Source organism: Helianthus annuus, chromosome 1 (assembly GCF_002127325.2).
Source record: "Helianthus annuus cultivar XRQ/B chromosome 1, HanXRQr2.0-SUNRISE, whole genome shotgun sequence".
NCBI lineage: Eukaryota > Viridiplantae > Streptophyta > Magnoliopsida > Asterales > Asteraceae > Helianthus > Helianthus annuus.
In genome coordinates, this window is record NC_035433.2 from 91,487,885 (window position 1) to 91,559,973 (window position 72,089).

At 40.0% G+C, this 72,089-nt stretch overlaps 1 pseudogene; it reads left to right on the plus strand.

Annotated features, from left to right (window-relative positions):
• The first annotated feature begins 11,133 nt into the window (after window positions 1–11,133).
• LOC110930363 lies at window positions 11,134–56,673 on the plus strand (annotated as a pseudogene).
• Window positions 56,674–72,089: the final 15,416 nt, after the last annotated feature.

The following is a 72,089-nucleotide window of genomic DNA, read 5'->3' on the forward strand; positions in this document are numbered from 1 at the left end:
GAACCTGAACACTTGAGTGCCAAAGATTCACTTAATCCGGACCAAAAAGCGTGTTTGATGAGATCATGATGCATGTTGATAATGATCTTCCACGCGTCTTCTTTACTGATGGTCCAGGTGGAACTGGAAAAACATTTTTGTACACTGCCTTGCTTGCTAAAATTCGGTCACGTGGTCTTATTGCTCTCGCAATAGCTTCATCAGGTGTTGCGGCTAATAATATGCCAGGAGGTCGAACGGCTCACTCGAGATTCATGATTCCTATTAATCTTGAAAATAATTCAATGTGCAATATCAAAAAACAGAGTGAGACCGCTAAACTAATTCAGTCTGCCAAAATAATCATATGGGATGAAGCATCGATGGCTAAACGACAGGCGATAGAGGCAGTCGATCGAACATTGCAAAACATTATAGGTGTTAGTCTCTTATTTGGTGGCAAGATAATGTTTATGGGAGGTGACTTCAGACGAGTTTTGTCGGTTATTAAATGTGGCACCTGAGCACAGATTGTAGACTCCAGCCTACGAATGTCACCTCTTTGGTCTTTGACAAAAAAGATGCGGTTGACCATAAATATGAGAGCGCTGAAAGATCCATGGTTTTCTGAATTTCTTTTAAGAGGAAGTGAATAACCACTCGAAAGAAACTATATTCGCATACCCGATGACATGGCACTTCAGTGCAACAATAGAGAAAACTCTATAAAAGAATTGACCAATGCCAACTTTCCATCAATTGAAGATAATGTATGTTCTTTAGATTTTAGAATCTCTAGAGCAATATTGTCCACTAAAAATGAGAGTGTTGACGAGATTAATAATCAAATGATTGACATTTTTCAAGGGGAGGAAAAAGTTTATTACATTTTTTACGAAGCTGAAGACGATCAACACAACTTCTATCCGGTCGAGTTCTTAAACTCGCTAAATGTTAGTGGTTTGCCGCCTCATAAGCTTCGTTTAAAAATTGGATGCCCAATAATATTGTTACAGAATATCGATCCATCACATGGCCTATGTAATGGCATACGGTTGATATGTAAAGGTTTCATGTGAAATGTTATTGATGCAAAAATTGCAGTCGATAAACATGCGGGGAAAAGAGTTTTTTTTTTTTTTTTTTTTTTTTTTTTTGCCGAGAATCCCTCTATGCCTTTCTGAAGATGACATGTTCCTATTCAAGCTAAAAAGAAAATAGTTTCCAATTCGTCTTAGATTTTCCATGATGATTAATAAAGCTCAAGGTCAAACAATTCCGCACGTTGGTATTTATCTACCGGGTTTTGTATTTTCACATGGACAACTTTATGTGGCGTTATCAAGATGGATTTCAAGACAAAATACGAAGGTGTTGGTACATCTCGCCAAAGATTTTAAACAACGCGGAGTTTACACATCAAATCTTGTCTACCAGGAAGTGTTGCGTGATTAATGACCCACATTCGTATTAAAACGAAGGTAAATTAGTAGATTTTGTGCCTTAATTTAATTGCTAGCAGGAATTACTTTTTTAACTACTTTTTTATTTTCTCTCTTGCATAAACTAGAAATCTGTCATGGATGAAACAAAGAAGAAATCAGAAGATATGTCAGGTATCAAGTTAACATCTGTATTGAAATATAACTTTGTTAGTTTTGATAAAACACCTGTAAGCGTCTAACATTGTTTTTTTATGTGTCGAAATCTGGTACAGTAGAGGAGAAGATACAAGAAAGTCATCAGCGAACAGATGTAATGGTAAAACAGAAAGAGATACAAGAGACTCCCCGTATTTCGTTTTTGGTGTTTCGTCCAGCTACTTGCTTGTTTTGTACTCTTTTTGTTTTTAATTACAGCTACTTGCTTGTTTTGTATGCTTTTTGTTTTTAACTACGTTATCCTACATCAACTTTAAACTCATAGTTTATCAGATTGGCTAAACGTATCTAACAACCTTAAATTTTCTTCGTACCCACTTAAAAAATTACAAAAACATTCAAGGCATAGATAGATCACGCCGAAGCTACAACTAAAAAAAATAACAAAAAATCACCAAAGAAATGATAAACTAATAGAAAAAACGAATGCTAACATATCACGAATAAGAAAACTAACTTAAGTACTATACAATATATCACGAGACGACTGATAAACTAACGGTAAACGATTATCATATTGTAAATCATCACCACCGTCGCATCGCGCGGGTAGCCGACTAGTAATAATTAATATATGATGTTTTTGGTGTATCAATGATATTTAAAAAATACATTAAATAATGGATGACCTTAACATATTCATCCCTTAATCTGTCAAATATCCATATTATATCAAACAAAATAGAAACACATTATTATTTCTTATATTAATTTGCAAAACGTTTTCTTTTCTTTTAATTTTATTTTCTTTAAATAGGTAAATATAATCGTTGAAAATAGATTTCTATTCAAAAGAGAAAAGTTTTTTTTGTATAGTTGTGACGAACTGAAGCAGTTTTGACCGAATAACATTCGCTACCATTATTGATATCACTAGATTCGATACAAGAATATGGGTATTTCAAAGTATATTAAGGTTTTCGATCGATGTAAAACACGTGTCGATATCTATTTGGGCCAAGTACTGTGCTTAAGTGAATCGATGGTGTCTACACAACACCCGTACCGACGCTAGTGGTCATTTGTATCTCTTTTGGTTGGTATAAAGATGCTGTAACTCACAAAACCGATATCGATCAAAAGTCCGCTGTGAATCCCACTAGTTACTTTTAATGAAATATATCTATCTAAACACTAGTTTGAGGCTTTAAGCCTTTTACATCCACAACCAAACGCATTCCACCTTCATCGTCTCTTTCTCCAACACTCACCGCTGTTGTTGTGATTCGCTGACCATAAAACTCTGTCTCGGAATTCGATTCCACTGAAACCAATGGTACTTTCTCTAATCATATGTGTTTATATTTATGTATGGCTGATTATAATTGAGTATCAATTTTAGAGGTATACCTTTGCGAATTTGATGGATTTATGATCCATCTACTCATATTTCTTTGAATTTGCATATCCACTTGTTGATATGAATTCTACAGAGAAAATGGATTCTGAATTTGTGCTTTGGTATGATCTGATTTGTTCATCGTTAGGGGAGGCTTTTTGAGGGCTAATTTTTCGTTGTGCAGGAACACAATCGGATTCTAAAATTGGAGAAGAAGATTGAAATGGATACTTATAAAGTTGTTGTGTTTAATGCTTGATTCTCTTTTCGGTTTCTCTAATTGTTTATAGAAGATTTCTACTTGTTTTATAAATTTTGTCTATCTTGAGGTAAAGATAGTAGTGATCTTAAAATATGAGGTGAATAACTTGAACCAATTAGGAGGATGACGATTGTGATCTTTGGTTTTGTGTGAGCTCATTGATTGATAGCTATTTTATGATTTACTAAAAGTTTAGTCATTTATAAATCAAATTTTAAGTCATCTTCTTGAAGCAATAGTATCTACACGCTAACTGTGACATTTGTTCGAATATCATTGATTGATAGCTATTTTAACTGTAGGAACTAGGTTCACTTTTTATAAAATGTATTACAAAATATATAATAACGAGACTCTCGTTATTTGTGGGAAATTCGACTAGTACAATTTCGGTTACAAAAATTAAATAAACGAATATAAAATACAATATAATTGTACCAATCTTGATTCAAAGCCAATATCTTTGGAAAACTTCAACCGCATCTACGAGATCAAAACTCCGCTGCAAGACAAGCAAATTGTTGGCGGTTTTTGGTTGAGGCACGTGTTCAACACGCTTCCCTTAAAACAGATTCCGCGCCTCCTCTCAGACGGTCTGTCTCCCAGGGTACAACAACCGGAACAGTATATGTACTGCTGGAGATGACTCTCATGCCCGAGATAGCACCGGGTATAATTTGGTGTTCACACAATTAGGAAAAAATAAAGTTGAGAAAAGAATAATTTAGAGAGTGCTCCTCTCTAAAATTTCAAGGAACAAAAGACCAATTTGTTGTGTCTATTTTTCTTCTTCTACACAAATGAATAAACCATATTCATTTTATAATTAGATGCATAGACTCATTTAACCCTCTTAATGATGACATAAACACGATCATTAATCTTGTAACTAACAAGATCATTAATATTGTAATTAACAAGATAATTAATCTTGTAATAAAAAGGGTTAAACTCTAACTTAATGGATATTAAGTGGTAGTAAAAAGAAACTGCCATTCAACTTATGGCACTAGTGGAAACCGTCTAACATTAACTCTCTAGTAAGTAGACTGGTTTGACCGGTCGAACGCGCATGCATGCGCGCCTTAGTTGAGCCTGCACTACGCTTCCGCGGAGACACACCTTCTTGCGCCACGTGCTAATTGGATGCCACTATGCATACCAGGATGCCACCTGGTTATGCGTCATCCATACTCTCGTGCCACTTGCAGTCTTCGCCATAGCCAATGACGTGCGCCATGCGCCATGCCAAGGCATTCGCCTACGCCACCCAAGGGTGCGCCATAAGCGGACCCGCCATGTATCTGACCACGCGCTCATGGGCAAAAATACAAAGGCGGTGTGCGAAGTTCAAAGCGCACCACATTGGGCTTATAGCCCACATCACGCGCGTATATGTGTAGGTGCGGTGCACCCTTTGGTCCCCACTAGTGTTTGCCTTCAAGGAGTGCTCCTCCTTATATACCACTTTAAGTTTTGTCATTCCACCTATGTGGGACAAGATGACAAATCTCAATCCATTTTTCTCATCTTTGTTTGTTCCAAACATACAGCTTCAAGCTTCGATATCTCATTCATCTTAGCTCTATTTGGACATAGTTTGAACACAAACCCATAAATAATTATTTATACAACACATATATAAATATTATTCATGTCCAAAATATTTAGTGAAAAACTCATTTTCACTAAATTTCCAACAATCCCCCACATGAATGGAGATCGATGAAAACACCCAAAAAATTCCCCGATAAAACCTCGACAGTCGAGTATTGCAGGATAGGTAGGTTTTGCCTTTGAACCTTCCTTTGTGAAGCATACTTAGCCTACTAGGGTTTTGTAGACGTGATGTCCTTGAACAACCCCCCATTTGTGTAAGCGACAATATACATTCACACAATACTTTCCCTAGCCGGGCCATCCCCTCACTAGCGTGTCCTATAATGGTCATGGAGCACTTTCCTGGTTCTGCGGGAGCTCTAGGAATTATGCCCTAATTCCATTCAAAGCGACCACACTTCTCTCCAACATAGGTGATTTCCCTTTAAATCATTAAAAGCATTATGGTTTACTATGATTCACACAAATCATAAAACCACATATTATGCTTAACCTCACAACAATGTCACTGAATATTATAGGAATGGACTAGGATGTAATTAAACACCCTTTTATAGTTTAGGGGGGTATATGAAACATATAAACTAGCTTATATATAAACATATATATTAGCTACGCCCCCACAGTGACTACCCTTCGGTTCATGATTAAGTTGGCCTATTGAACCTAGATCTTGGGATCTCCAGTCAACTAGGTTAGGTTTCCCTCATGTCCCTTTTTTCCATGGCTTTAGTCCCATTCCACAACCTGATCTGTTATCAACCCACTGGTTGTTGGATCCAAAATTATTTGTTGACTTCGTTAAGTCAACAACAACAATTTTTCAGTTTAGATCAGTTGTTCTAACGTGTTCTTGACTTGCTAGTCACTTTTGCCTTTTAGTTGATTCATAAGACTTATAACTCGTGATCTCAACCTGGATCCAGTTATGTACCTTGTCTTTAGAATGACATGAAACTCAATTCATGGCTAGACACGTTTTCATCATGCCTTTGGTGTGTCATGACTGACATCTTACTAGAGTTTGAATCTAACCAATTGGCATTCGAGTCCAATCTACTCGATTGATTCCATATAACCATTGTGTACTCCACTTGGTCATGCGTTTGCAATATATGCAAGTCACCCCCACATTTAAGTGTAATTGGATATCATCCAAATTGGGCGATGAAAGGTTCTCCCTTTCATTTCGAGTTTGAGAAAACTTCTCAACTCCCATTTCCACATTCAAATGCAAGCCACCCCCACATTTAAGTGTAATTGGATAACATCCAAATGGGGTGATGAAAGGTTCTCCCTTTCATTTCGAGTTTGAGAAAACTTCTCAACTACCATTTCTTCATACCCTAAAGGGTTTGTTTCTTAAATGGTTCCTCCCCCCACATTGCTTGCATTTTAATTAAGTATCCTTTAGGACTAAAATAAGGTTATCTTTACAGTTTTGTTTTAGCATAAAATTCATTCTTGTGTCATCACATATTTTGAATGTTTAAAGTTAATTTAATCTCCGTCGAGCATATAAATTAACAAGTATTAGTCTAGCATGCTTTAGACCACAATACTTTAGCATGTGAACAGAAGATGCATCATTCTGATTCTTCACAGCCTTAAGAGATAACGCACTATCTCTTCCAAACATTCTTTTCTTAGTTTAGACACAATAATGGAATTTTATTTCACCATTCCAAAACCATCCGTTTTATGAAGGCCTCAAAACCATAGTTAACTCCATCCATTAGGATCATAGCTCGTTTGCCTTTTTATCTCCAAGGCTTCACCATTGACTTCCTAAAGACTTAAACATAAGTCTTAATACAAGTCACTTTGATGAAAAATCTTTGTATAAAATCACTTGAGTCTTGAGATATAGCCAATTAGATTGACTCTCAACAACAAAGCATTCACGTACGCCTATAGTGATATATACATTTACGTTGTTGTTTCGTTTAATACCATGTATTGGGATCTCCCAAATTGAGAACCAAGCCTCCACATAGTTTAAACAACATTGATGGTGGTAGAAACATCTACAAGTCCATCACTATTGTAAATTTCCATTAATAAATTTTCTAAATTTATTAAAATCATTTACAATAATAACATATATTTCTTTCATATGTTATATTCTATGAAAAACTCACATGTGCATTTCCATGTTGATGCTCTCAACATTAGATGACATATTTCGTTTTCGCGCATTTCATCTCAAACCATTCACCACGTTTCTTACGACGCCGTTATGCATTTGATGTTTGATTTGTGACTTATTACATAAGTCATGATCACAACCCGCTCGTTGTGTTTGTGTAAATTACTTTTTACACTTTGTACCAAAATGTGTATCCTTTTGACAAATTATTAGTAGTCCAAAATAAATATTTATCTTTTATTATAATTAAACCATTTGTTTATGTTAAATAAACCCAAACGATAGTCTACCATTTATAATAAATTAAAAGTGGACAAAAATAAAACGGATACACTAAAGATATCTAAACATCAAATGCCAAAGTGTTATTATCTTCAACACTTTTGACCGAAATAAACGCAATTATTTCGTTCGGTGTCATGTTTTGAGGTACTCCCTCATCTTGGAACTCTAAACTTGAATAATCACAAGTTGTCCAAAAATATAAAGTTGTTTACAATTAACTACTCGCAAGTAGTTAAGCAACTTATTATGTCTCTAACAACACCGAGTTGTTTTTCACTAAATAGTCTTTCAGAGACTATTGTATGGTTCAAGACGTTATACATCTCGTGGAAGTATATCGAATCACTTATAATTCGCAAAGACATGTTTTATTCGTTCAAAACATTTCTCGTTTTACAAGTGTTTTAAAAATAAACTATATATTTATGTTTTGATTAAAAATCAAAAAATAAACCTTATAATAGTTTATTAAATAAAACAATTTCAAACTCGCTCGTTTGAAAAATAAAACGAATACACGTCGTTTTAATAGTTGGTTTATCATATTTAAACCATTTCTAACCGCTGTTAGATAATAACGATTACCGATCGTTAAATTGAGTGGTTTGTATGATAACCAATTCTAATGTGCTAATTAGAATTTAAATGTTTATCAAACATTCAAAATATTCGGTTTTTTATAAAGTAAACCGTTACTAACGCGCTCGTTAGAAATAAAACGAATACACTTATTCTCATAAGCCAATTTTGGTTTATTTAAATGAACGTTTTCTAACACGCTCGTTAGAAATAAACACAAACCTTTTCTAACACGCTCGTTAGAAAATATATAAACCGGATACAAATCATGTTAAATAATTTATCATGGTTAACCCGGTTCTAATCCGCTCGTTATAAATTAACGATTGCAAATCGTTAAAAGGTTTCTAACACGCTCGTTAGAATTAAACGATTACAGAATTTGTTTCGAGGTTTATAAAATATAAACTATTTCTAATACGCTCATTAGAAATAAACAAATACGAAACCGTTTTAACATTTATGTAAAAAACCGTTTCTAACTTATTTGTTAGAAATTTAAAGGTTCAGAAGAAACCGTTACAAGGTTAATTATTATCCATAAATTGTTTCCAACTCACTTGTTAATAATTATTTGCAAAAAAAATCTTTTCTAACACACTCATTAGAAAATCTGATCGTCTTTTAAGTAGTTCGGTTTACAAAATCATCGTATCTAACACGCTCATTAGATATAATAGATGATATTAAACCTTATTATTCTATAAAATTCTAACACACTTGTTAGAATTAAACGATCATTTATTGCCATAAGCCGTTTTTGGCATATATAAAATAAACGTTTTCTAACCCGCTCGTTAGAAATATTAAAAATTGTCAAAGTCGTTAAATCATTTCTAACACGCTCATTAGAAATAACTTATTACAATTTATTTTGAAGTTTATAAAAAACTATTTCTAATACGCTCATTAGAAATAAAAAAATACGAAAGCATTTCAAGATTTCTTATTATCCAAAATAATTGTTTCAAACACGCTCGTTTAACAATTATTTGTAATAATAATCTTTTCTAACATGCCTGTTAGAAAATCTAAACGTCTTTAAACTATTGTTTCTAACACGCTCGTTAGAACATCCAACCGTCTTTAAAACATTGTTCCTAACACGCTCGTTAGAACATATAGATGCTTTAAAACTTATTATTATTCAAAATAATTATTTCTAACACGCTTGTTAGAATACATAAATGTTTTAAAACTTGTAATTTTATAAAAAAAAAAATTACTTTCTAATACACTCATTAGAAAATATATGTGTTTCAAGACATTTAAACCAATATTAATATATCAATTAAAGTTTATAACATGTTTGTAATAAATAAATAAAATGTTACAAACATTTTTGTATGGGGTTACAAAATATATTTTTCTAATACGCTCATTAGAAAATTTTAGTATTTCAAAACATATTGAAATACATATTAGTTTGTATATGGTTCGGTTTATTTAAACACGAACAAAAACCCATGAACTGTAAAACCTGAATCAAAACAGTCGTTTTGCAACTCGGTATTCGGATTAAAGATTGTACTCCAATCATAAAATTAATCCGACTCATTGTACTAAATAAATATTTCCCAAAATTTTTTTTTCAAGATTTTAACAAAAATCCCATTAAATATTTTAACTTTCGTGAACCTAAATCCTCGTAGAGAAGGGATTTAAGATTGTAGCAACAATCTTCACGAAAGTCTGTTTTAAGATTGTAGGAACTAGGTTCACTTTTTATAAAATGTATTACAAAATATATAATAACGAGACTCTCGTTATTTGTGGGAAATTCGACTAGTACAATTTCGGTTACAAAAATTAAATAAAGAATATAAAATACAATATAATTGTACCAATCTTGATTCAAAGCCAATGTCTTTGGAAAACTTCAACCGCATCTACGAGATCAAAACTCCGCTGCAAGACAAGCAAATTGTTGGCGGTTTTTGGTTGAGGCACGTGTTCAACACGCTTCCCTTAAAACAGATTCCGCGCCTCCTCTCAGACGGTCTGTCTCCCAAGGTACAACAACCGGAACAGTATATGTACTGCCGGAGATGACTCTCATGCCCGAGATAGCACCGGGTATAATTTGGTGTTCACACAATTAGGAAAAAATGAAGTTGAGAAAAGAATAATTTAGAGAGTGCTCCTCTCTAAATTTTCAAGGAACAAAAGACCAATTTGTTGTGTCTATTTTTCTTCTTCTACACAAATGAATAAACCATATTCATTTTATAATTAGATGCATAGACTCATTTAACCCTCTTAATGATGACATAAACACGATCATTAATCTTGTAATTAACAAGATCATTAATCTTGTAATTAACAAGATAATTAATCTTGTAATAAAAAGGGTTAAACTCTAACTTAATGGATATTAAGTGGTAGTAAAAAGAAACTGCCATTCAACTTATGGCACTAGTGGAAACCGTCTAACATTAACTCTCTAGTAAGTAGACTGGTTTGACCGGTCGAACGCGCATGCATGCGCGCCTTAGTTGAGCCTACACTACGCTTCCGCGGAGACACACCTTCTTGCGCCACGCGCTAATTGGATGCCACTATGCATACCAGGATGCCACTTGGTTATGCGTCATCCATACTCGCGTGCCACTTGCAGTCTTCGCCATAGCCAATGACGTGCGCCATGCCAAGGCATCCGCCTACGCCACCCAAGGGTGCGCCATAAGCGGACCCGCCATGTATCTGACCACGCGCTCATGGGCAAAAATACAAAGGCGGTGTGCGAAGTTCAAAGCGCACCACATTGGGCTTATAGCCCACATCACGCGCGCATATGTGTAGGTGCGGTGCACCCTTTGGTCCCCACTAGTGTTTGCCTTCAAGGAGTGCTCCTCCTTATATACCACTTTAAGTTTTGTCATTCCACCTATGTGGGACAAGATGACAAATCTCAATCCATTTTTCTCATCTTTGTTTGTTCCAAACATACAGCTTCAAGCTTCGATATCTCATTCAACTTAGCTCTATTTGGACATAGTTTGAACACAAACCCATAAATAATTATTTATACAACACATATATAAATATTATTCATGTCCAAAATATTTAGTGAAAAACTCATTTTCACTAAATTTCCAACATTAACTTCTCATTACTCTCAATCAAACAGTATTCTTAATTGGTTATTGTTCGTTTGCTGCAAATCAAAATTAAGTTTGGATATATTAATCAATTAGGTTATTAGTTAAATCCAACATTATCCCTAATAAGAGTTAGTATGAACTCATATTAGCAAGATATGCTTTGCTGCTATTGGCTTGGTTACTTAAGGCGATTATCTTGGTTGTACATCCAGGCTGATCCATAACTTGAAGCTATCAGGAAAAGAAGAATGCAAAAGCTTATGGCTCAACGTGGTGGTGTAAGTGAATTTTTTTTGTTAACTGGCTGATTTGGATTCATTTTGTATACTGGTATTAACTATGGAACTTGCATATAAACAGGGAAGTCAACAACACCTGAGCAGCAGAAAGCCCAAGAAGAAGCAAAAAGATTCTTTTTCTTCTTATTAATTGCTTCATATCTTTATAATTCGGGTAGTCTCAAAGTAAGTGTCTACTTTTGAGGTTGTTAGTAGTATAAGGAAATCTTGGTTTTAATCAAAATCGATTAGTGGTCATATGATTTGTTACAAAGGGGAGTTATTGTTGTTTTTCTCTTTTGCTGATTTGACTTCTTAAAACGCATCCAGCAAGGTAGATGAACGAAGGCAAATGATGCTTAGTCAGATATTGTCATCTCAAGCACATGAAAGACGTGAGTAGTTTTGCCTTTTAAATTCTTCTTGCAAAGTTATCTTTTTTATAACACCATTTAACTTGATATATGTATCTTTGAGGACTTTATGCAGTTGCTCGCAAAGCATTAGTGAAACCTGAGAAGGCCTGAGGCGTTGAAGATGTTATTCTAAGGGCTGCCTAAATGGGTCAGATTGTAGAAAAGGTAGCTATTTTGTGTATAAATTCATTTCAATTTCATCATGAAATGTTCATTCGATTGGCTTTAGAAAGTGCAAATCGTTCGAGGCGTTTTAAGTCCTGAAAGCCGAAAACAAAAGATGCATCTCTCGCAAACCATCCGTAATCTCTTCATCATTTTATTGGTTTTGCATATCAGCCTCATCTCCCTAAGGCGTTTTTCTGATTGACCACCGCTTTTTAAAACTATGTTTCTTGAATTCTTGGAGTCGAGTTAGCTACGTTACCTACTGAAAACATCATTTTCGTGTATTAATTCTTTGGTATACAGGTGATGAAACACAGGATAACTCCGGTGGTTAACCAGCTGGATCGTCTCTTATGTGGGTTCAATCTCCTTCTCTACTCGCAAATGACTGGAGTCCTACAAAACAGTAACACCGTTAGCTCGTTAAGAGGGGAATATGGGGGTTTCCCTCTTAACCGGGCTCCGGCGTGAGAATACGTACTACTCCGAGGAAGAAAACAGTGTGTGTTGTGAGTGAAAGTGAGGAGAATAGAATGGATAACCTGAGTGATGAAGGGTCCTATTTATAGCCGGAGGGTGAAGGAGGAGGAGCAACCTTGCCAGCTGTTATCGGGCGCCAGCTGTCCGACCAAGGGGAATATCCTCTTGGTCTCCTCTGCCGCGTTCAGGATAGTGGTCCACGTGGCGCGCCGATATTCATCCATGCTGGAGAAAACGTACTGCTGTTGTCGGTCTGCTCCCAGATTTGTTGTAGGTCTACATGGCGCTCGGTGACTGGTGACACGTGTTGTCCTTTCTGTCGGAAGGATCATCTTTGGTGCCACCTTGACGTCTTCCAGAAGCTTCTAGATTTACTTGCTGATGTAGGCGCCATGTTGGACGTAAAAAGCGGTGTGGTCCCTGCCATGTGGACAAGGAGTTGGGACCATACCTCTTCAAGTCCCCCTAGTCCAGTGTGCCTTCTAGTTGAGTTGATCATATAGGAGGGATTCTGAGCTTCTGGATTTACTTGCTGATGTAGGCGCCATGTTGGACGTAAAAAGCGGTGTGGTCCCTGCCATGTGGACAAGGAGTTGGGACCATACCTCTTCAAGTCCCCCTAGTCCAGTGTGCCTTCTAGTTGAGTTGATCGTCTAGGAGGGATTCTGGACTTATAAGGGTAGTGGTTGTCATTGTTGTTTTGTTAAAACGCATGCTGGTTACCTTGCACGGTTGAGCCTAGTGCACACAAGGCGCGTGGCGTATAATGGTGTATGATGACAGCTTTACAAAGTTGAGCCAAGTGGACGCGTGGCGCATGGCGTATGATGACAATCTTTACAAAGTTGAGCCAAGTGGACGCGTGGCGCATGGCGTATGATGGCAATCTTTACAAAGTTGAGCCAAGTGGACGTGGCGCACGGCGTGTGATGGCAACCTTTACAAAGTTGAGCCAAGTGGACGCGTGGCGTATGGCGCACGATGTCAACCTATACAAAGTTGAGCCAAGTGGACGTGTGGCGCATGGCGTATGATGGCAACTTTACAAAGTTGGGCCAAGTGGGCGGTGTGGCGCATGGCGTATGATGGCAACTTTACAAAGTTGGGCCAAGTGGACGTGTGGCGCATGGCGTATGACTGTTCCTTCAAAGAGAAGTTTCTTTTCTTGACTTGAAGACAACTGACATGACCGTCTGATGTCTCTGTCTTTTCGGAGGTGAACAGTCGCCCTTGCGGTGTGTCAATTGCTTTTTCGCCAGGGTGTCAGGTCTGTGCCGCCCACATTTCCGAAAAACAAGGTGACGGTTTCTCTTTCCTCTGACGTGTCTTTCTCCCGTTGGCCGACGATCTGCCTTCCTGACGGTCCACTACCCATCGCATTTAATGCGATGGGTATAAATAGATGGCGGTTCCCTATTCTCTTTTCACTTTTGAATTTCAAACTCCGTTTTTTCTCTCTTCTTCCTTCTCTTATCTTCTTCTTCATATCTCTTCTTTCTTTCTTAGATCTCTGAGTTATTCTTCTTGTGATCATGTCTACCGGAGTGAATCCTTCCACTAAGAAGAGAAAGTATAAACCTAGGAACCCTCCTGGTCCTGATCGTGCTGAGATTAATTGGAAAGAAGAAGAGTTCCACAACCTTGTTCGTGACATGGGTTTTCATTCTGAGTGGGGTGCCCAGTTCCCAACTCCCAACTCCACTGCTATGGACGCTCCCCCGGGGTATATAGAATTGTACGCTGCTTTCTTCCGAGAGGGTAACTTCCGTCTCCCTATGACGAAGTTCACTGTTGAAGTTTTGACAAACTATGGGTTACATATCTCTCAGATTAACGCCTTAGGGTTGCCTCGGCTTACACATTTTGAATTTATATGCAAAGCCAACCGTATTGAGCCAACCTTTGAGATGTTTAACGTTTTTTATTTTGTGAGTTATACTAGTGTCTTCTACTCCTTTAACTCCCGGACCAGTGGGGTTAGTCCTTGTAGTACTAACCCACCGAAAAATCTGCATGACTGGAAGCAGAAGTTTTTCTATATTCGTCGTGGAGTCATTCCGATCAATATGCATTACCGAGCAGAGAGTGAAAGCGTTCCCCGGAAGGCCACCCCTATTTCCCAACTTGAAGAGAGGGCGCTGGTGGGGGCTGGTATGAGCATGTTGTTGGTCTCGAAGAACCCTATTGGTATCCCTGTTTATGGCTATCAGGGGAAAGGTATTAGTGTTGCTCAATTTATGTTTGTGTTCTTTTTTTATTTCGTTATGCTCTCCCTCATGTTTTCGTACTTTGTAGTTGGGTATAATTTGTTGAATGTTCTCGATCCAAAGGCTGCTGGTGCCATAGTTGAAGTGATACTGCCTGAAGGGAGACCTGTGTGGTTAGACCAGATCCGGGACCGTTTCTTGCACCCTACCAGTGATAGTTTTGCTACTTGTGCCAATACTATCTTAGGTGAAGATGATGGGGGTGATTTTGATGATACTTCTGATCCTACTCGAGAGGAGGTTATTATCCTCTCGAGCGAGGGTTTTGACAGATCACGTGAAGGCCTAGTCCCTCATTCCCCGCGTGTCACACCCCGACAATGTTAAAACAACAAACCGTGGTGGAAACGTCGGGGAGTGTTGTAACAGAATTATTGTTTCACAACCATGGATACAAAAAGTTTTGTTTTATTGATTCGTTAAGTAAATTACATTGTCTTAAAACCAAATAAACAAGTTAAATACCGTCTATCATTGTTTTTATGTCACTAAGGCCTCGTCCAGATCCTAAGTGAACACAAGCTTCCTAGCAATCAACATAAAGCAATACCACCAGAAACATATGTGAAAATAAAGTCAGCAAAGAAATGCTGGCGAGTACATAGGTTTTAGGAGAGTTTCGGATTCATGGCTCGTTTATATGTTGCAGTACCTTATTAAACTACAAGAGTCAAAAGTACAAACCTCGTTTTGAAAAGTGTATTGCAACATAATTTAACCAACTCAAATCAAGATGGTTATTGTATATAAAATCTCGTAGCCATGATTCTTAACCCCAAAACATTTGTTTTAGTAAACCAACTCGTAAACATCTCGTAAAAACTCGTTAATAAAACTCGTATGGTTTATATCATTTCGAAAACCTCGTTGTGTGATATCGTTTCAAAATCGTTTCCCCAGTGAACTAAATAATGACACAAAATGTACTATGATAAAAGCACTTATATATAAGATGTACCAGCGGCGTATCTACCATGTTTTTATCATGCTACACACGTCCCATTATCTAATCACTACCCAAAACCAATAATTTATCCAATTCGTTTATCTCGTTTAAGTCGTCTCAAATCGTTTAACTCGTCCCAAAATCGTATTCGTTTTAACTGTGAAACTACTTATGGTCATCTCGCTAATAACATTCAAACCTTCGTGACTCGACTATCTCGCTTCTCGCATTAACAAACCACCAAAGGGTAAGTTAACAATCATCAGATTCGGTCGTTACCTACATAACCCCCCACACATAACCATGGGTGTAGTCTGATAACGGGATTTGTCAGATCCTATGGTACCATAACCTAATACTGGTCGGTTCGGCCAAAATTAATGAATGTCATTCGTTATGTAACTACAACCAACAAGTTCGTTTACATTATCGAAATCGTTATTAGTTTAATATAAACCATTTAAATCGTTTTTGAAACCATCGTTTAAATATCGAAATCATTTTAATACATATGAATCACCCCAAAACAATTGAAAACAGTAAAATAGGGGAACTATGTACTCACATCGAAGTGCAAAGTATCCTCAATCTAAAGAACTCAACAAGCTTAATCAAACCAAGGAAACTCAAGCAGTACCTAACAATCAGATCACTAGTAAATAAATTGACACCTAAATCGGAAGATCGGACAGAATGAGGTCTCGTAAACCAAATGAGTGTAGGAACTCATATGTTATGGTTTAACAAAGCCTACATTCTAAATTGGAACTTAACCTAAGTGCTTTCGACCCGTTATGACCCGTTTAGGTAGCTTACGCTACTTTAACGTGTCGTTCGTGTAAAACACGTTCGAGACGTCTAACTAGTCCTATGACAAGTATTATATGCCCTAACATGTTTATTTATGTTGCATAATCAGTTATGTGAAAAATGTTTAGGTTACATATGCTTAAAATCCAATTATGCATGAAAAGGGCATTTTGGTAAATTACCTAAGGCATATAAACTACCTATCATACAACTATTTAAACTAGGTGACCATAAGGTATAACCTCGGAAAGTTATTCCCTATGTAACTATGGTCACTAAACATGCTTGGTCGGATCCTAATGATCGACCAAACGGGTCGAGTTCGAAAGTCTAAGCGGTGGTTTAGACCGCTTGACTTACGACTCTAAACAAGCACTAAGCTAAAAGTGACGAGCTAAGCATGTTAAATCATGCTTAACTAAGCTAGAAAACAAGTTTTGATATCAAAAAAAAGTGTTTTGATACCAAGAGTAGTTTGGTTGCAAAATACGCTTAAATGCGCATTTTGACCGAAACTACGACTCGTCACTACGCCTAGTCAACGTGGTAATCAGTAGGTATAGTCACAAGGGACTATAACCATCGTGATTACGCTCACGTTGCGAAGTTCAAACGAACTTCTCGTTGACCATTGACTGGTCAAAGCTGAAAGTCAAACAGAGTTTAGCTTTTAAGCTAGAAAGCGATAAAAGAACGAAAGAGGACTTACAAAGGGTCCAAATAGATTTGATTCTAAGTATTCTCAGGTAGGTAGTGAATAATCACAACCACTTAGAGAAATCTCAGATCAAATGTGAGGAAATGAATGGGAGGGTATGCCTATTTATACTTTTCGCAAAACCGTTAAGATCATTTCTTGGCAAAGGGGGAATGATCTTGACCTTACAAGTGGGCAAATGGTTTTGGTATACTATGGGACATGTTAAACCATCAATTTCTAGCAAATGGTATCCCAAAACAAGCTTTGAAAACCATCAAAACCTCAAAATTGAGCCAGATTCAATGTTTCTGTCTGCAAGTCTGGCGCGGGCCGCATAGCCCCAGACAGTATCTTACGCGGGCCGCCTAGGCCACTTTGGCAGAATGTCAGTTTTAGCCCCTGAACTTGTAAAACTTGCATTTTGATGCATTTTTGGCACGTTTAAGCCCCGTTTACCCCATTTCAAGGCTCTAAAATGATGTCAAAGTGTAGGGAACTCAAAACATGCTCAAAAACATCTCGGATGTCGGTTCGTTTGGTCGTACAATCACGTTGTTCGGTTAACTACGACGGAATTCGTAACGAACGCAAAAACGATCCAAATCAAGCGACGGATGGAATTTTATCATGCCAATCACTAAAATAGAATATTTTAATGCTTACATAAATTTTTGGGTGTCCGGATATATTCAGAACGTAAGATATGCGCGAAAATGCAAACTTATGCACTTTTTGACGCTTTTAGTTCCTACTGATCAATAAAGTTTGTTTTATCATACCGGACCCTTCAAAGCCTATTTCTGTGACACCCCAGGAAAAACCAGCAAACAACGCAACTTAACTAGCTTACTCAGTAACCACGTGCTAAATTTCGGGATGAAATTTTCTTAACAGGGGGAGAATGTGACAACCCTCAAATTTGCATGTAACCGTACAGTTTATTAATGATAATAAAAGTACTTGATGACTGTGCTGAATCATTTAACTGCTCTCCGATTACTGTGTTATAGTTACATGTGCGTGTTAGCATACTAGTAGTATACAGAAAAGTTGCTAAATAGTCCAGTATATTTTCCTGTGTGTTAGGAATTAATTTCGTTACAAAAAGATGCACAAAAGACGCTTTACGGGACAATTAAACGCTTTAACGAAACGATGCGAAACCGAACAACCAGACAATACCCGAGATATGAAAATATTGACAGAAATATTATTTTATCATTTTAAATTAGTTACGGTCATAAAAATCCCTATACACCATGTAAACATAACATACACCCACTATACTTGTAAACACCCTTAACCTTCTAACTTAATACCTACTAATTACCAAGAATTTACATTCCCCCCCCCCAACCGATTTTCAGCCAATAATTACTAGAATATTTTGTTAAGATTTTTATTCTTGTAATCTTCACTCTTATTGGCCAATAGATAGGCCATGATGACCTTAGGATTTGAGTGTGCATGTTTCCAAGACTTACCATCATTTCTATCAAGCTAACACTCAACCTCTCTCTCTCCTCCCTTCTTATTTTCGGCACAAGCACCCCCCCTCTCCATAACCGAATTCACCATCACCTCCCTTCACCATCTCCATTTCTTTCACTAAAAGCTCTCTTTCAAGTGTGAAGCTTTTCCATAGGAGTGCAAGATTAAAGGGTTTCCAAGGAAGCTTTGTTCAAGTCCTTCACCATCTTCTTCTCTTCATTTTTGTTCTAGATTCCTACCCTAGCCTTGTGCTAGTAGTAAGTCTCTTCACACCCTTGTTCCATCTTGTTCTTGTTATGTTTTGTTTGAATGTTCATGACACACAAGAGCTTAAACACTAAAATATGAACTTAAGTTTCTGCCTAAAAACTTTATGTAAAAAGGTTGTGTGAGGTTGAAATCTGAATGATTTAGGGTTGGTTAAAGCATGATTGAAGTATTAACATTTGTTCATCAATAAACCATGGTTAGGATCTTCGTTTATGCACTTTTAGTCACTTCTACAATGTAAACAGCTTGCTGAGTTGGATTTCCAGCCAACTTCAACAGGCTGTAACGGGATCATTTTAAATCGAAAAACGGATTTTCTGAAGCCTAAAATGAATATTCTGGAATAACTAAACAAATGGCACTGGAATCATAATTTTTCGAAACCGTTTACTATTTTTAAAAGACTGTTTTTGGACAGCAGCTCAAGCTGCATTTTTACTGCAGAAAAAGTGTGTTGTTTTCGAAGTCATAACCTGAAACCTGAGTGAAACCGACTCATGGAATTTTTACAGTAGAAGGACACCGTTGTCAGGACGACCCTCCAACTGGAATTTTGTCAAACGGACTTACGGTTAATTTTTAGTGAATATTCCCGTAAACTGCAACCAGAAAGTAACAAATCAGATTGCAGTCAAGAAAATGATTTTCTATAAAATATGCGTAACGAACTGGACTTTTATATTTTTACATAATAAACTTTGGAACATATAGAACCTTCTGTAAAAATTTGAGAATTTTTGGAAAAGGTTAACTATTTTATTAAAATGCTCGAAAACAGTCCAGTTTCGATTAATAAAGCTGAAACGACATAAATAGTGATTTGCGTGTCTAAATGTCGAGTGGGTTATCCGAGAATGCTATAGCATGTTATATGTCAATAAAAGTGTTATGTGCAATATTGTATGTTTGCCTACGAGTGGGGAATAGATGGGAAACTTAGAAGGGCATGAACCGTTAAAGTGATGCATGTTATGTGATAGATACGTGTAGGGACTTTGTGTTCTATTTGAAATCACTAATAAACTAAGTGATAATTATACTAGGGCGTGATTGACCGACCTTGACTATTAGCTATATTTGAGAATCAAACCGAGCAACTAAGGTGAGTTCACACTCTTTCCAAGGCATGGGATTCCCGGTGGGTTGGGAATGAGATTGAATGGCTACTCGAACTATCATTTCTATTAAACTACTTACTACTGTCCTCGGATTGAAGGGCACGTACGTAAAGCCTACGTACACAACCATAAGACCATCAACTCTATCAATTGAAGTCCCTCATTTATCGACTTAATCGCCGAGGCCTATGGCGAGCGGGTCATTAGTTAATAGCGCTATTAGGTTTAACAAACCTCACACCGTGCCAGTCGGACGGGCGTGTACTAATGGACTATGGGCAAAGGGTCAATGCTGATAGACATTGACTTAGGGCACCTCTTACATATTCGTAGCAGTCGATACGCGTGGTCTAGTAACACATGGGAAGCCCCCACCAATCTTCGCAAACATGTCAGAAAGACCGCGATACGAATTTATACGACACATGATTTACATAACGAACAAATGATTTACGAAACGAATGCTATAACTAAACAACCAGCTGTGAATTCACTCAACTTTGTTGTTGACTCGTTGTTACATGCCTTACAGGTCGCTAAATGCTTGGAGCTTGCACGAAGAAGGAGTCGTTGTGGTGTACGGACTTTTATGTTCCGTGCTTAATATTTAAATCTTTATGAACTTATTAAACTTGCGTTTTGGACTTTAAACTTATGGACTATGAACTTATATTTTGGTATCACATATTATGCTTCCGCTGTTTAATTTAAAACTTGGTTAACCGGCTTTTGGTCACCAATTGTATTGTGGTTGGTTTTATTTACTTAAATACGTTGTTCAATATGATTGGTGGCTCGATCTTGGTCACGTCACGCCTCCAAGCGGTGGTACTCCGCATGGTGGATTTTGGGGGTGTGACAATTTCTAAGCTATGTAAAGGATATTTAGGGTATGTTTAACTTATGATCAAGTTCCGGAATGTTCGTTACCATACAAATCGGTATAGTTTCGCAGTTTGACACAAATAGTCCCTGCGATCGAACAAACTTGTTTTCAACATGCCAAACCATCCAAAACTTATTTCTAAGTTATGTGGAGGTTATTTAAGGTATGTTAAGCCTATGTCACTATTCCGGAGTGTTTGTCGCGTTATACTGACTGCGTTTACGCACCAGTTTGCGTATAACCTTCCAGAAAGTGATTTAAAGCTTGAAATTGGAATAAAATTAAATTGAAAAATCCTCAAACATAAATACACACATAATAACACCAAAACACATATAATAACACCAAAGCACATTGTTTTATTGATAAATAGCAATGTTTTACATCATACAACGATTACAGAACACAGTTGTCACAGTCTCCCCTACTTTAGGAAATTTCATCCCGAAATTTTATTTAGAGGAAACTTGTGAAAGCAAATGCGAATATTTCGTCTTCATCTGGTCCTCACGTTCCCAAGTAAACTCTGGGCCACGTTTGGATTCCCAGTGAACTTTTACTGATCGAATCCGTTTGTTCTTCAACTGTTTGAAAGTACGGTCCACTATCTCCACAGGTTTCTCGACAATGTGCATCGTTTCATCGATTCGGATCTCGTCGAGAGGAATGTGAAGATCAGCGTCAGCTAAACACTTTCGCAAATTGGACACGTAAAAAGTCGGGTGAATGTTTCCAAGCTCTGGAGGTAGCTCTAGTCGATAAGCAACCTTTCCAACTCTTTCAACAATCTTAAATGGTCCAAAATATCGAGGTGCAAGTTTTCCTTTCTTTACAAATCTTACCACTCCCTTCCAAGGTGACACCTTGAGTAGGACATCGTCTCCGACTTGAAATTCTAGGGGCTTGCGTCGCATATCTGCGTAACTCTTTTGACGGCTTCTAGCTGTCACAAGATTATCGCGAATTTTCTTGATTTTGTCTGTCGTTTCCAGAATGAGTTCAGGTCCAGTAAGTTGAGCTTCACCGATCTCATTCCAACAGATAGGTGAACGACATTTTCGACCGTAGAGAGCTTCGAATGGTGCCATATTGATGCTAACATGATAACTATTGTTGTAAGAGAACTCGATCAATGGTAGATGAGAGTCCCAATTTCCACCAAAGTCTATCACGCATGCTCTAAGCATATCCTCCAAAGTTTGAATCGTCCTCTCGGATTATCCATCTGTTTGGGGATGATAAGCAATGCTTAGATTTAGCTGGGTTCCCAAAGCAGATTGCATGGTTCTCCAAAAATGAGATGAAAATCGAGCATCACGATCGGAAATGATATCCAAAGGAACACCATGTCGTGATACAATCTCATCAACATAAATCTTTGCAAGTTTATCAGCAGATAGATCCTTGTGAATCACAATAAAATGAGCTGACTTCGTTAATCGATCGATGACAACCCAAATAGCATCGTGACCTTTAGATGTACGCGGTAATTTAGTGATGAGATCCATCTCAATGTTCTCCCACTTCCAAACCGGTATCTCTGGTTGTACAAGCTAGCCAGAAGGTCGTTGATGTTCAGCCTTGACTTTGAGACAAGTTAGGCATTTTGCTACATACAAGGCAACATCCTTCTTCATACCAGGCCACCAGAACTTAGTACGAAGATCCTTGTACATTTTATCCGCAACAGGATGGATGGAATATCGAGACTTATGAGATTCGTCCATCACTAAAGTGCGAAGATCGTCTTGTTTCGGAATCCACAAACGATCCTTGAAATAAAGCAATCCATTGTCCTTCGCTTCGAGTTTAAGCTCAAGCTGATGTGGTAGTTCCTTACCCATCAAATTTTGTGAGACACAAGATTGCTAAGCTTGAAGAACACGAGTTTGAATATCAGATAGAGTTTGAACAAAATGAAGCTTGACTCGCTCCTTTCGACTAAGCGCATCAGCTACGACATTCGCTTTACCTGGATGGTAGCGAATCTCGCAATCATAGTCACTCAAGAGTTCAACCCAACGTCGTTGCCTCATGTTTAACTCCTTCTGATTGAGAATATACTGGAGACTTTTGTGGTCTGTGAAAACCACACACTTCGTGCCATAAAGATAGTGTCTACAGATTTTGAGTGCAAAAACCACAGCTCCTAACTCAAGATTGTCACACCCCCAAAATCCACCTGCGGAATATCACCGCTTGGGAGCGTGACTGACCAGGATCAAGCCACCAATCATATCGAACACAGCATTTAATAATAAAAGTAGATAATGTAATTAATCACGACATGATTGATGTTCAAAACCAAACATTGTTTAAGTAGCGGAAGCATGTAAGTAAACCCATCATAAATAATAATGTATGAAATGTCATAAGTGTTTAATTAAGCATTCATGATCCATGCCCACAACGACCTGCTCCTCCCCGTGCAAGCTCCATAAATCAACGACCTGCAAGGCATGCAGCAGAGAGTCAACAACTAGTTGAGCGAGTTCACAGAAAGTAAGTTCGTAACAGTAATACGTATGTTCATTTGGTGGGGGTTTCCCACATATGCATGTACTAATAGTGGGGGGTTTCCCGTAATTATATATTTATTTCCAGTGGGGGATTCCCACGTTTAACCTTACTAATGGGGGTTTCCCATGTTTATACTTACTAAACTATTTGCGACCATGTGTTCTTCTTAATCCGAGAACAGGAATACGTACAAGGACACGTAGGATTTACGTGAGTGCCCTTCCCCGAGGACAGTGGTACGTGTGGGGTTTACGTAGGATTTACGTAAGTGTCCTTCCGACCCGGAAGACAGTAGTAGGTATAAGTTTACGTAGGTTTTACGTAAGTGTCCTCCCGATCCGGGAGACAATGGTAGATACTAGTTTACGTAGGATTTACGTAAGTGTCCTGACTAACCTGAGGACGATGGTCTATAGTCTAGCAATAGTGTAAGTACGAGTAATTATCCATTTCAATTCTTCCAACCCAATTCCCACCCGGGAATCCCATGCCTTGGCTGTGTGAACTCACCTTGGTTTGCTCGGTATGCTATGCTCTAGGGTTTATCAATTGTCTAAGTCCGTTACACACGACCTAGGATATGTTGCACATGATACAATGTAAGTGTTTGCCTCCAATTAGGGTTTGTAAGTCATTGATATACAAGCAACTGTGTTTTGTGTGCTTAGTGTGTACAGGATGATATCACATAGAATGCTCATGCATGCAAGATCATACAGTTGTATTCAGTATCATACGATCATGTATAGAATCATACGTCACGTAAACAGTTAATCGTATTCACATAATTTATGCATCGTGTCTTTGATTACACAGTTTAATCTAACGTGGATGTTAATCTAATTATCACCGTTAAGATACTTAGTACATTTAGCAACGTTATTAAACTTCACAAGTTTAACGAAGTCAGGGATTTAACAAAGTGTCATACACAGCTTAACAGATTAATCATTATATAAGATGCAGTTCATTGTTTCAATTTGAACATCACACAACATCAGACAGGGCCTTGCCCTTCATAAAACTCAGACAAGTGTGTGGGGGGGGGGGGGTTTCCCCTGTTTAAAAGTCGGACAGGAAGTGTGGGGGTTAAAACTCGGATAAGGGGTGTGGGTGAGGGTCAAAAAGTCGGACCAAGCAGGTGGGGGTCACAAAGGTCGGACTACCCCTCCTACAAGCAAAACTCGGACCAAAGGTCTCCTTGCAAAAGCTCGGACCATACACCTCCTTAAGAAACTCGGACCTTCTAAAGGTCACAAAGGTCGGACAAGGTAGTGGGTCACAAACTCGGACCCCTTGCATCATTACAAAACTCGGACAAAGAGCAAAGGTCGGACCCCTTTGTGTTGTTTTAAAAGTCGGACCATTATACAAACCATGAAACTCGGAAACTAGGTTAACAACATAAAGATCGGACAATCCATGTGTTTAACACAAAGTCGGACTAGTTTGCCTTACATAAAACTCGGACAAGCTTATCCCTTGTCATAAAAGTCGGACATCATGAATGGTTCATAAAGGTCGGACATCATGAATGGTTCATAAAGGTCGGACATCACAACAAACAAAAACTCAGATAACCCTAATTACCATCAAAAGGTCGGACCTCTTGTTTAACTAAAAACTTCGGACATACAACCCTTGTCATGCACAGGAACATAAAACGAATAATGTAACAGTTACGTTCTACAACAACAGTTACGTTTAGATGATCATTCCAAACCCTAATTCAATCATATCGACGGCAGAATCACAATCAATCGACCGATGCTTAACAACAACAATCATCACAAGAATAATCTATCAAGCATGCAACTAATCATCATCATAATCACAATTATCCATACTCAAATCAAAATCACAGAATATTATATGAGGAACTAGGGTTTTCACATATTACAAGAATCAAGAACTGATGAAATCAAATAATCAATAATCATTTACCTTGTGTTGATTCTTAGAGAAAATGTGGAATCGAAAGTGATGAATAGCTTGCCAATGATGATGTGATGATTGCCAGAGAACCAAAGAAATGAAAGTACGTGCTTGGATTTTTGTGAGAGGTTTAGTGAATGATTTAGGGTTAAGTATGATTTAGGTTTCACTAATAACTCTTTACACCCTTTATTATTATATTTTACAATAGTGCACCATCTCAAACAATTTCACAGTTTCACCACCAAGTTTATATATTTGTCAAGTCTTTCAATATTTAACAAACAATCATGCACAATCACACAATACAATTCATTGCATCAAAGCGTATACAATTCCATAGCAACTAATTGTGCAAATAAACAACTAAACAATAAATGAATGTGCAATAAATGCGAAATAGAAATCTTGGAAGTTCGAGTTGTCACATTATCCCCAACTTAAAAGAAATTTCGTCCCGAAATTTAGCATGCGGTTACTGAGGAAGCTAGGTAAGTTGTATCGTTTACTGATTTTCCTGGGGTGTCACATTATCCCCCCGTTGATTTGGAATTTCATCCCGAAATTCCGCTGTAGTAGCTTCAGCCTCAGTAGTAGTTGCATTGGTTTCGAATAATTGGGGGTACTTTTTCTGTCATCTGATCTTCGCGTTCCCAGGTGTACTCTGGGCCAAGTTTGGAGTTCCAACGAACTCGGACAAGAGGGATTCTCTTGTGTTTGAGGACCTTAACATCCCGGTCCGTGATTTCTACAGGTTCCTCGACGAAGTGCAACTGCTCGTCGATAGTGAGTTCTTTAAAAGGAATTATGAGGGTCTCATTTGACAGGCACTTCTTCAGATTCGACACGTGGAATACATTGTGAACTGCACCGAGTTCAGCTGGTAGGTTTAGTCTGTAGGCTACTTTGCCTATTCTTTCAGTGATTTCGAAAGGTCCAACGTACCGTGGGTTGAGCTTGCCTCGTTTACCAAATCTAACCACACCCTTCCAGGGTGAGACTTTAAGTAAAACCCGGTCCCCGACCTGAAATTCCAATGGCTTCCTACGCTTATCTGCGTAGCTTTTCTAGCGATCACGAGCTGCCGCCATGCGTTGTCGTATTTGTGCTATTCGTTCAGTAACGTCAACTACCATTTCTGGACCTGTAATCTGACTATCCCCCACCTCTGCCCAACACAGAGGTGACCGGCATTTACGTCCGTACAATGCCTCGAATGGAGAGGCTTGTATGCTGGTGTGGTAACTGTTATTGTACGAAAACTCTACTAACGGGAGGTGTTTTTCCCAGCTGTTGCCGAAATCGATAACACACGCCCGAAGCATGTCTTCTAGAGTTTGGACCGTGCGCTCAGACTGCCCATCCGTCTGATGGTGATAAGCTGTGCTCATGTCTAAACAAGAGCCAAAAGCTTTGTGCATTGCTTGCCATAGTTCTGAAGTGAATCGTGCATCCCGATCCGAAATAATAGAGGTGGGCACCCCGTGCCTCGAAACAACTTCTTTCAAGTAGATGTCTGCTAATGTAAAGAACTTATCCGTTTCTTTGATAGCCAAGAAATGAGCAGACTTTGTGAGTCGATCAACGATCACCCAAATAGTATCATTCCCACGCTGGGATCTAGGCAGGCCAGTTACGAAATCCATGGAAATTTCTTCCCATTTCCACTGTGGTATCCTGGGTTGTTGCAGTAGGCCTGAGGGTTTCTGGTACTCTATCTTGACTCTCGCGCAAGTCAAACATTTGCCGACGTAAGTTGCAATGTGGGCCTTCATGCTAGGCCACCAGTAGGTTGTTCTGATGTCGTGGTACATTTTATCCGACCCTGGATGTACCGAGTACCGAGACTTATGAGCTTCATCCATTACAAGTTCTCGTAAACCGCCGTATAGTGGTACCCAAATACGCCCTGTTACATAGTAGGCGCCGTCTTCCTTTTGTTCTAATCGTTGCCTTGAGCCGCGTAAAGCTTCAGTCCTGACGTTTTCTGGTTTCAATGCTCCTACCTGAGCATTTCGTATCTGTGCAGGAAGATCAGACTGAATAGTGAGCTGCAGAGCTCGTACACGCCTAGGTAGAGTGTCTTTTCGACTGAGAGCGTCAGCCACAACATTGGCTTTGCCTGGATGGTACTTGATAGCGCATTCATAATCATTAAGTAATTCGACCCATCGTCGTTGACGCATGTTCAATTCCTTCTGCTTGAAGATATGCTCGAGACTCCTGTGATCGGTGTAAATAGTGCACTTGGTACCGTACAAGTAATGTCGCCATATCTTAAGCGCGAAAACAACAGCTCCCAGCTCTAAATCGTGCGTCGTGTAGTTTCGTTCATGAACTTTGAGTTGCCGCGACGCGTAGGCAATAACTTTATCACGCTGCATCAATACACAACCAAGCCCCTGTATCGATGCGTCACAATATACTACAAAATCGTCCGTACCCTCTGGCAATGAGAGAATAGGTGCGCTGCATAGCCTATCCTTTAGGTACTGGAAAGCAGTTTCCTGAGTGTTGCCCCAACGGTAGGTGACACCTTTCTGTGTCAAAATAGTAAGCGGCTGTGCGATCTTTGAAAAATCTTTGATGAACCGTCTGTAGTATCCCGCCAAACCCAAGAATTGGCGTATTTCTGTTGGTGTACGCGGTGCAAGCCAGTTCCTGATCGAATCTACTTTGGATGGATCGACATGAATCCCATCCCTGTTCACCACATGGCCTAAGAAGTGGACTTCACGAAGCCAGAAGTCGCATTTTGAAAACTTAGCATACAGTTGCTCCTTTCGAAGAAGTTCCAAGATAAGACGTAAGTGCTGCTCGTGTTCCTCCTGACTCTTGGAGTAGATCAGAATGTCGTCGATGAAGACGATGACGAACTTGTCTAGATAGGGTTTGCACACCCTGTTCATAAGATCCATGAAAACTGCAGGCGCGTTCGTAAGCCCAAATGGCATGACTAGGAATTCGTAATGACCGTAGCGAGTTCTGATTGCTGTCTTGGAGACGTCCTCATCCTGGACTCTCAGCTGATGATACCCTGACCTTAGATCAATCTTGGAATAGTAACTTGACCCTTGCAACTGGTCGAATAAGTCGTCAATGCGTGGAAGAGGATAGCGGCTCTTCACTGTGACCTTGTTCAGTTCGCGGTAATCGATGCACATCCTGAAAGTGCCATCCTTCTCTTTCACAAATAATACTGGAGCTCCCCAAGGCGAAGAGCTTGGACGAATGAAGCCCTTATCCAAGAGCTCTTGTAGTTGCTTTGAAAGTTCTTCCAGTTCAGTTGGAGCTAAACGATATGGTGCGCGAGCTATAGGTGCCGCTCCTAGAGCTAGCTCGATTTGAAACTCGACCTGGCGATGAGGCGGTAGACCAGGTAGATCTTCAGGAAACACTTGAGGAAATTCGCGTACAACTGGGATATCCTCAACTCTTTTCTCTTTCGTTGATGCATCAGTAACTAGTGCCAAAATGGCAGTGTGCCCCTTTCGTAAACATTTCTGAGCATTCAAGAAGGAGATGATGCCAACCACAGCACCACTCTTGTCGCCTTGAACTTCGAGAGGTTCTTGACCAGAACGGAGAATACGAACAATCTTTTCTTTGCATAGGATTTCTGCTTGCTGTTGCTGCTGGAGATTCTGATTTGCAGGCCGTGGGCTCCTGAATCCTTAGCTTCATGGCCCATCTTGAGACACCTCTGGCAACGTCCCTCGTTGCACTAACCACTGTGGTGTCCGTTGCATTTGTTACACAGTGGGTGAATTCCCCGATATCCACCCTGCCCCTGACCACCAGAAGTTGGCTGACCCGGGCTCTGGTGATCACTATTCCTGCGCTGCTGCTGTGCTTGAGACTGAACGGTAGTGGAACCCTTGCTGGAATACCCATCCCACTTTCTTTTGTTGTCACTGGGAGTAGTAGGAGTAGCGGCTGATGTGGTAGCACTAATGCGTTTGGGCAACTTGTTCTGTTCCACTGCCTGATCGGTGAGTCTATGAGCAAGGCGCTGGATGTCTTGGATGTTGTCGAGATTAGCCGATGTCACATGGCTCTGAATCTCTGAGGCTAGACCCTTGAGGTACAACTTGATGCGCTTGATTGGAGGGTCTACCATGGTTGGACACAAGATAGCCAGTTCGTTCGACCGTTTCGTATAAGCTTCAATTTCTGACCCCGTCATTTTCAAATGGTAAAGCTCCACTTCCAACTTGTGGACGTCATCACGCGTGCAGTATTCCCTTTTTAATGAGTTCCTTAAAATCGTTCCAAGGGGTGGCGTTAGCAGCTGCCAGCCCTAATATCTGAACTTGCGCGTTCCACAAGGTTAGCGCGATTCCTTCCAACGTGCCAGTGGCGTACTTGACCCTGCGTGCCTCAGGGCATTCACACATCTCGAATACTGACTCGAGCTTCCCAACCCAATGGAGTAGTCCCACTGCTCCTTTTGTGCCACTGAATGTGCTTGGACGACAGTCCATGAAGTTCTTGAATGTGCAGACAGGTTGCTGTGCGTTCTGACCCGTTGCGCGAGAAAGATAGGTCAAGGTTAAGCGCGAGAGTTGGGTCACGAGAGTAGGATCTAACATCCTAGGATAGGTCTGGAATAGCAGGTTATACCTCCTGCTTGTGCGGCAAGGTAGCATAAGTATGAATGGTTCGCGAGTAGTGCGATGACAGAAGAGTGTAAGCACGTAGGTATTCTCATGCAATAGTGTCATGTGTATCTAAGCATACTACGAGCAAAGTTCTATACATTTCTAGCAAGCAGATAATAAACATAAACCTTATTACCTAGAATGTCGAGTCTTGCACGTGGAGCGAAGCGTCGTTGTGGATCGTTGAGAGCACTATTCTGGTTATAGTCTGGTTTTAATAAAACGTTTTCCCATATTAAAACCTAGTTCTTTATAACCAATGGCTCTGATACCAATCTGTCACACCGCCAAAATCCACCTGCGGAATATCACCGCTTGGGAGCGTGACTGACCAGGATCAAGCCACCAATCATATCGAACACATCATTTAATAATAAAAGTAGATAATGTAATTAATCACGACATGATTGATGTTCAAAACCAAACATTGTTTAAGTAGCGGAAGCATGTAAGTAAACCCATCATAAATAATAATGTATGAAATGTCATAAGTGTTTAATTAAGCATTCATGATCCATGCCCACAACGACCTGCTCCTCCCCGTGCAAGCTCCATAAATCAACGACCTGCAAGGCATGCAGCAGAGAGTCAACAACTAGTTGAGCGAGTTCACAGAAAGTAAGTTCGTAACAGTAATACGTATGTTCATTTGGTGGGGGTTTCCCACATATGCATGTACTAATAGTGGGGGGTTTCCCGTAATTATATATTTATTTCCAGTGGGGGATTCCCACGTTTAACCTTACTAATGGGGGTTTCCCATGTTTATACTTACTAGACTATTTGCGACCATGTGTTCTTCTTAATCCGAGAACAGGAATACGTACAAGGACACGTAGGATTTATGTGAGTGCCCTTCCCCGAGGACAGTGGTACGTGTGGGGTTTACGTAGGATTTACGTAAGTGTCCTTCCGACCCGGAAGACAGTAGTAGGTATAAGTTTACGTAGGTTTTACGTAAGTGTCCTCCCGACCCGGGAGACAATGGTAGATACTAGTTTACGTAGGATTTACGTAAGTGTCCTGACTAACCTGAGGACGATGGTCTATAGTCTAGCAATAGTGTAAGTACGAGTAATTATCCATTTCAATTCTTCCAACCCAATTCCCACCCGGGAATCCCATGCCTTGGCTGTGTGAACTCACCTTGGTTTGCTCGGTATGCTATGCTCTAGGGTTTATCAATTGTCTAAGTCCGTTACACACGACCTAGGATATGTTGCACATGATACAATGTAAGTGTTTGCCTCCAATTAGGGTTTGTAAGTCATTGATATACAAGCAACTGTGTTTTGTGTGCTTAGTGTGTACAGGATGATATCACATAGAATGCTCATGCATGCAAGATCATACAGTTGTATTCAGTATCATACGATCATGTATAGAATCATACGTCACGTAAACAGTTAATCGTATTCACATAATTTATGCATCGTGTCTTTGATTACACAGTTTAATCTAACGTGGATGTTAATCTAATTGTCACCGTTAAGATACTTAGTACATTTAGCAGCGTTATTAAACTTCACAAGTTTAACGAAGTCAGGGATTTAACAAAGTGTCATACACAGCTTAATAGATTAATCATTATATAACATGCAGTTCATTGTTTCAATTTGAACATCACACAACATCAGACAGGGCCTTGCCCTTCATAAAACTCAGACAAGTGGGGGGGGGGGTTTCCCCTGTTTAAAAGTCGGACAAGAAGTGTGGGGGGTTAAAACTCGGATAAGGGGTGTGGGTGAGGGTCAAAAAGTCGGACCAAGCAGGTGGGGGTCACAAAGGTCGGACTACCCCTCCTACAAGCAAAACTCGGACCAAAGGTCCCCTTGCAAAAGCTCGGACCATACACCTCCTTAAGAAACTCGGACCTTCTAAAGGTCACAAAGAGGATAGGAGCACCCCAAGGTGAATAACTCGGACGGATGAATCCTTTATCAGATAACTCTTGAAGTTGTTTTGATAACTCTTGCATCTCAGATGGTGCAAGGCGATAAGGTGCTTTCGCAATCGGGGTAGCATTGGGTACAAGATCAATATGAAACTCGACTTGACGAACTGGAGGCAAACCAGGCAGTTCATCAGGAAACACCTCTGGATAATTCCGAACAATCGGAATATCCTGAATACTCTTGTTCTTGCCTTTCTCCTCGGTGACATGTGCCAGAAAAGCGACATATCCTTTTCGTAGATAACTTTAGGCTTTCGTGCACGACATGATTTTCAATCCACCAGATGGTTTCTCGCCACAAACCTCTAGGACATCACCAGACGAAAGAGGAATACGAATGATCTTATCGAAACAAACAACCTCTGCATGATGTTTGGTTAACCAATCCATCCCCACAATAATGTCGAAACTCCCAAGTTGCATCGGTGTGAGGTCAATAGGAAAGAGATGGTTATCGAGGTTCAATTGACAACCACGAAGAACATAATCGAGAACAAGAGGTTTACCAGTAGCAACTTCGATAGATAAGGGTTTCCTCAGTTTAGTTCTAGGTATCGCAAGTAAAGGCTCAAAGGATAACGAGACAAAACTCCTATCGGCACCAGAATCGAAAAGAACAGATGCAAGTTGATTGTCAACAAGGAACGTACCGTTAAAAACCTCGTTGTCTGCCCTCGCCTCATTCGCGTTCAGATTGAATGCTCGTCCACGAGCGGGATTCACATTCGCGTTCGCGTTGACATTCGGATTTGCATTCGCATTTACCAATTTCGGGCAATTGTTACGGAAATGACCCATTTCTGCGCAATTGAAACACGAACCAGGTGGGAATCTCGCAGCATTCCCTTGAGCTTGAGCTGGAACCTGAGTAGCTTGATTCTGACCCATACAAACAAATATTAGCTAGATGCCCAAGTTTACCACATGCAGCGCATTGCTTGCAAGCTTGTTGTGCAACATGATGACCGTTGCAGCGAGCACAGTGAGGTGCGGTACCAGCAGGCGGTTGAGTCGGTGGGTTCTGAGGGTTCTGGTTAGTGACAACAAAGTTCTGGGAAGCCTTGCGCTTCCTTGACTTTTTAGAAGACTCACCCTGCTTCTTACTCTTACCCTTTTGCTTGACAGAATCGGTCGATTTCTTCTTATCACCCTTGCGGGTAAGTTTACCTTTCCTAACTTGAGACTCAGTTAGGGTAGCAGACAACTCGATCGCGTGACGAATGGTAGTAGGATTAACACCGGTCACAATATCCTGTATGGAATCAGGTAAACCATCGATATACCTCTCGATTGCTTTCTCCAGTGGGGTAACCATAGTGGAACACAACAAACTGAGTTCCTCAAATCGATCCATATAAGCACGGTGTTCTCCCCCGTCTTGTTTCAAATCATCGAATTCTCGTTCCAAAGCTCGAATCTCGTGACGGGGACAGAACTCTCTCATCATGAGAGCTCGGAGCTCTTCCCAAGTTTGTGCTAATGCCACTTCGGCACCCCTATCGCGCATAACACCATTCCACCAGGTAAGCGCTCGCTTCTCAAACACGCTTGATGCAAATTCAACCTTGCGCGCATTCGGACACTGCACATGTCTGAATGTGTTCTCGATACTCTTGAACCACTACAGGAGCGCAGCTGCTACTTGTGACCTAGAAAACTTTACCGACTTAACAGAATTGAAATTCTTGAAATTACACTGTGCATTATTGTTGTTATTATTGTTGTTGTTGTATAACTCATGGATTTGGGTCACAACGCCTGGAAGTACAGCAGCCATTTACTGAGAAACAAGGGCTGCAACTTCTTCAGCAGTAAAAGTTTGAGCATCGCGTCGAGGAGGCATTGTCCAACAAGGAAACATGATAAACGAGTGAGGTCGACAATTGGAGAAAACAAAAGAGGTATTGAAAACATCGACAAAACACAAGGAAGGCGATCATTCGTTCGTTACCTCGAACAAACAAATGACACGCAATGACAAATCAAAGTAAATGGGTCATAATAATGTATCACTGAAGACATGCTCGCCTATAAGTGAACACTCATCCCAAGAGTTCCCAGGTAAGAATGACTGGTCCGATACTGCGGATTTGTACGAACACTCTAGCCTTAGACAGAAAACTCAGGGTACAGGCATTCACTCTTCCAGTTTGCACGTGTTCACATTGTTTAGACCCAAACTTTGACGAGATTTTGAAAATTCAAAAGGCACAAAGCCAAAAATCAATCAAACTGGAAGGGTTCAAAACCATATAACAGAGGGTTCAAAACCTAGTAATCAATCATCCAAGGATAGATGATTAATTTTCGAAATGGATTTGTTATTGTGTTCTCGTTGTGGTTATCACCTAATGATAGGTGACGGTATTGTTTTAAAATCTAAACACAAGTAAACTTGCGTTGGGGTCCTATAAAGTTATAGTCTAGGTCAAAGCATTACTAATAACCTAATTCCCTATAACCATTGGCTCTGATACCAACTCTTCTGTCACACCCCGACCACGTTAAAACAACAAACCGTGGCGGAAACGTCGGGGAGTGTTGTAACAGAATTATTGTTTCACAACCATGGATACAAAAGTTTCGTTTTATTGATTCGTTAAGTAAATTACATTGTCTTAAAACCAAACAAACAAGTTAAATATCGTCTATCATTGTTTTTATGTCACTAAGGCCTCGTCCAGAACCTAAGTGAACACAAGCTTCCTAGCAATCAACATCAAGCAATACCACCTGAAAAATATGTAAAAATAAAGTCAGCAAAGAAATGCTGGCAAGTAGATAGGTTTTAGGAGAGTTTCGGATTCATGGCTCGTTTATATGTTGCAGTACCTTATTAGACTACAATAGTCAAAAGTACAAACCTTGTTTTGAAAAGTGTGTTGCAACATAATTTAACCAACTCAAATCAAGATGGTTATAGTATATAAAATCTCGTAGCCATGATTCTTAACCCCAAAACATTTGTTTTAGTAAACCAACTCGTAAACATCTCGTAAAAACTCGTTAATAAAACTCGTATGGTTTATATCATTCGAAAACCTCGTTGCGTGACATCGTTTCAAAATCGTTTCCCCAGTGAACTAAATAATGACACAAAATGTAATATGATAAAAGCACTTATATATAAGATGTACCAGCGGCGTATCTACCATGCTTTTATCATGTTACACCCGTCCCATTATCTAATCACTACCCAAAAACAATCCTTTATCCAATTCATTTATCTCGTTTAAGTCGTCTCAAATCGTTTAACTCGTCCCAAAATCGTATTCGTTTTAACTGTGAAACTACTTTTGGTCGTCTTGCTAATAACATTCAAACCTTCATGACTCGACTATCTCGCTTCTCGCATTAACAAACCACCAAAGGGTAAGTTAACAATCATCAGATTCGGTCGTTACCTACATAACCCCCCACACATAACCATGGGTGTAGTCTGATAACGGGATTTGTCAGATCCTATGGTGCCATAACCTAATACTGGTCGGTTCGGCCAAAATTAATGAATGTCATTCGTTATGTAACTACAACCAACAAGTTCGTTCACATTATCGAAATCATTATTAGTTTAATATAAACCATTTAAATCGTTTTTGAAACCATCGTTTAAATATCGAAATCGTTTTAATACATATGAATCACCCCAAAACAATTGAAAATAGTAAAATAGGGGAACTATGTACTCATATCGAAGTGCAAAGTATCCTCAATCTAAAGAACTCAACAAGCTCAATCAAACCAAGGAAACTCAAGCAGCACCTAATAATCGGATCACTAGTAAATAAATTGACACCTAAATCGGAAGATCGGACAGAATGAGGTCTCGTAAACCAAATGAGTGTAGGAACTCATATGTTATGGTTTAACAAAGCCTACATTCTAAATTGGAAGTTAACCTAAGTGCTTTCGACCCGTTACGACCCGTTTAGGTAGTTTAAGCTACTTTAACGCGTCGTTTGCGTAAAACGCGTTCGAGACGTCTAACTAGTCCTATGACAAGTATTATATGCCCTAACATGTTTATTTATGTTGCATAATCAGTTATGTGACAAATGTTTAGGTTACATATGCTTAAAATCCAATTATGCATGAAAAGGGCATTTTGGTAAATTACCTAAGGCATATAAACTATCTATCATACAACTATTTAAACTAGGTGACCATAAGGTATAAACTCGGAAAGTTATTCCCTATGTAACTATGGTCACTAAACATGCTTGGTCGGATCCTAATGATCAACCAAACGGGTCGAGTTCGAAAGTCTAAGCGGTGGTTTAGACCGCTTGACTTACGACTCTAAACAAGCACTAAACTAAAAGTGACGAGCTAAGCATGTTAAATCATGCTTAACTAAGTTAGAAAACAAGTTTTGATATCAAAACAAAGTGTTTTGATACCAAGAGTAGTTTGGTTGCAAAATACGCTTAAATACGCATTTTGACCGAAACTACGACTCGTCACTACGCCTAGTCAACGTGGTAATCAGTAGGTATAGTCACAAGGGACTATAACCATCGTGATTACGCTCACGTTGCGAAGTTCAAACGAACTTCTCATTGACCATTGACTGGTCAAAGCTGAAAGTCAAACAGAGTTTAGCTTTTAAGCTAGAAAGCGATAAAAGAACGAAAGAGGACTTACAAAGGGTCCAAAGAGATTTGATTCTAAGTATTCTCAGGTAGGTAGTGAATAATGACAACCACTTAGAGAAATCTCAGATCAAATGTGAGGAAATGAATGGGAGGGTATGCCTATTTATACTTTTCACAAAACCGTTAAGATCATTTCTTGGCAAAGGAGGAATGATCTTGACCTTACATGTGAGCAAATGGTTTTGGTATACTATGGGACATGTTAAACCATCAATTTCTAGCAAATGGTATCCCAAAACAAGCTTTGAAAACCATCAAAACCTCAAAATTGAGCCAGATTCAATGTTTCTATCTGCAAGTCTGGCGCGTGCCGCATAGCCCCAGACAATATCTTACGCGGGCCGCCTAGGCTACTTTGGCAGAATGTCAGTTTTAGTCCTTATTGATCAATAAAGTTTGTTTTAGCATATCGGACCCCTCAAAGCCTATTTCTAAGCTATGTAAAGGATATTTAAGGTATGTTTAACTTATGATCAAGTTCCAGAATGTTCGTTACCATACAAATCGGTATAGTTTCGCAGTTTGACACAAATAGTCCCTGCGATCGAACAAACTTGTTTTCAACACGCCAAACCATCCTAAACTTATTTCAAAGTTATGTGGAGGTTATTTAAGGTATGTTAAGCCTATGTCACTATTCCGGAGTGTTTGTCGCGTTATACTGACTGCGTTTACGCACCAGTTTGCGTATAAACTTCCAGAAAGCGATTTAAAGCTTGAAATTGGGATAGAATTAAATTGAAAAATCCTCAAACATAAATACACACATAATAACACCAAAACACATATAATAACACCAAAGCACATTGTTTTATTGATAAATAGCATTGTTTTACACCATACAACGATTACAGAACACAGTTGTCACACCGCGTGCAGGTCCGGCGCAAGGGGCTGCGAACGAACCCATGAATGAGCCTGTTGTTGATGATGCTGATTCTCCGGTTGAAACTGCTGAGCAGTTAGAAACCAGAAAAAAGAAAAAGTTGGATAAGTCTGAGAAGAAAGAGAAGAAGGTTGAGGGAAATGTTGTTGAAGCTCATCGTAAGCAACCTTCTAACCACCTTTTCTTGGACTATGTTGTTGTTTCTGACACGCTCTCTGGTTTAGACGCAGGAGAGAAGTGTGCTGAGCGTGATCCTGATGATGATGCCACTCTGTTGGAGATCATGAAGAAGAAAAAGCCTCTCGAAGACAAGAAGAAAGAGCTTGACGAGCAAGCTGCTGCTGCGCTTGCTGCTAAAAGGTCTAAGCTTCAAAAAGAAACTCCTCCTGCACCCTCAGAGTCAGTGGTTGACTTCGGTGATTTTAGTGCCAAACGTGGTAATCTCCTGGAGAAGATATTTGCTGCTTCTGGTTCTCAAGGTACAAAATTTTTCGTTTGTCTGCCTTATTATCTACCTTCTGTTTTCGCTTTTGATTGTCGTGGTTGCTTTGTAGCAGGTGTTAAATCCGGCAAGGTTCCTCGCATGGTTGATATTTCGAAGATTACACCTCCCACATCTCCACCTTCAAGGACCTTTGGTCTGTCTCCTCCGCATGCTGATCGGGGAAAAAGGAAAGAGGATGACGTGGAGGTTGAACAGGTTGGAGAGGGTGGTGGCGATGCTTGTTGTGCAGGTGATGTTAGTGCCGGTGCTGGTGGTGGTGGTGACGATGTCCAAGGGGAATCTAGTGAGGCTACTCCTCAGCACACTATCTACACCAAGGTTGTCCGGGGCTCTGGCCAAGGTGGTGCCTCTGGGACTCACCATAGCCTGGAATATGAACATGTTTAGGGCGGGTCCTGGGATACCCACAATCCTGCATGTGCTGATCTCCCGCATGCCCCTCGATGGAACTTGACCCAAGGTTCTCGGATGACCAAGCTTGCTAACTGCCGTGAGTTCTTTTCTCTGTCTCCCCCCTGCTGAGAGATTATTTCAAAAAAGACGCAACCGGTTGGATCTCTTGGATGATCATATCCATGCTGGGGTTAACTTTTTCGCCACTTCTCAAGAGATCGCTCGGGAGTGGCAACTGATGGGGGAGGACACTCTGTAGTTCGAAAATTCTAAGATAGCGCTTGCTGAAGAAAGGGAAAAGTTCAACGCCGAAAAGAAGGGTTTGGCATGGAGGGTTGCTGATGCTAAAGAGAAGCTTGCTAAGGAAAAGCAATTGAACGTTGACAAGCAGAACGATTGGGAAGATGCTTGTGAACGAACAAACAAAGAGCTGCAATCCCAGCGCGATGCCATTGTGAGGTTGTCAGGGGAGAAAAGCAAGATTAGTGACGAAGCTGAACAAGAGCGCGTTGCGCACCAGAAAAGGGAACAAGAGTACATTCAGCGCATAGCCAAGTTGGAGAAGTTTGTTGCTGAAAAAGTTGCTGAAAATAAAGCTTCAGAAATTTTGGTTGAGGAAATCACTGCTGACTGCAAGTGGCTCCTTGCTCGCGCTGTGCCATTGGTAATTTTCGTTGTGTCTGTTTGCTTTTTGTTGGTCGTTGCTGCTTCCCTTACATATGTATTCTCTTCGCAGATTTCTGAACGTATCGCAGGATCCGAGGAGCTAGCCAAGTACATGTACGATCTTGGTGAAGCTACGTATGCTCATGGTCGTAAGGAAGGCTATGCCGAAGGAAGGGCAGCTGCTGAGGCAAAGGAACCTTTGAAGAGCTTTGACTTGTACAAGACTCATTGTGCTGCTCGCTATGCTGAGAAGCGACAAGAATTTGAATCTCTTGAATTTACCATTGTCAAGGCTGCTGGAAAGTTATCCCGGAAACCTGATGGAATCGCATTATTGAAAAGGGCACTTGGTGAGGAAGAGCGTGAAGCTGGGGGTGCTGGTACAAGCCACCAAGAATAAAGGTTGCCGGCCTGCGTGCCGTGTATGGGCTTGATAGCCTTGTAATCATCTGACAATTTACCTGAACAATTAACCTTATGGCCTGTAAACATTCTTACTTTCTGTTGCTTTATCTGTTAATGTTTTGGTATGTTTGATATATTATATGCTAGCTGTGGGTTTTGCTATTTGTTTATTGTGAATTTTGCTGTCGTACAATATGTGCATGTGTAATTACTTTGATTAGGTATCACGAATGAGTGATGGCGCTGACAGGTTATGCTGTGTTAGTTATCTTAGCGTTGCACAGTGTTGTGTTATGCTTTGGAAAACTCTACAACGTTTGTTCTGTCGTTAAGCGCATGGTTTGATTCATGTATACGAAGTGATCGATTTACAGGTTATTGTGTTGACCCAGCTGTGCTCAGCTTTGGGGGTCTTACAATGTTTTCTTTACCGTACTTTTGATGCTTTCGTGTTTATATGGGCACGAAGTATTATTTGGCTTGATAGGCTTTAGTTGTGTTTTTGACCCGGCTGTGCACTTGATTGTGACGAGCCTTGGAGGTCTACAACGTTTCCTATGTCTAAGCCACTGATGTTTTCGTGTATGCCCGAAGTAATATATGCAGTTGTAACAAAAATTCGCATGAGATAAGATAGCCAACACTTCTTGTATTAGAGTTAAATGTGTTTGCGCGCGGCCATTACAAGTACAGATAAAAACTTCAACCGTCTACATGTAACATTTTCTTAATTGCTGAGCATTCCAAGTTCTTGGGACTTCTTTGTTCTCCACTGTGCGTAGCTTGTACGCTCCCTTTCCGAGGACTTCATCTATAACGTAAGGCCCCTCCCACTTGGGAGCTAATTTTCCCGGTTTCTCGGCGTTGGACGCCTCGTTGTCCCTTAGGACATAGTCTCTGGGGTTGAATGTGCAAATCCGGACCTTACTGTTATAGTATTTTTCCAGTTTGGTTTTGTATTTTCCTTCATTAATTGCCGCCATCTCTCTTCTTTCTTCTAGAAGGTCTAGGTCTAACCTCCTTTCTTCTTCGTTGTTGATCATGTTCATGGAGAGCATTCTTGGAGATGGCAGGCCAATCTCTGCTGGTATCACAGTTTCGGACCCATAGACTAAACTGAACGGTGTTTCTCCATTACTTGTCTTTGGCATCGTCCTATGGGCCCATAGTATGCTCGGTAATTCATCGACCCAACCTCTTCGCTGCGTTCCTAATCGTGCCTTGATGCCGCCACGATACTTTTGTTTATAGCTTCAACCTGACCATTTCCCTGTGGATGCGCAACCGAGGAAAAGGTATGCTCTATGTGCAACTCCTTGAACCAATTTTGGAGATCATCTGTAGCAAAACTTGTTCCGTTATCGGTGATGATTCTCAGGGGCAGCCCGAATCGACAGATTATTTGTTCCCAGATGAACCTCCGCACTACGGTAGATGTGGTTGATTCCAGCGCCTTTGCTTCCACCCATTTTGTGAAATAGTCTACCGCGACTATGATGAACTTCACTGCTCCCGGGGCTTCTGGAAAAGGACCAACCATATATATCCCCCATTGTTGGAATGGCCATGCCGTTGTTACAGGGACCAGCTCATTTTTTGGGCGCATCGTTTTCGGGGCGTGTCTCTGACAACCACTGCATTTCCTCAAAACCTTGACTGCGTCTAGATGCATTCCGGGCCAGTAATACCCGGCATTCATTACTTTCGCTACTACCATTCTTGGGCCGGCATGAATGCCGCAGATGCCCTCATGTACTTCGCGTATCAGATAGTTTGCATCTTCTGGGTCGACACATCTCAGTAATGGTCCAAGGTACGATTTTCGGTACAGAATTCCATCAACCATCTGGTAATGCTCGGACTTGTACTGTACTTTCCTTGCTTCAGCCTTGTTTTCGGGTAGTATTCCGGATTGGAGATACATAATGATCGGAGTCATCTACGATGTCGCTCCCAGTTGGATGACGCTCACCTGCCTTAACGGTACCGATGGATTGCTTAGGACTTCAATGCGCACGTCCTTGGCCAGGTGCTGGAAGCTGGTGGATGCGAGTTTGCTTAGTGCATTTGCTGGTTTATTCTCGCTCCGATTGATGTGGTGCACCTTGTAGGAATTGAAGTTCTGTAGCAATGTTTTTGCTTGGTCTAGGTATAGCGTCATCACATCTCCTTTGGCATCCTACTGGCCATTAATCTGCCCTGCTACTAGCATGGAGTCCACATGCACCTCTATGTGTTTGACTCCTATTTTGATTGCTAACCTTAGACCGGCGAGAAAGGCTTCATACTCGGCTTCATTATTCGTGCTCTTGAAGTCTAACCGGATAGCGTATGTGAATTCATGTTTTTCTGGACTTACCAATCTTAGTCCTGCGCCTGCACCATCTTCGTTAGACGCGCCATCTGTGTATAGTAGCCATGGTTCTTCTGAATGTTGCCTTTCGTGTGACAACTCGAAATTTAGAACCTTTCGTTGTAACTTGCTCGTACGATATGTGACTAGTTAAAATGATAACGTGAACCTTTTTACATGATAAGTGCTTTGTTATGTGTGTATTGTATATATATGTGTACGTGTTATATGTGAACCGAGAACCCGACACGAAACAACAAGGACCCGACTCGAGACCATGTGGTCTCGAGTGAACCGTAACCATTAGGCCGGTTTGGGCCTTTGGCCGGTTTGGGCCTTTGGCCGGTTGGGCCATTGGGCCGTAAACCCCCACTCGAAACCCACTAAGGATGCACACACTTGGAACTTGACTATAAATACACCACCTTAGTTAGTGATTACCATTTGTTGAAACATTACACCCACACACTCTCCTACTTCTCTCTCACTAAAAACTCTAGAACACAAACACACTTCATCATTTTCGGATCTTTGGACTTGGATCGGCTCACACACACACCCGGTTGGAAGCTTTTCACACACCCTCGAAACCCATAACCGGTTAGTGTTCTTGATGTTTTGTTGAATGTTAGTGTGCTCATGTTATGTCTAGGGTTTGAAGGTTAGATTGTTTATACATGAGAAATGATTTGCTACTTGTTAAACAAATGATGATATTATATGTACAATGTTGATAATCGGTTAACACATCTTCATGTAGAGTTGTGATATTTTGTGTTTAAAGGAAGTTTGAACCATTTATGTTGATATTCATGAAATCGGACTAGTTTATGATAATGGCAAAACCTAGTTAAAAATGTGTTGCTAGCAAGATGAGTATTGATATCTAGTGTGGTGTTATAACTATTGTCCGAAAATGCATAGTATGGTTGAATGAAAATTGTATGAACTTGATGAATATGTGTTTGAACATAGGAAGAACACTTTGAATGATAGTTAAGAATGTGAAAACCCTTGTGATTTTGATCCACTTTGACCAATAACCTGATTAGGAAAACATGTTAGTGAAATTCTATTGGTAGTTTCCTGATTTGGGCCTGATTATATTGTACCATTAATCTGACTATCTGCATCAGCACCTGAACGTGAAAATGACAGCATACCGACTCGCAATCACCCAGTTGCGACTCGCAACCACAGCGTGATGACTCGAGACCACGCGGTTGCGACTCGCAACCATAACAGGACAAGCCGAGACCACAGGTTACGAGTCCCGTTGCGACTCGAGACCTCAGCATGATGAACCGAAACCATGGTTGCGACACCGGTTGCGACTCGCAACCATCCATGATCAACACACAGCATGACTCGAGACCATGCTTGCGAGTCCGGTTGCGACTCGAGACCACACTATTGGGCCTAAGTTAGTGGGCCGGACTTATGAATTTCTGTGCTACTGTAAACGTGTTATTTGGGCCTGTTATCACAAGCCCAACTGTTTGGGCCTCACACTTAGACTGTGGATTATGTCTGACTGTTAACTGAGAACTGTTACTGTTAAACAATGTTTGCCATACGTGTTGAACATTTGTGCACTACTTGGTTCGAATCTGATTATAAGCGATATCCGTGTTAGGACGTAACTGACTACTTGCGACTTGATTGACTTTCTGTGATTAACTGCCGAGCAAACCAAGGTGAGTTCACACCCTTTACAAAGCATGGGATTCCCTGGGTTGGGAACGGGGTTAAGGAACGTGGATTCCTCGTCTACCTTGGGTAGGACGTCAGTGGTTCAGGAATGTGATTCCTCGTCCGGATGGACGGATAAACGTACTAGACTAAAACTCTATCACGAAGTCCCTCCTTTTTGTATCGACTAATCGCCGGGCCAATGGCGAGCGGGTCATTAGTTAGATAGCGCTATTTAGGTCTGACAAGCCTCACACCGTGCCGCAGAGGACGGGCGTGAACTAATGGATCTGGGGCACGTCAATGATGATAGACATTGATGTTTTTCAGGGCACATAAACATGACTACAGTCAGCAATCGATACGGTAACGAGTCTAGTATACACATGGGGTAGCCCCCACGGCCGAAATGCCTGATAACTACATGGGGTAGCCCCCACGGCCAGAGTGCCGGAGTAATTGGGAACGAACATGACACGTTTTTAAACTATGGGGTAACCCCACGGCAGGATGCCAGATAAAGTAAACTGTTTTCGAAACAACTAAAACGAACGCCCACCCGTGAACTCACTCAACTAGTTGTTGACTCGTTACTACATGCTTTGCAGGACCATAGGTACTCAGCTGGAGCTTGCATGGAGGAGGATCGTTGTGGGACAGGGATTGCTGCAAGACTATGTTAAACTTGAAACTTTTGGAACTTATGTTATAACTTTAAACTTATGCTTCCGCTTGCAACTAAAACTTGTTTGTTTTGAAACACCAATCGTGATGGTTAAACTTTTATAACTACTTATATGCTTGTTCAGTATGATTGGTGGCCGGATCCTGGTCAGTCACGCCTCCAAGCGGTAGTACTCCGCAGGTGGGATCTTGGGGGTGTGACAGATTGGTATCAGAGCCATTGGTTATAGTGAACTTGGTTTTAATAAAGGAGAAACGTTTTTGTTAAAACCAGACTATAACCGGTTTAGTGCTCAACGGTCCACAACGACACTTCGCTCATCATGCAAGGCTCGACGTTCTAGGTAATATAATGTATGTATATTGCCTACTTGTTAGTTGCGTAGTACATTGCTCATGGTATGCTTGATTAGTATAACTACTGTTGTTTGAACACGTGCGTGCTTACTCTGTCCTACTATCGTGCTTTCGCGAACCTCTCTCACACGTATTGCTTTTATTATGAAGAAACATGTCTGGACGCGTTAACATGACACAAGCCCAGTTGACGGCTTTGATCAACGAGCGAGTTGCCGCAGCGCTCGCAGCTGCACACGCAGGAGGTCAGTATGCTCAGGCACCGGTGTGCACTTTTAAGACCTTTATGGACTGTCGACCCACAACTTTTAGCGGCACTGAAGGAGCAGTAGGTCTCCTACACTGGTTTGAGAAACTGGAGTCTGTGTTCGAAATGTGTGAATGCCCTGAAGCGCGCAGGGTAAAGTATGCTACTGGTACTCTCGAGGGTTTGGCCCTCACGTGGTGGAATGCTCAAGTGCAGATGTTGGGGTTGGTTGCTGCCAACGCCACCCCATGGGAAAACTTCAAGGAAATGATCAGGGAGGAATACTGCAGTCGTGACGACATTCACAAACTGGAAGATGAGTTCTACAATCTTAAGATGTCGGGGTCGGAGATTGAGGCATACACTAAGAGATCGCATGAGCTTGCCTTGTTGTGTCCTACTATGGTGGATCCTCCGTATAAGCGAATTGAACTCTATCTCAAGGGCTTGGTGCCAGAGATCCAAAGTCATGTGACTTCAGCGAGGTTGACTACTATCCAGCAGGTTGTACAGTTAGCTCACCGTCTCACTGACCAAGCGGTGGAGCAGAACAAGTTACCGAAGCGTATAGGTGCTGCAACTACTTCTGGTGCTTCTAGTGGGGATAAACGAAAATGGGATGGGACTTCAAGCAGGGGTTCAACTTCGGTGCAAACTCAGTCTCAGCAGAGAAAGACGGATGATCACAAGAGCCCCAGTCAGCAATCGTCCGGTGGTCAAAGTCACGGTGGATACAAAGGAAATCACCCCAAATGCAATCGTTGCAACCTACACCACAGTGGGCCATGCACCAGGGGCAACTGTCATCGGTGCAACAAGTCTGGTCATGTTGCAAAGGATTGCAGGAGCGCATATCCCGTCAACCAGAATCGTCAGCAACCTCAGCAAAACCAGCGACAGCAGCAGGGTAACAACAAAGGGTGCTTTCAGTGTGGAGCTGAAGGTCATTTCAAGAAGGATTGTCCCCAACTGAACCAGAACAACAACAATCAGGGGAATGGTAACAATGGGAACAACAACAACAATGGTGCTAGGGGGCGTGTGTTCGTGATTGGTCAAGGTGAAGCAAGGAATGATCCCAACGTGGTGACGGGTAAGTTCCTTCTCGACGACTTTTATGTTACAGTCTTATTTGATTCGGGTGCCGATACTAGCTATGTGTCACTAGAAGTTAGTAAGATGCTTAAGCGTATTCCTACACCCCTGAACGACAAGCACACAGTAGAGCTAGCTAATGGTAAGAGTTTGGAAGCCTCACACGTAGTCAAGGGTTGCCAGCTTATTCTCGTTAACCAGACCTTCTCTATTGATCTTATTCCTATTGTCTTGGGTAGTTTCGACGTTGTCATTGGGATGGATTGGTTATCCCAACACCGGGCAGAGATTCTTTGTAACGAGAAGATCGTTCGTATTCCTGGTTTAGGTAGTGAACCTCTCATGATTCGTGGCGACAAGAGAAGTGCTGTTGAGAACATCATCTCTCTTCTTAAGGCCCAGAAATGCTTACGAAAGGGCCACACTGCGATTTTGGCTCTAGTTACTGATACCACAGAGAAGGAGAAGAAGCTAGAAGATTTTCCCGTTGTACGCGACTATCCTGAGGTATTCCCTGAGGAATTACCTGGTCTTCCGCCCCATCGCCAAGTCGAGTTTCAGATTGATCTAGCTCCTGGAGCCGCGCCTGTAGCCCGTGCACCTTATCGTTTAGCGCCATCAGAGTTGGAAGAACTCTCCACGCAACTACAAGAACTCTTGGATAAGGGTTTTATTCGTCCTAGCTCATCGCCTTGGGGAGCTCCAGTGTTATTTGTGAAGAAGAAGGACGGTACCTTCAGAATGTGTATCGACTATCGCGAACTCAACAAAGTGACTGTGAAGAATCGTTATCCTCTACCGCGTATTGACGACTTGTTCGACCAGTTGCAGGGGTCGAGTTACTACTCAAAGATCGATCTAAGATCGGGATATCACCAGTTGAGAGTTCGGGAAGAGGATGTCTCTAAGACGGCCTTTAGGACTCGATATGGGCACTATGAGTTTTTGGTCATGCCGTTTGGGCTGACGAACGCACCGGCAGTTTTTATGGATTTGATGAATCGAGTGTGCAAACCGTATCTGGACAAGTTTGTCATAGTCTTTATCGACGACATCCTGATCTATTCTAAGAGCAAAGAAGAGCACGAACAACATCTACGACTTATTTTGGAACTCCTTCGGAAGGAACAGCTTTACGCGAAATTCTCGAAATGCGACTTCTGGCTTCGTGAAGTCCATTTCCTAGGGCATGTGGTGAACAAGGATGGGATTCACGTTGATCCATCCAAAGTGGACTCTATTAAGAACTGGCCTGCGCCTCGCACACCAAAGGAGATTCGCCAATTCTTGGGATTGGCAGGTTACTACAGGAGGTTCATTAAGGATTTTTCTAAGATCGCGCAGCCTCTCACTTTGTTAACACAGAAAGGCGTTGTTTATCATTGGGGAAATGCACAAGAGTTGGCTTTTCAGCATCTAAAGGATAGACTTTGTAGTGCACCTATCCTTTCACTGCCAGAGGGCACAGATGATTTTGTGGTTTACTGTGATGCATCAATTCAAGGTCTTGGTTGTGTATTGATGCAACGAGATAAAGTCATAGCTTACGCCTCACGACAACTTAAAGTTCACGAGAAGAACTACACGACACATGATTTAGAATTGGGAGCTGTTGTTTTCGCACTTAAACTATGGCGGCATTACCTGTACGGAACCAAGTGCGCCATCTACACCGACCACAGAAGTTTAGAACACATATTCAAGCAGAAGGAACTAAATATGCGGCAGCGACGATGGGTCGAACTGCTGAATGATTACGAGTGCTCTATCAGGTATCACCCGGGCAAGGCCAATGTAGTGGCGGACGCCCTCAGTCGAAAGGACACTACGCCTAAGCGTGTAAGAGCCTTACAACTCACGATACATTCTAGTCTACCTTCGCAAATACGAGCTGCTCAGATAGAAGCACTGAAACCAGAAAACGTTAGAGCAGAAGCTCTACGCGGGTCAAGACAACGCTTAGAACAGAAGGAAGACGGCGCTTATTATGTAACAGGACGCATTTGGGTCCCGCACTATGGCGATTTACGGGAACTCGTGATGGATGAAGCGCACAAATCTCGCTACTCGGTACACCCTGGTTCGGACAAGATGTACCACGATATTAAAACCACGTATTGGTGGCCTAGCATGAAGGCCCACATAGCAACTTACGTCAGCAAGTGTTTGACTTGTGCGCGAGTCAAGACGGAATATCAGAAACCTTCAGGCCTACTTCAGCAACCAGAGATACCACAATGGAAATGGGAGCAAATTTCCATGGATTTCGTTACTGGATTACCTAGATCACAGCGCGGAAACGATACTATATGGGTGATCGTGGATCGACTCACAAAATCCGCACACTTTTTGGCAATCAAGGAAACGGACAAGTTCTCCACTCTAGCGGAAATATACCTCAAGGAAGTTGTTTCGAGGCACGGGGTGCCCACTTCTATTATCTCTGATCGAGATGCACGTTTCACTTCGGAACTGTGGCAGGCAATGCACAAGTCTTTCGGCTCACGTTTAGATATGAGCACAGCGTATCACCCACAGACGGACGGGCAGTCCGAGCGAACTATTCAGACCTTAGAAGACATGCTTCGCGCTTGTGTAATCGACTTTGGCAACAGCTGGGAAAGGCATCTGCCACTTGTGGAATTTTCGTATAATAACAGCTACCACACCAGCATTAAAGCTGCTCCGTTTGAGGCATTGTACGGACGTAAATGCCGGTCACCCCTCTGTTGGGCAGAAGTGGGGGATAGTCAGATCACTGGTCCAGAACATGTGGTAGACACTACTGAGCGGATTGCTCAAATACGACAACGCATGGCGGCCGCTCGTGACCGTCAGAAGGCCTACGCCGATAAGGGCAGGAAACCACTTGAGCTCCAGGTTGGGGAGCGGGTATTACTCAAAGTTTCACCCTGGAAGGGTGTGGTTCGTTTTGGTAAACGCGGCAAACTCAACCCACGATACGTTGGACCTTTTGAAATCCTTGAGAAAATAGGCAAGGTGGCCTACAGACTGAAATTACCAGCAGAACTCGGTGCAGTTCACAACGTTTTCCATGTGTCAAATCTGAAGAAGTGTCTGTCGGATGAGACGCACGTAGTTCCTCTGAAGGAACTTACGATCGACGAACAGTTGAAATTCGTCGAAGAACCTGTCGAGATCACGGACCGGGATGTTAAGGTCCTCAAGAGCACTAGAATACCTCTTGTTCGAGTTCGTTGGAACTCACGTCGCGGCCCAGAGTTTACCTGGGAGCGCGAAGATCGGATGAAACAAAAGTATCCCCAACTGTTTGAGAATAGTACAAACGCTACCGAGGCTGAAGCTACGGAATTTCGGGACGAAATTCCAGATCAACGGGGGGTGGATGTGACACCCCAGGATAACCGGGAAAACCATGCAACTTGACTAGCTTCCTCAGTGAGTGCCATCAAATTTCGGGACGAAATTTCTTTCAACTTGGGGATGATGTGACAACTCGAAATTTAGAACCTTTCGTTGTAACTTGCTCGTACGATATGTGACTAGTTAAAATGATAACGTGAACCTTTTTACATGATAAGTGCTTTGTTATGTGTGTATTGTATATATATGTGTACGTGTTATATGTGAACCGAGAACCCGACACGAAACAACAAGGACCCGACTCGAGACCATGTGGTCTCGAGTGAACCGTAACCATTAGGCCGGTTTGGGCCTTTGGCCGGTTTGGGCCTTTGGCCGGTTGGGCCATTGGGCCGTAAACCCCCACTCGAAACCCACTAAGGATGCACACACTTGGAACTTGACTATAAATACACCACCTTAGTTAGTGATTACCATTTGTTGAAACATTACACCCACACACTCTCCTACTTCTCTCTCACTAAAAACTCTAGAACACAAACACACTTCATCATTTTCGGATCTTTGGACTTGGATCGGCTCACACACACACCCGGTTGGAAGCTTTTCACACACCCTCGAAACCCATAACCGGTTAGTGTTCTTGATGTTTTGTTGAATGTTAGTGTGCTCATGTTATGTCTAGGGTTTGAAGGTTAGATTGTTTATACATGAGAAATGATTTGCTACTTGTTAAACAAATGATGATATTATATGTACAATGTTGATAATCGGTTAACACATCTTCATGTAGAGTTGTGATATTTTGTGTTTAAAGGAAGTTTGAACCATTTATGTTGATATTCATGAAATCGGACTAGTTTATGATAATGGCAAAACCTAGTTAAAAATGTGTTGCTAGCAAGATGAGTATTGATATCTAGTGTGGTGTTATAACTATTGTCCGAAAATGCATAGTATGGTTGAATGAAAATTGTATGAACTTGATGAATATGTGTTTGAACATAGGAAGAACACTTTGAATGATAGTTAAGAATGTGAAAACCCTTGTGATTTTGATCCACTTTGACCAATAACCTGATTAGGAAAACATGTTAGTGAAATTCTATTGGTAGTTTCCTGATTTGGGCCTGATTATATTGTACCATTAATCTGACTATCTGCATCAGCACCTGAACGTGAAAATGACAGCATACCGACTCGCAATCACCCAGTTGCGACTCGCAACCACAGCGTGATGACTCGAGACCACGCGGTTGCGACTCGCAACCATAACAGGACAAGCCGAGACCACAGGTTACGAGTCCCGTTGCGACTCGAGACCTCAGCATGATGAACCGAAACCATGGTTGCGACACCGGTTGCGACTCGCAACCATCCATGATCAACACACAGCATGACTCGAGACCATGCTTGCGAGTCCGGTTGCGACTCGAGACCACACTATTGGGCCTAAGTTAGTGGGCCGGACTTATGAATTTCTGTGCTACTGTAAACGTGTTATTTGGGCCTGTTATCACAAGCCCAACTGTTTGGGCCTCACACTTAGACTGTGGATTATGTCTGACTGTTAACTGAGAACTGTTACTGTTAAACAATGTTTGCCATACGTGTTGAACATTTGTGCACTACTTGGTTCGAATCTGATTATAAGCGATATCCGTGTTAGGACGTAACTGACTACTTGCGACTTGATTGACTTTCTGTGATTAACTGCCGAGCAAACCAAGGTGAGTTCACACCCTTTACAAAGCATGGGATTCCCTGGGTTGGGAACGGGGTTAAGGAACGTGGATTCCTCGTCTACCTTGGGTAGGACGTCAGTGGTTCAGGAATGTGATTCCTCGTCCGGATGGACGGATAAACGTACTAGACTAAAACTCTATCACGAAGTCCCTCCTTTTTGTATCGACTAATCGCCGGGCCAATGGCGAGCGGGTCATTAGTTAGATAGCGCTATTTAGGTCTGACAAGCCTCACACCGTGCCGCAGAGGACGGGCGTGAACTAATGGATCTGGGGCACGTCAATGATGATAGACATTGATGTTTTTCAGGGCACATAAACATGACTACAGTCAGCAATCGATACGGTAACGAGTCTAGTATACACATGGGGTAGCCCCCACGGCCGAAATGCCTGATAACTACATGGGGTAGCCCCCACGGCCAGAGTGCCGGAGTAATTGGGAACGAACATGACACGTTTTTAAACTATGGGGTAACCCCACGGCAGGATGCCAGATAAAGTAAACTGTTTTCGAAACAACTAAAACGAACGCCCACCCGTGAACTCACTCAACTAGTTGTTGACTCGTTACTACATGCTTTGCAGGACCATAGGTACTCAGCTGGAGCTTGCATGGAGGAGGATCGTTGTGGGACAGGGATTGCTGCAAGACTATGTTAAACTTGAAACTTTTGGAACTTATGTTATAACTTTAAACTTATGCTTCCGCTTGCAACTAAAACTTGTTTGTTTTGAAACACCAATCGTGATGGTTAAACTTTTATAACTACTTATATGCTTGTTCAGTATGATTGGTGGCCGGATCCTGGTCAGTCACGCCTCCAAGCGGTAGTACTCCGCAGGTGGGATCTTGGGGGTGTGACATTTCGGCTCTTTCCATTGCCTTGCACTCTCTCTCTTTGTCGTCTGGTACCTCTATTAGGAAGTCAGCCAATACTTGACCCTTGATTGCTGGTCTTGGCCTGAAAACCACATTGTGACCTCCCAGTTCTATGGCCCACTTTGCCAATCTTCCTGATATCTCTGGTCTTGTGAGGATGTTGCCGATATGGTAATTCGTTAAGACATGAATGACGTGGTTGGCGAAATACCTGTGCAATCGTCTTGATGCGTGAATCAATGCAAGGACCAGCTTCTCCATTATGGCATATCTTGTTTCTGGGTCGTTCAGAGTGCGAGATACGTAATATACTGTAGTTTGAATGCCCTGTCGATCCACGAGCAGAACTGCTCCTACTGCTTTTTCTGATGCTGAAAGGTACATGACCAGTGGTTCGCCCTTCATTGGTGCAGTCAATGTTGGTAATCGTATGAGGCAATCTTTCATTTCTCGGAAAGCGTGCTCAGCCTCGGGCGTCCAGTGGAACTGACTTTTCTTCACACAGTTGCGGAGTGTTTTGATAAATGGGAAAGACTTTGCTGCGTGATTGGTGAGGAAACGGTTGAGTGCTGCTAACCGTCCAGCCAACTTCTGCATTTCTTTTATTGTCGATGGTGACGACATCCGCTCTATTGCTTGCACCTTGTCAGGATTGACCTTAAACCCATCCTTCCTCACAATGAAACCCAGGAACTTTCCTTCTTCCATCCCAAAGGAACACTTCGCTGGATTTAGCTTGATATTCACCCCGCGCAATGTGTCGAAAGTTTTTTGAATGTTTACAAGCATCATGCTCTCTTCTTTGCTCATGATGACCAGGTCATCCATATATACCTCGAGGTATTTGCCAATAGCGTCACTGAATGTTTCATTCATCAGTCTCTGGTAAGTTGCGCCTGCATTCTTTAGGCCAAAGGGCATTTTCGTATAGCAGTACAGCCCTGTTGGTGTGCGAAATGCAGTTTTGTCTTCGTCTTGGATGGCCATCTGCACATGATGGTATCCCTTATAACAGTTGAGGAAGCATTTCCATCTGAACGTTGCCAGTGAATCGATCGTCTCGTCAATGTCTGGTAAAGCTTAGCAATCACGCGGACATGCTTTGTTTAAGTCTTTGTAATCCACGCACATTCTCCAACTACCGTTTCCTTTTTGGACCATCACTGGACTGGCCACCCAGGTTTGATAACGGACTTCTCTGATGATACCAGCATTTAATAGCTCTGTGACTTGTTCTTGCATAGCGTCGTGCTTTATGTCTCCCAGATGACGCTTTGTATGTACCACAGGTTTGGCATTCTCCGAAATATTCAGTCTGTGCTCTGCTATGTGCTGTGGAACACCAATCATGTCAGCCGGTGTCCAGGCGAACAAGTCCATGTTCTCAAATAACAACTTTTTCAGTGCCGCGCGCGTGAGATCTGATATTGCCGGACCCAGAGTGACAGTTTGTTCTGGGTATTTGCTGTTCAGTACCTATTTTTCAGCTTCTGCGCGTGGTACGGATTTGCTTGTTTTTGCTGGCCTGATTTCATCCGTTGCAAGGACTTCTTTGCTTGCGTACATTATTGCAACCCCTGTCTCTGTTGGGAAACCAATAGCTGAATGTGGCCCTGAACAAATCATGCTAAAATCTCCTTGGGATTCTCTTCCCAAAAGGATATCATGTCTTGAATGTGCGGGTAACACCATGAATGTGACTTCTTCTGTTCTTGAGTTCCTTCCGTCCGAGAGCAGCACCAGAAACGATAACTGACTGAGAGGAAAAACGGCTTCATTACAAAAACCAGTTAGTGGGTAATCTACTGGTTCCAAGCGCACTTTTCTTCCTGGTCGAATTGATTGAAGCATTGTTCGTAGATGATATCTGCGGTGCTCCCTGGATCGATGAAAATGTAATCAGTCTGGTAATGACCGATCACCTCAGAAATGACTATAGGTCTTCTTTCTCTTGGGCGTCCCCTTACCATGGGGAAAACAACTTGTCTCTCACGCCAGGAGTCGTCTTGTGTGCACTTGTTATATTTCTTTCGTGGTCTTCGTGGACCCCCTTGAATCATGTGAGTTTCTAACTTCCGAAGCCTTTTGTTGTCCGGGCCTTCTTCCATTCTCTGAATTTGGCGATTATCGCGCTTTCCCCCTTTTACTAGATGGGTGAGCCTTCCATCTCTCAGAGCTCTTTCTATCTCTTGCTTTAGGCTAAAGCAATCATCAGTCAGGTGACCTGTATCTTTGTGGAATTTACAGAAAAGATTTGGGTCTTGGCCCCTTTTGTTTTGCATCTATAGAGGGGGTTTGAACTGGTGGTTCTCGGTTGACAAGACCTCGGAAGGGGTCTTTGTTAGGGGTGTCCACTGCTTTTCCCTGTTTTCTCTCTTAACCTCTTTGCGGTGACTAATCTGGTTGACTGTATTGCGCGCGTCTTCTCTTATCAGGCTTCTTTCTTTGTAGCCAGATGTTTTCCACGATTGGCCTTTGCCTTTCTTGTTGCGCCGATCATTGTGGCTGTAATTGTATTGACGGCTGTCATCACCGGTCAATTGTTTATCAGTGCACACAATTGTTTTCGCTGCTTCGATGAAGGTGTCCCAATCTTTGGGGCCTCCATCCCTTCCTTTCAATCGTTTGATCAGGTCATCACACTTTACTGCCCTAATGAAGTGTGCGCGCATCATCTTCTCGCCCACATCTCCGATTTCCAGACATTCCTTGTTATATCTGGTGATGAAATCTTCTACGCTTTCGTGATCTTTCCTCCATATATTCAAACAATCAGCTTGATCTCTAGTATGCCTGCGCTGTTGGGAGAAGTGCGCAAGGAACTTGTCTCGAAAATCGATCCATGATTTAATTCTTCCTGCTGGCAGGCTGTCAAACCAGACGTGCGTCGCGCCGACAAAGGTTTGTGCGAAAAGATGACACCAAGTTGGTAAGTTCCATCCACCTGTTACTCCTGCGCCATTGAAGACTTGGAGGTGGTCGTCAGGATCTGTTAAGCCATTGTATTTGCCCACATTGTGTGGTAGCTTTGTCTTATCGATATCGGCTGTTGCAATCTCTTTGATGAACTTGGAGTTTTCAGCTGTGCCTTCTGGGCGATAGCTCAGCGAGTAATCATGTTCTGCCTTTGGATTGTACCCCGCGCGCTTGTGGGGTTTGTACGCCTCGTGTTCTGGTGGTAATCTGCTGAATACCGTGCTTTCTGTTTTGTACGTCGGGTCATCTTCTTCATTATAGCTATCCCATTCGTCGTTTATGTTGCGCGGGCCTAAACGACTTTGTACTGGCTTTCTATGTTGGTGGGGGTATTGCACATAGTTGCTTTCCGTTTCGCCATAAGTGGCGCGCGTATCATGCGCACTTTGCCTTCTGATATTGGGTGCTTTCTCAGGGTTTAAGTTCCACGCATTGGTCTGCTGAGGCATGTGGGTGCTCGGAGGCCTTTGCGGTGGAGTAACGAAAGCGGATTGGTTAGCTTGTGCTTGAAGAAAGGCTTGCTGTGCGCTGAGTTGCGCATAGACAAGGTTTAAAGAGGCTGTTTGTTCGGCATACCAGGAAACCGGAGTCTTTGCCTCAGGTAGCCCTAAGAGTGCCGAAAATTTCAACTGCGTTTGGACTGATGGGGTTGATAGGCCAGCCCCATGGTTTGGTGTGGGAACTTCCGGAGGTGTTTGGTTGACTACCCTTTGTAGAGGTTGAAAAGTGGCTCCATTTGTGGTTTGGTTGATGATTCTGGGTGGAGGTTTGAAAGTGGCTCCATTTGTGTTTTGGCTGATAACTCTGGATGTGCTCCCAAAGATATCAGGGAAATCGTTATTTATCTGCCCTTCTTGGATGGTCTCGTTCCTCTGGACCCTTTGGACGTGTGCGGTGTCCGAAATAAGTTCAAAGGAAGAGACTTCTCCGTCCACTTGAGGGGAAGGGCTTGGTTCAGTCATTTTGAAGAGTTTTTTGAAGAAAAAGGAGATGAAGATGGTTTGCAAAAAATACGGTGGGCGCCAATGATGAAACACAGGATAACTCCGGTGGTTAACCAGCTGGATCGTCTCTTATGTGGGTTCAATCTTCTTCTCTACTCGCAAATGACTGGAGTCCTTCAAAACAGTAACACCGTTAGCTCGTTAAGAGGGGAATATGGGGGTTTCCCTCTTAACCGGGCTCTGGCGTGAGAATAAGTACTGCTCTGAGGAAGAAAACAGTGTGTGTTGTGAGTGAAAGTGAGGAGAATAGAATGGATAACCTGAGTGATGAAGGGTCCTATTTATAGCCGGAGGGTGAAGGAGGGAGGATCAACCTTGCCAGCTGTTATCGGGCGCCAGCTGTCCGACCAAGGGGAATATCCTCTTGGTCTCCTCTGCCGCGTTCAGGATAGTGGTCCACGTGGCGCGCCGATATTCGTCCATGCTGGAGAAAACGTACTGCTGTTGTCGGTCTGCTCCCGGATTTGTTGTAGGTCTACATGGCGCTCGGTGACTGGTGACACGTGTTGTCTTTTCCGTCGGAAGGAGCATCTTTGGTGCCACCTTGACGTTTTCCAGAAGCTTCTAGAAGCTTCTGGATTTACTTGCTGATGTAGGTGCCATGTTGGACGTAAAAAGCGGTGTGGTCCTGCACTTCTGCCATGTGGACAAGGAGTTGGGACCATACCTCTTCAACAGGTTTCTGAAGAGAAACTCATATCATTGTTGGAACAAATCAACACGCAAACAACCAAACAAACCAAAGTTACTGTAAGTTTCATTTCTTAACTTGCTGTGCTACTACCAAACAAATCAAATGTCTTCTAAATATGACTGATTAACTGAAAATGAATTTGACTGTTTGTTATTTACTGTTCTTCCTCAGATCCAGAGGCGTCGAAGTCTGCTTGACGATGATGATTAGAGTTTTTAATGTGAATTTGGTGGTATATCTGACAGGTTATTATTGGCTTGATTACTTACGTTTGCGGTTATTATTAATTTGACCTGAAAAACCTTTGTTTGTGATGGTTTAAACTTTAAAGTTTAGATATCATGTAATTCTTGCATATGATAGCTTTCAGAGTATGCATGCCTCCATTGGTAAAGATATCGGGTCAAAGTGGGTACTTTTCGGTTTGGGTTAGGCTGCGTTAACCTAAAACAATAGTTGGCATAGAAGTGGCAAAAGTAGGTTTAAAAAATGTTTTGTGATAATGATATTCAAATGGGTAAAACAAATACGGTATAGCTTGATATATGATGCAATAATTTAAGGGAAAATCGCCAAAATGGCCACGTTTTGGTCAAAGTTTCCAAACTAGCCTGGTCAACCGTCTCGTGGAGACGTCTGAAATAAGGTGAGACGTCTTGACGGCTGCCCAACCATAAAGTGCCACGTGTCCGACAAAGGAATCAGGGTTCTTGACGTCTTGGCTAAGACGTTTGAGACGGCTTGAGACGTTTCAAAGTGGCTAGCCGTTAAGCTGCTATTTTGCATGGCTTCAGACGTTTCAAGCCGGCTTCGAGACGTTTGAACACGGCTTGAGACGTTTCAAGCCGGCTTCAGTTTACCAATAAATATTTGATTTTAAGACGTTTAAGACGTTTGACTGCAGTTTGAGACGTTTGACTGCCATTTTCAGACGTTTGAGACGTTTCACGAGACCCTTTTCAGATAAATATACAATTTGAGACGTTTTAACTTTTCAGTTTTTTTTTCTTTTTTAAATATTAGTTTCTAATTTTTTAAAACACTGAAAATATAAAAAAACCGGTCACATGGGGGGATCGAACTCGGGGCGTTTCATTCAACAAACGACGTCGTGACCAGTCGGGCTAAGCCCTCATCCGTTGATATGTTAGACATATATTAAATATATAAGAACCTTAATATTAAATATTAATAAAGACGTGTCAGATCTTTAAGACGTGTCAGACGTTTGAGACGTTTGAGACGTTTAAGACGTGTCAGACATTTGAGACGTTTCCCAATTTTCGAAGAAATTTTCAAGACGTTTGGAACCGGTTTTTAAGTCACAATTTTCCACCCTGTTATACACAATGTTTTCTTGTTCACCATATTTTCTACAACATTGGTGTTCACAGCTTCAAAAAATGGGCAGACCCCCGAATTCAACAATCAAGGAAAGATAGTGTACAAGCCTTAGAGTATTGGGGGATGTTGTGTGGCCTGACCACGAAGCTCATATTGGTCGAAACTCAGGGGTTATCATATGTATGCTATTGGAAAATCTAGTTAACAACCGTTCATTAAAATGGAACGAAGTAAACATGCAGGATGCTTGTGTCAGATATAGACGCTGCATGGCTGATGAACTCTACGCCGGGCGCTACACACCAAGTAATTTTTGATGGCTTGACGTACGGATTGTAAAATTTAATTCTTATATAAATTAAAAGTAGTAATCACTATTGCGGTTAAAGAATTTGTTACATGATTTTCATAAAATAAAACATAAAAAAACTAATATGTTATTAAAATTCTGCTAAATTATAAGATGGAAAAATGTCATCCGTTGGACTCTGGGTTTCTGTCTCTTTCTCTTTTCCTTTTCCTTTGCCTGATGATTTTCGTGAACGAATCTGTGATTTCATTGGATCTAAACAAACGTCACGAACATGTCCGTATGTTCGGCAACGCGAACAATATACCGAAACAGGTTCTTCCCCACGAGACAAGATTCGGTTGTTTTCTTTTGGACGACCAGATTGACGTTTTGTAATATTCGGTGGTAATACACTGCCAAGGCCTTCTGGTATTACCCATTCAGACCTATGAGGCAGAGGATTAATCGATTCTTCATACGTTTTTTTGTATACTTCGTTTGAGTAACACGAGAAAGCGTAATGACTACAGTCAGGTTCACCCAAAAATCTTGAAACAGCAATCACATGCCCACAAGGTAAACCAGAAGCTTGCCAGACACGACAGCTGCACGAACGATTCGAAAAATCAACTACACCCCTTTTCCCACCGTCATCAACAACAAAGCTGTTTACCCGGATGCCTACAACAGTCCAGGTTCTAGACCCTTCAATTTTCTTTAAAATTTTCTTCTGTGCCCACTAAGTAAGTGAATGGCTCTCCTGCATGCCCTGCAATCGACGGTCATAAAATCATTTTTGTACAGACTCGCGAAAAAATTCGATAAGTTGCGTTATCGGCATCTTACGCGAGAATCTAGACAAAGAGTTAATAGACTCCGCACTATTAGATGTCATATAGTGGTATCGATTGCCGGGACAATGAGCTCTTGCCCATCTACCAAACCTAATATTTGTTAAAACCTGGCGTATTCGAGGAACAGCAAGACACAAAGCATTAAATGACTCGTTAAAGTCAGACATCCGATAAGATTTACACGTCTTCCACCATAGTGCCTCGTACTCTTTTTTTTAGACGACGGCAAACGTAAATTCATCATTAAATGACGACAACACAGGCCGTGGTACACACGTGGAAACACATTTCTAACACCTACATGTATCGAATTCGCCCTATCCGAAATGATCGCCATATCTGCTATTTCACCAACACAATCTCTAAGCTTTGAGAGAAACCATGTCCAAGATTCACCATCCTCTGATTTTCCAATGCCATAAGCAAGTGGTAAAATCTGATTATTTCCATCCATGCCCACTGCTAAAAACAACGTCCCTTTAAATTCACCCTTTAGATGTGCCGCGTCAATGATAACGACAGGTCTTAGATTAAACATAAAGCTACGAATCTGAAAATTAATGAAAATGAAATAAGACAAAAACCCATGTTACTTTAAAAAAAAATAAGAGAAAGTAGAAAATAAATGTGTAATTTACCACCGCCCCTAAAGCAACAAAAACCATTTCAAAACGACTCTGCTCATCAACCAAGATGTGGGTAACGCTTCCAGGATTTGCAAGTTTCAAATTGTAACAATATATTGGTAGTTCGGCAAAAGAGTCTCGTGTTGTTCCTTGTAGTAGTTCAAGTGCATAGCTTTTACCACGCCAAGCTTGAAGGTTTGTTATCTCAACCTCGAACCTTTGTCTAAAATCTTTGACAATCTCTTTCGCTCGATATATCCTACCACTGTCTTTTAGTTGTTCCTTCAAAAAGTGACCCAAAACCTTTGGGTTAGCCTGACGGAAATGTGGGTGTGTTTGCGTCTTCGAACAGGTGTGTCTATCGTTCATATGTTTAACAAACCATAAATTACCACAAGGAATAGCATGAGCCTTAAATCGCCATTCACAACCATCACCCCTGCATGCAACTTCATACCGTGTCTTAGATGATCTATCAACTTTAAACTCGAAATGCTCTAACAAACATTTCTTTCCCAACTCGAGCTTCATCTCTTCTTTGTTATTGAATATATGACCGGCCTCGAACACTATAGATGAAGAACCTGATTCGTTGTGAGACGTTAAAGATTTTTCAAAATATTTTTCTAAATTAGGACACTCATCGTTTATAACATGAAAACTTTCTTTTACTGGAATATTTAGATCTGGAGCTTTGAAATTGTTTAAACAAGACAAACCAGAGGAACCAACATCAGACTCTTGAATAACATATAATTTATATAATTCAAAAGGATTCTGCATCGCCAGATCAAAAAAAAATCTAACATCTCGATCATTAATTATATCGATCGGATCAGTAAACGTAGACATCCGGTATGACAACCGTGTAATGTTTGGAGTATCACACATCTTAGAAACATAGCTTAAAAAACTATTATATGAATGATCTGTTTCAATTTCTAAACCACGTCTCCTTGAATCGACACCAGTAACATACTCAATGTTTCCGTTAATGACATCCCACTTCCCCCCAATATAAACAACAAACTTGACCCTCATGTTGTGAGATAATCACCAAAAAACAATATTTCTCTTAAAGTTCGTGTTTAAAATTAAGGGATCTATATAAATTCATAAACAAACGGCTTGAAATTCATATAAAACGTCTTAAATTTATATAAAACGTCTTGAAATCGTACAACATGTCTCAAAATCCTCCAACAAACGTCTTAAAATAAGAAATGGACAAAAATGGCTCAAGCCGGCTAAAGGGAGAAAAATGGCTCAAGCGAACCAGAAACGGCTCAAGCCGAGGGGAAACGTCTCAAGCCGCCTTGAATAACGGCTAGCCACTATGAAACGTCTCAAGCCGTCTCAAACGTCTTAGCCAAGACGTCAAGAACCCTGATTCCTTTGTCGGACACGTGGCACGTTATGGTTGGGCAGCCGTCAAGACGTCTCACCTTATTTCAGCCGTCTCCACGAGACGGTTGACCAGGCTAGTTTAGAAACTTTGACCAAAACTTGGCCATTTTGGCGATTTTCCCATAATTTAATTACTAAAATAGTCAATATAACATTTGTAATGGGACAACTATCGCATGAGTCCCATAAGCTAACTCATGTCATGTAATTTATTTGTTGATATAATTTTAGTTGGGTCTTGCTTTCTAGTTTCTACATCAATATTTCAAAAATGGAGCCACTTCTCTATCCTGGTTATATATGCCTTATGTGATGGTTTCTTGGACTAGTAACACTAGGTGTTTATCTCTATTAAAGTGGTGTGGGTTCGACTTCTATAAAGTGGACATTAGATGGATTTTAGGAGTAGATTTAGAGGGGATATGTGTTCAAAGGGCGTTTAGTATTCGATTCGGATTCGAATGGTGAATTTGAATTAAATCGAATTCGAGTTGCAAATATGAATTGAATTGAATTTCGAATTGGGCATAAAATTTGAATACGAATTCAGGCAAAAGACATTAAAATTCGATTCGATTAATTAAAAAATTTGTTATTCGACTCGTTAGACACCCTAGTGTGTTCGCCGTTAAAAAAAGAAAGTAAAAAAGAACAAACCAAAGATTCTCGTCAATGTCCAGCAATGGATTGGGTGTTCGTGGGCATCCTTAACCCCTAAGTGATGTGTTTGAAAGATTGCGGGCAGGGATCTGGTGCCACATACGGAAAACAAAAAATACGTATTGTATTCAATGACCGAGTAACACAGTATAAATCTTATTATGATAACACAAAAAAAAGTTGATTATCATAATTTAACACAACCAACATAGAATATATGATTTAGTGATTAGTCACTCGTCGTCGTCGTCTTCTTCTTTTTTTTTTTTTAACTATAACTGTGAACGAGGTGGTTGTTGGTTCAGTTCTGTTTATGCATGAAGAAAACAATATAAATCATACCTGTCACAGCAGATAGTGCAGAGGAGAATCCAGTAATGGAGTTCGACATGCCTGTCATCTTGATCTGGTTCCTCCTTAGGGTGCTGACTGATGATGGGGACTTAGAGAACCGAAAAGGGGTATCGGTTATGGAGAGGAGGTTTCGTGATGATGTTATGGCTAATGGGGTGTGTGAATTGTATATCTGAGTAACCCCTAAACCTCCACATAACTCTCCTTATATAAGCACCCAGGAGGAAACCTAATTAGTTACTAAGGGTAATATGGTCCATCAACAATTACCAACTAATTAAATAATAGGTTCTAATATATTTTGATCTCTATAATGTAAATGATTATGATGGCTATAGATTAAATATTAATACGTAATATATTTAATCTTACATTCTCCCACTTAGCCGAGTAATCATTTACTATGAGTATTAGATAAGCCTGATCAGGAGTTAACACTCATTTTAGCCTTAAACAAGTACTATAGCAGAAAAATACAGCCGTTGAATCATTATGCGACTCAGGACCCCCATTAATCATACTATAGCCTTAATTTAAAACCTAATCATCATGATCAAAATACGCGTAAGCCCTTTGTTTGATTTGTAACTTTTATTTGTCTATATGCCATTATACCGGTTGAACATATTCTAACAGACATACAAAATCAAACTTGAGGAAAATTAACTAATACTTAGTCATTCATAGTACGATATGCAATTGCGCATGACTATTAATTAATACCCGTCTATGAGCTCTCTTAAAAAGACTTATAGGTAATAGCCCTTCAGTTATAGGATCCTTAAGCATATCATGAATGTATTCAATACAAAACTTAGTTTCCTCAATTTGTTCATAAACGAATAATTAATTGCGTATCGAAACTTAATGCAGCACCTCTTGAACTGTTACTGTTCAAGGAGTTATGGTAGCTGACTTTATCACACTAATTCTTCAAAACATTATATGGAGTTAATAAACTTATGAGTCCACTGATTAAATTTCCAACAACATTTAGTGACCATGTTATGTCGTTATAACTCAGGTTGTTTAATATCAGTGCATTATGACTCCTCCATGAAATAGGTTTTGTCTGCTGACATAAAGATATACCCGAAACTGCATTTTATAATCTTCGAATATCTCAAAGTTAGAGTAATAAACCGGTTTTAATTCTCACTTCTTCTTTAAATTGTAGTCTCTCGTTTCTTTTAAAGATATTGTAATACTCCATTAGATGCTACACATTAATCTAGACATATCTAGTGTGTTGCAATATGAGTAATATCTAAACGAGTATAGACTTAAACTTACATAAGGCTTCTAATTAATGAAGCATAAATAAATAATCTCATTTATCCTATTATCCTCTAAAGGAGAGCAATATTGATTGTTACATATGTAAGGACCCATTAAACTTATGGAACGAAACTAATATCCCATTGGGTCTATCTCAGTATGTTATGATATCAATCACGTAAGAGATATCTCTGAGTTTTATTATATCAAAGTTTGTGTTAACAATGCTTCGACTTATGTAACATATGCTTGTCAAAGAATGTCATCTATATAGACAAGTTTATTTTGGTTGCTCCCACTCATCTTGAGGTAGGTACATTAATCCACTTGATTCTTGATGAAAATAATTACGTTAGCTTTTCATCTCATTATGATGTTTGCATTAACCCATACATGGATATTATTGGCTTACAAATAAAGTGTTCTTTAACCTTCAGTTTGAAACTTTAGGTTGTTATCTAATGAACATGTAAATGTGTCAGCCATTTATTAGGGAAAATCGTTTTAATGTTCATCTAATGTAGCTTAAAACTATTATAAGCTACTAGAACAGTGATGATCCTCAAAGAAATCTTTTGTTAGATATGCAATAAAGATTCTTTAATAATTTACCTCTTCCTGAGAACAACCTTTGACAACCAATCATGCTTTTGAGTGTCTTAACGCTTATATTAGGATTTGGTTTAGTTATGAACACTCTAAGGTAATTCAATCAAATCCCAAATGTTACACAAACACATAAAATCAGTTTTACTAGAAAACTGTTTTATTCCATTCATATGATTGATTTACACTAATGGCTTAATTTGAAGAGATAGGATCATTAAACATTTCCAAAACTCCATTTCAACTTCATTAAGGAGGTTATGTAATCATCAAAGTTAGTAGGCTTTTAAACCTAGATGACCTCCTGAGTTGATTATTGGGTTCATTAGAAGTTTCAGTTTTATGGATTAGCTCTTGGTTAGGTTGCTATCATTTTCATTCTAAGTTTGTAAGAGTTGGTGCAGTATAGTGTACAAGAGGTGTAATCGGAGTTAAATTCGGAGTGAATTTAATGACACTCTTCCCCCCGCCTCTTGTATTCCTTGCAAGTCATAATAAGGACTTTGACTGCTCCCACTAACCTTAGAAATCTTTAGGAACTCAGCATGCTTAGGGTCAATACTTAACGACCAACAAATTCTAATAGAGAAAACAAATTAATGACATTAGGCGTTGTAGTTTCTCTTGTTGAGGATTATGTTAGTTTAGGTAAGAAATCTAAGTGCGCCCACAATTAAGCAACAATGAAACTTTTGTAAGAGTAGCATTAGATTTAAGGAGATAAGGTTTGATCGAACAGTGTCGTGATGGAGCGATGTCTTGTACAAGAGGTGAAAATTTAAAATTTTCAATCCCCCATCTCTTACAACTATTGCAAGTTATTATTAAGACACTTAATGCTCCCACTGATCTTTAATATCTCTAGAATGCTACAAGAGAAGTTTCAATGAGCTACGTGACGTGGGAACCTATCACATATACGTTAGGCTTTATTTGATTTCTTTAATGTCCAGATATCATAAGAAACTTTAAGGACATATTTAATAGAAATCTGATTAACTACATATATGAATAGAGTTCTTCTAAGACCGTAGGCCATATGCGACAAAATTTAGATACAAGTTGATAGTCTGTTAAATGATAAATGAATTATGTCTGAATATTCCATTTGGAATAAGTTCCACAAATGTCAATGAATGACTTATGATGGACCCATGCTTATTCCCTAAGCCAAGTCATATTTTAGGGCTTTAACGTCATGATTTAAAATCACTTAAAATGAGATTAGATGAATAATCATCCTCATTAACCATGTCATGATTTCTCATGAATTTTGGTTCTAATGGATGAAATTTATAAGTCTCATTTTCCTTTTGTCAAATTCTCATTTGCATAATGACAAAAGTTGTGAAAAAAAATAAGGAATCATCTAGTTTCATCTTAGTAATGTTTCTATCCAGATATTTAGAACAAATAAGAGGAGAGTTTAAGATAAGTGTGACTTTATGATGACCATGCAAACCTCATAACCTTCATAACATTGCTTAATCATGATACTATATTCTGATTAATCAGAATATATAAGGTATCGAAAAGCGTTGTTGGAAGACTGTTCATTATGGTTCTTATAGTCTTAACATTTAATTTTGTCACTAACTCTCATGTTAGTCATTTGTCGAGTTCTGGTAAGGAAACGTATGGAACTAGAGTTAACTAATCATGTGTTAATTGGAATATTAAAATTATCAGACTTAAATATCATTAGTAAGTTACTATCTAATTAATTTATCCAACTGTTCTTTAGAATAATGGATATTCTCGTTGCTTCTGCCTAGTCTAATGACATAATTATGCAGTGAGATTTTCCCTTGAAGAACCTTAACGTTGGGATTAGCACTTGTAATTTGTCTATGGACTTTAGAACAATCCTCTCTTAAGGTTTCTTATTTTCCAGTTTCAAACATTTATTTCTATGTACATATGTTGCTTATCAACACACTCGTTATACTTTGGTACTTTTGAGTGTTATAGCTGATTTATAATGCATCAAATTGTACAAATGAAAACTTAGTATGTAATGTACTGGAAAATGTACTTATTTCCATGCGTAAGCCCTTAACTTTACGGGTCATGGTATTGTACATTATAATATATTCACATATACCACTTAATCTTATAATTTATAATTTTAAATGAAGACATGCACCTTAAGAGTTCTTGTGATTATTCCACAATTATAGATTAGTCTTAGGAAAGACTTAATCTGGAATAACTTTAGTGATAGCAATTATGTTAGAGAGTTCTTGATTATCATAAGAGACATCATGTTCGATTTATCCTAATCATCATGCTCTACTTTTCTTCTGTAGTGCCTTATCAGAAGAGAGCAATAGGATCATCGTGTCTTAAGAGATAATCAAGGATTTAATTTAAGAGCTAATTCTTATAGAAACTTTAAATAAAGCAAAACATTTTAGGCTTAGGAATTAGGGTGGATGAGATATAGATTTATAGAAGAAAATTATAGTGAGTAAAAAATACGGGTACTAAGAATAAGGCAGACAAAATGATCACAAAAATTAATTGAGGATCATTAATATAAGGATCATTTATGTGAAGAGGTTGTGATATGTCTATTACTAACATCAAAATAATAGACTACTTAAAGTTCTACTTAAACGAAGACAAAACAGCTTTGGCCAGAAGTGTAATCATTTAAGCATATGTGCAAAGTGGTTGTAACAAAACAGCTTTGGCCAGAAATTGAGACAAACACTTTAGTTATGCACTTGTTGAGTATGCCATCTATGAATGAATTAAATCAGCTTTGGCCAGAAATTAAGACATTCATCCTTATGATGCACACACAACATAGCTTTCGTAATACTTGGATGATAAGTAGATGCATCAAGTCAGCTTTGGCCAGAAATGATCCATCAGAAGCTCATTCAAGTAAAGCCATTTTGGTTTTGTAAAACATTATTTGATCCTCATTAATTAACTAAATAATTACAAAAACCAATCATTTAATAGCAAAAATTTCTCTTTAGTTCACATTTAAACAGCCTAAAATAATGAGATTGCGAGTCGCAACCACGATCTCGACTAATGACGTTATGGTTGCGAGTCGCAACTACGGTCTCGACTAATCACGTTATGGTTGCGAGTCGCAACTACGGTCTCGACTAATCACGTTATGGTTGCGAGTCGCAACTACGGTCTCGACTAATCACGTTATGGTTGCGAGTCGCAACTACGGTCTCGACTAATCACGTTATGGTTGCGAGTCGCAACTACGGTCTCGACTAATCACGTTATGGTTGCGAGTAGCAACCTCATGGTTGCGAGTAGCAACCTCGCTAACAGCTGTTAATTGTGATGACATAACTGAAAATTCGAAAACTAAGGGATTATGAGATATTATTTCCTGTTTTAAGGTGATCTAATTTTATCAACATATTTCGAAAAATAATAACTGTTTATCTAATAACAGTTTCGAATAAAATTAAAAGATAAAATTAGATCAAACATGGAAAAAACACCCATTAATCCTAAATCATTCCAAAACATAACAGAATACTTCGAATTTTCTCAAGAACATGATGAACCCTAAAACATAAAACATAAATTCTGGAACCCGAAACCTGAATTTTATTAGTTTTTCTAAATAGATTTCGGTTAAAAACATAATCCAGTTAATTCGGTGAACAAATAATTAATCTTTTTCCCGAAAACAAAGATCTCGAGTCGATCTCCATGACTCGAAATCGGCTGTTATGTTCATAAGGTTTCAAAAAAATTCCGTTTTCCAAGTTTCAATCCCAGAATTATGGATACGAAAACAGAACTGACTAATCAACATATGCTCTGATACCACATGTTGGTTCAGTTCTGTTTATGCATGAAGAAAACAATATAAATCATACCTGTCACAGCAGATAGTGCAGAGGAGAATCCAGTAATGGAGTTCGACATGCCTGTCATCTTGATCTGGTTCCTCCTTAGGGTGCTGACTGATGATGGGGACTTAGAGAACCGAAAAGGGGTATCGGTTATGGAGAGGAGGTTTCGTGATGATGTTATGGCTAATGGGGTGTGTGAATTGTATATCTGAGTAACCCCTAAACCTCCACATAACTCTCCTTATATAAGCACCTAGGAGGAAACCTAATTAGTTACTAAGGGTAATATGGTCCATCAACAATTACCAACTAATTAAATAATAGGTTCTAATATATTTTGATCTCTATAATGTAAATGATTATGATGGCTATAGATTAAATATTAATACGTAATATATTTAATCTTACAGTGGTAATTTTTTATTGAACCATCAAGATCAAACACATTTGAATCAAGGGCTTATTGACTTTCGCATATGCATAAAAGATAAGCGTTTAATACTTTTATTATTAATAAAAGGACTGCTAACCATTTCTCACGGTGATGTTTGGGGACCATACTATCTATCTAAACAACAATTTGCAAACCGGCGACGCACACCCAACTAAGGGCATGTTTGGCTAAGCTTATTTTGGAGCAACTTATAACTTATTGACTTTTTGGAAAAGTAAATAAGTCAGGATGGAGTGACTTATTTACTTTTCTCCCTCACATAATAAGCTAACCCAAACACCTTTTAACTTTTCAAAAAGTAAATAACTCAATAAGTTGTTAAAATAAGCTTTGCCAAACATGCCCTAAGTGTTCAACGAATAGGAATTTTGATGTGCATGTTGCTAAGGTGCATGTCTAACTATCAACATAATTAAATGTATTTAATGTTATCATATTTAAATTTTAATTATTTTAATATTGTAACTATTTTGAATATATTTTCTTTTCTCCTATAACTTTTAACATAATTTTTATAAACGGCAAATTTGAATCATTGACGGACCATTGCGTAATCATCGTGCCACTGATTTAAGAGAAAAGCAAATAAATCTGGAAAAAAACTCTTTGTGGGAATTGGACTCAGGACCTAATGGTCACTAAGCTTATCCCACCCCCAAAATTTTGAATACGTTGTTATCACGTGTTTATTTTTATTGATGTTTTGACACAAATTTTATTCAAAACTGAACCGGGTCAAATATAATATATTTTAATTTTTTTTTTCCATAACAACATAGTGTTTTTTCTAAATTCTTGATATACCGATACAGTGAGATTAATTGTACCTAACTTCTGGTATAAATTTTAAAAATAACGAGTTGCATGTTAAATTTAATTACTCGTTTCACATAATCAAGAAAATAAATCTCTCTCGTAAATCATATGATTATATATATATATATATATATATATATATATATATATATATATATATATATATATATATATATATATATAGGGTAGGGATCCTAAGAGAAGTCCACCCTATTTGAGAAACTTGAGAAGCATTCTGGACCACACATTTTTCTAAACTTTTCATATTATACACATATGTATAGTTTAAAATTGAGTATATACATATATGTATATTGAATTATACACATATGTATATAGTCAATTTTAAACTATACATATGTGTATATTACGAAAAGCTTAGAGAAAATGTGTGGTCCAGAATGCTTCTCAAGTTTCTCAATTAGCCTACTACTTCTCACATGATCCTTATCCTATATATATATATATATATTCAAAACTGAACCGGGTCAAATATAATATATTTTAAATTTTTTTTCCATAACAACATAGTGTTTTTTCTAAATTCTTGATATACCGATACAGTGAGATTAATTGTACCTAACTTCTGGTATAAATTTTAAAAATAACGAGTTGCATGTTAAATTTAATTACTCGTTTCACATAATCAAGAAAATAAATCTCTCTCGTAAATCATATGATTGTGTGTATATATATATATATATATATATATATATATATATATATATATATATATATATATATATATATATATATATATATATATATATATATATATATATATATATATATATATATATATATATATATATATATATAGAGAGAGAGAGAGAGAGAGAGAGAGAGGAGCTCATGCGAGAACTCCATTTATTGTGAGAACCGTGAGAACCAATGTGAACACAACCTAAAATAGATAAAAAAAAAAACCTAACCCCCCCACCAAAAAAAAAAAAAAAAAAAAAACCTAAACTCCCCTCCCCTCCCCCCCCCCCCAACCCCACAAGCTAAAATGCTAAAAACTAAACCTCAGAAAACCTAAAAAAATCTAAAAAAAATCTAATTTTTTTAATATTTTTTATGCTCAAATCGCTACTTTTAGTGGCCAAAAAAAATTTAAAAAAAAATTAATTTTTTTTTGCTTCGAAAAGTAGCGATTTTTATATAAAAAAATATTAAGAAAAGAGAATTTTTGTGTGATTTTTAGCTATTTTTAGGCATTTTTGGTTGTGTTCACATTGGTTCTCGCGGTTTTCGCAATAAGAGGTGGTTCTCGCATGATCTTCTCCCTATATATATATATATATATGTATATATATATATATATATATATATGTATATGTATATATAGAGGGAAGGGGAAATCAAATGAAAAAATATAAATATTGTGAGAACCGCGAGTACTTACGTAAAAACTGATCAAAACTATTTTTTTTTGTTTTTACTACATTTATTATTATTATTATTATTATTATTATTATTATTATTATTATTATAAAACACCAAAAATGAATTTATATGTGTAAACTTAGATGAAAAAAATTACTTATCTTTAAGTTTACTATTTACATAAGATCGTGGGGTATGGTGGGGCGGGGGTTGGGCTTGTGTTGGAGCATTAGTTGACACGTGGCTTGGGGGGCAGACATGGGCTAACCCACATTTAACACGGTATGGTGGGGCGGGGTTTTGGGGCGTGGGTTTGGTGGGCTTTGTTGGGCTGACCCGCTGGGCTATTTGAATATTATTTAAAACAACAAATTTAATTTTTTTAATATTTTTAAATAAAGAAAATTACAAAAAAAATTCCTAACTTTTATATTTGTTTTTTATCTCTTCTCTCATGGCCAAGACTAGTTGTAACTCGTCACCCTGTAGGTGATTAATGGGCTGGGATAGAAATTTCAAATTATCCAGTTTTTGTTTCTGGGCATCTCTAGCTTCTTTGCTCCTTCGTATTTCGGCCCTTTGTTGTTGGAATACGTTGAATGTATCCAACTTGCATGAAATGTCATCCAACTGCTTGCTGTATATTCCCCTACGCGAGCCCGAACTCCCAGTTGAAGGCGATGCCGTACCAGATCTTGATTTTTGAGCACGCCTTCTTGCGGCATTTCTTCCATACTCAGGCCGGTTTGGACTTGGCGAATCATCCAAAATGTCCTCAAACTCTTGAACTCGTGCATCAGATTGGGCTTGGGACGAGGCCCTTGACCTTTTGGAAGACGAGTTACTTTCGCTACCAATGGGGATATTCGCCCACTTTGGATGGAACTTACAAATCTCCCAACAATGCATGAAACGGTAGTCGGTCCCCACATTTGATTTGAATGTGACCACTGCATTTGTCACAATGTCGGCTTCGGTTTCACCACTTTTTGGGTTTTGCTTTGCTTTATTTAAAAAACCACTATATTTTGTAAGTTGGGTGCTTATCTCGCTCCACTTCGAGGATAAGCTATCGTTTTCACGATAAGCCTCCCTTCCCATTTCTTCATGGAATACTCTACTAATCGCTTCCCACAGGGCGGTTCGATGTTGAGAATTTCCTATTTTAATAAAAACAAAATTTAATATATTACAAAGTTATATAAAAAATAACCATTAATAAAAACAAAGTTTAAGAATACCTAAACTTGGATGTTGAGATTGTTGACACCAAGCCCTCGCCAATGCAACTTCTTCAGCAACGACCCATTTTTGTTTTTTTCGTTTGACGTTTTCAAGTGCTTTATCCGCCTCGGTTTTTTTCTTATGACTTCTCTTTTTGATGGGTTTCGATGCGGAAGGAGCATCGTTGGGTGGTTGAGTTTCGGGGACGGTTTCGGTTTGTGAAAGCTCGATGGAGGTTGGTGAAAGGTTGATGGGCGATTGTGTAAACGGGGTAGGTATCGAATCGTCGGTGTGTGGGAAGTTAGTAAACACACGATTCCCGATATACGATGCATAACTCGCTTCAACGGGCATAGAAGAGTGTATGAAAAATGGACGAGGCATTGGACGATTGGGTGGTGGGCTAGGATTATTTTCTTGGAATGCATACGGGTTGTTCGGGTCAGAAGGACGGTTATAAGGATGCATTTTTTCGTTTTGTAG